At 43.5% G+C, this 72,089-nt stretch overlaps 2 protein-coding genes across 3 annotated transcripts; one reads left to right on the top strand and one right to left on the bottom strand.

The window, feature by feature from the left end:
• Positions 1–33,894: 33,894 nt before the first annotated feature.
• LOC127347001 (uncharacterized) lies at positions 33,895–36,598 on the bottom strand. Its single transcript, XM_051373237.2, has 2 exons — positions 34,526–36,598; positions 33,895–34,143 (listed from the first exon to the last, which is right to left on the bottom strand). Exons 1-2 carry the CDS (start codon positions 36,596–36,598, stop codon positions 33,895–33,897), a joined length of 2,322 nt encoding a protein of 773 aa, XP_051229197.2.
• Positions 36,599–38,112: 1,514 nt separating this feature from the next.
• On the top strand, positions 38,113–46,546 carry LOC127293307 (multicopper oxidase LPR1 homolog 1). 2 transcript variants are annotated; one of them, XM_051322888.2, is made up of 5 exons: positions 38,113–38,158; positions 38,622–38,851; positions 38,934–40,394; positions 40,553–40,754; positions 46,443–46,546. In XM_051322888.2, exons 2-4 carry the CDS (start codon positions 38,627–38,629, stop codon positions 40,604–40,606), a joined length of 1,740 nt encoding a protein of 579 aa, XP_051178848.2. In that variant the 5' UTR covers positions 38,113–38,158; positions 38,622–38,626; the 3' UTR covers positions 40,607–40,754; positions 46,443–46,546. The 2 variants fall into 2 exon arrangements, with proteins under 2 accessions (XP_051178848.2, XP_071674794.1); XM_071818693.1 differs by lacking the exon at positions 38,113–38,158 and having other exon boundaries at positions 38,480–38,851.
• The last annotated feature ends 25,543 nt before the right edge of the window (positions 46,547–72,089 follow it).

Genomic DNA, 72,089 nt, shown 5'->3' with positions numbered 1-72,089 from the left:
TCCATCGACACCGCTGCCATCTCCACCGCCATCTTCATCAACGCTGCTGTCTCCCATGAGGAGGGAGTAGTTCTCCATCGAGGCTAAGGGCTGTACCGGTAGCTATGTGGTTCATCTCTCTTCCTATGTACTTCAATACAATGATCTCATGAGCTGCCTTACATGATTGAGATTCATATGAGTTTTGTATCACTATTCATCTATGTGTTACTCTAGTGATGTTATTAAAGTAGTCTATTCCTCCTGCACGGTGTAATGGTGACAGTGTGTGCATCGTGTAGTACTTGGCATAGGTTATGATTGTAATCTCTTGTAGATTATGAAGTTAATTATTCCTATGATAGTATTGATGTGATCTATGCCTCCTTCATAGTGTGATGGTGACAGTGTGCATGCTATGTTAGTACTTGGTGTAGTTGTGTTGATCTATCATGCACTCTAAGGTTATTTAAATATGAACATCGAATATTGTGGAGCTTGTTAACTCCGGCATTGAGGGTTCGTGTAATCCTACACAGTTAGTGGTGTTCATCATCCAACAAGAGGGTGTAGAGTCTAGCATCTATTTATTTATTCTGTTATGTGATCAATGTTGAGAGTGTCCACTAGTGAAAGTATGATCCCTAGGCCTTGTTTCCAATACTGCTATCGCTGCTTGTTTCTTGTTCTCGCATTCAGATCTTGTCCGCAATATTACCACCATCAACCACACGCCAATCCTGGGCAGCAAAGCACTTTTCTGGCACCGTTACTATTGCTCATACTTATTCATACCACCTGTATTTCACTATCTCTTCGCCGAACTAGTGCACCTATTAGGTGTGTTGGGGACACAAGAGATTTCTTGCTTTGTGGTTGCAGGGTTGCTTGAGAGGGATATCTTTGACCTCTTCCTCCCTGAGTTCGATAAACCTTGGGTGATCCACTTAAGGGAAACTTGCTGCTGTTCTACGACCCTCTGCTCTTGGAGGCCCAACATTGTCTACAAGAATAGAAGCTCCCGTAGACATCAGTATACTACATTTACATGCTATGAGGCCAATATGTTGCTAGACTTGCTTTTGGTCAGATTTGAGTGATGTTTCGTTAGGCCAGATTATCCGGTCCTGACGTGGGTCGGAATATCCGGCCTGTCCGGATTATCCGCCTTTGGAATACACCGGAATATCCATCATGGGAATGTTGTTCCTGCTGCATTCACTTTTGAACTACCATATATAAAACTTTATCGACTCCTAGTATGTATATATAGTATTCTGCTGTATCCTTCATGACTTATGAGCTCACTTTCCTACATGCTATCCCTTTATGTCATATTGATACGTCTCCAATGTATCGATAATTTCTTATGTTCCATGCCACTTTATTGATGATACCTACATGTTTTATGCATAATTTATGTCATATTTATGCATTTTCCGGCACTAACCTATTAACAAGATGCCGAAGAGCCAGTTGCTGTTTTCTGCTGTTTTTGGTTTAAGAAATCCTAGTAAGGAAATATTCTCGGAATTGGACGAAATCAACGCCCAGGATCTTATTTTTCCACGAAGCTTCCAGAAGTCCGGAGAGGAAACGAAGTGGGGCGACACGCCAGGGCGGCGCGGCCCAAGCCCTGGCCGCGCGGCCCTGTTGTGTGGGCCCCTCGCGTCACCCCTAAACCTACCTCCTCCGCCTACTTAAGCCTTCGTCGCTAATAACTCCAGTACCGAGAGCCACGATACGGAAAACCTTCCATAGACGCCGCCGCCGCCAATCCCATCTCGGGGGATTCAGGAGATCGCCTCCGGCACCCTGCCGGAGAGGGGAATCATCTCCCGGAGGACTCTTCACCGCCATGGTCGCCTCCGGAGTGATGAGTGAGTAGTTCACCCCTGGACTATGGGTCCATAGCAGTAGCTAGATGGTTGTCTTCTCCTAATTGTGCTATCATTGTTGGATCTTGTGAGCTGCCTAACATGATCAAGATCATCTATCTGTAATGCTATATGTTGTGTTTGTTGGGATCCGATGAATAGAGAATGCTATGTTATGTTGATTATCAATCTATTATCTATGTGTTGTTTATGATCTTGCATGCTCTCCGTTACTAGTAGAGGCTCTGGCCAAGTTTTTGCTTGTAACTCCAAGAGGGAGTATTGACAAGGGATTAACTTGTCTATGCCTACGGGTTGTAGACTAGGGTTTAGTTGGAAGTAGAGGGCAAGTAGATCTCGAAGGTTTCAGCCGAAAAGTACTCGACGATTATGAAAACTTGGGTTTGAGAAACAATGATCGATGCTTTCTTTGTCCCTCGACTCCCCCTTATATAGGAGGTGGAGCCGAGGGATTCGTGTTGTACAAGTTACATAGTCCGAGACGATTTACAACTCATCCCGCAAGATTACAAACATCATCTCTAATACAATTCTAACTTTCCTTAATATCAAATTGGGCTTCCGAATCTTCTTATTCTTCGAGTCGTGGGCCTTCAATAAACCCCGGGTACTATCTTCGGCAGGCCCATTTGGGATACCTATGTCAGTAGCCCCCGAGATTTTGCTTGAATCGTAGAGTCAGGGAAAATCTCCACCGTTTATTTTTACTCGACAACTTAAAACTTCTCTATATTTCTTCTTATGAATTTCTATATTGTACAGGTATAATGGTAGTTGGGGCTAGTTCATCTGACGGATCAGGTACTAGTTAACTGCTCTAGTGGCAATCCGCAAAAACCTACTTAATTCAAGATCACATCCCTGGACATGATCTCGGGATACTGGTGTAAACTTCGACAGGTGCCGCTTAAGGTCTTACCATTCTGTCGAGTCCCAGTCATATTTATCGGGTACCTAACGCGTCCGTTAGGATTTTTCTTCATATCTGTTGATACGGATAAAAGTAGCAAACCGACGTCAGAGACGGCGCCACGCCACACAGAACGGATCTGGGGTCTTACCTTCGCAAATTTGCGGCATTCAGAAATTGTTCGCAACTTTGGCGTTCTGAAAATATATTGTCGAGTGCTTATTCGGCTGTTGGAATGGCACATTTTATTGAGTCAACGGATGACTTATATTGCTTTCCCGATGGGAGTATATGTAGAGTTATGTATATAACTCGAAATATGCTCACTTTTTCTTTTTCTTTTTCTCCATCTCTCTCTCTCTCTCTTTTTATAATTTCATCGGGCACGCGAACAGCGTTCCCGATGGGAGTAGCCCCCGAGACTACAGCCAAGGACTTGTGCTTGGGTGTAGGCTCCACGCCTTATGTCGCTATATTTTCTCCTGTCACATATTTTGTCAAAATCTCTCGGGTGCGCGAACAGTGCTCCCGATGGGAGTAGCCCTCGAGGCTATGAGCAAATACTTGTATTTGATCATAGGCTCTTGCAATTTCTATTTTGTCTTCCTCAAATTTTCATTTTTCCAAAGTAGCCCCCGAGCATTTGATCAAAAACTTGTATTTGATCAAAGGTTCTCCAACATCTTTTGCCATCGCTATTTTTATGAAGCTGTCGAATTTTTCTCTTGCTAAAGTAACGTTATTGCTGACGATAGCCACGATTGCAATATCCTGAAATCGCGAGAAGTCCTCTCCCACTGCCTTGCGGGCCCAAATTACGCATCATATTGACACGTCGTGCAAGTGGGGGACACACGTCCTCCGTTTTTCCTGGCGCACGCACTGTAACTCCTCCAGGGTTAAATTACTTGTTTACCCCTCTTCCACGTGGTCATCATCTGCCGCACACTTTTTCCATCCAACGGTGCGCCGCTTCGCCGCACCTCTATATAAGATCCCCTTCTTCTTCCTCGAGCACCTCCGCTCGCGCCGTTGTCCTGCTCTCCTCTGCAAAAACTCCTCTTGCGCTCCACAGTTCCCTGAGCTCATCTTCTCCCAAGCTGCATTCCTGCGCCATTGTTAATGCCACCGCGTAGATTGATCAGACACAGCACACCGGAATCGACGATGGCTTCCGTGGATCTGGGAAGCGCCGAGTGGGAGAGATCCAAAATCTCCACCCAAGACATCAACCTCCTGAAGAAACTAGGGATCAGCAAGAAGCCCAAGGCTCTGTGCTTCCCCAGCGAAGAAAGCTACCCAACCCCTCCAATGGAGTATCGGGTTAGTTTTGTCGACCATCTCATCCGCGGCCTTTCTGCCCCCATTCACCCTTTCCTTCGAGGATTGTTTTTTGTTTACGGTCTGCAACTTCATCACCTCACGCCCAATTCTATCCTCCACATTTCCATTTTCATCACCCTCTGCGAAGCCTTCCTTGGCGTCCAGCCTAACTGGGCGCTATGGAAGCGCATTTTCTTTTGTCGCCGCAATGGCTCTCCCAATGTCGCCTATAATATAGGCGGCGTTGTTACCTGCATTCGCCCCGATGTCGAATACTTCGACGTCAAATTCCCTGACTCAGTTCAAGGGTGGCGCAAGAAGTGGTTGTACATCCATGAAGAAAACCATGGATGTGCTGAAGACAATATTCCTCCTTTTGACGGTGCCGAGAAAATCTATCGCCGCCGCTCTTGGGATGCAGAGGCTACCGAGGAAGAAAAAACGGCGACAGAGGCATTGATGACTCGCATCCACGAGTTGCAAAACACTCGCGGCAAAGAGCTATCAGGTATCCAAATCACAGCCTATTTCCTTAGAATCAGAGTGCAGCCTCTTCAGGCTCGCAAATACCCTCTCTGGAAGTATGCTGGCGACAAGGATGCGGATCGGTTGTCGGTGGATTTAGAGGTCAAGGACTTAGAGAAACTTGTCCGGAAAATCTCCTCCCTCAGCAAAAAAGATCCTGTCCCTTCTTCTTGTCGCGTAAAACCATATAGCGCCACCAATGCGCTCCCCGAGGTAACCTTTGTCGACTTTGCTCATTTGTATTTATCATCCTTTGCACAACTCTTTTGCTGACGCTTCCCCTTGTTTTCATATAGAACCATCCAGATCTTGTCTTGCTTCCTCCCCTTCCTGAAGGTGGAGAAGTCGAAGAACGTGCCGTTGTCAATGAAGACAACCAAGATGCTCCTGTCCCTGATAGTGAACCCGCAGGTTCTCGAAAATCCGCGGGATCCTCTGAAAAGGAAGCTGAATCCGAGGGTACCACCTCGGCACAGTCTCCTCCTCCTGCTGTTTCTCCAAAGAACAAAAGGAAGAGGACTGATGTCGAAGATTCCGGCACCTCCAAAGCCGAAGAAGCTGCTCCTTCACGCCAGAAGGCAGCTTTTGATCCATACCTTGAAGCCCTCGTCAGCTCGTAAGTTATCTTTTGTTTCTCCTTGCTTTGCTACTCGAAGATTTTTCTCTATCTTGCTTTTTATACTGCCGTCATTTAATTGTAGTGGTGACGAGGAAGAAATTCCAGCTACTGATGCGACTGATCGAACGAGTACGTCGCATACTCTAGTTGTTTCTGAGGTGCACGTTGAAGGAGAAGAATCTTCGCCTCCTCAACAAAACATCGACGATCCTGCTGCTCCTGCAAGCCCCCTTGTCCCTTCGCCAAAAAGGGTAAGGGTGGAAACAGTCACGGAGCCTATCCTACAATTGGGTAGCTCCTCAACTCCTCTTTTGGATGATGTAAGTCCTTAATTTCTTTCTGACATTGTCTATATTTTCTCTGTTTGCTATGTTGGGCCATCATATTTTTTCCCGTACCGACGCTTTCTTTCTTTATCTTTCTTTGACAGCCTATGATCAAAGAACTTATTCGCATCGGTGCCCAATTCGTTGGGTACCGCGAGTATGCCAGCAAGACCGAAGGTAATGACTCCGCGAGATTGCTTTGCCTTTGTTCATGACTTCTTGCTCCTGTTTTATCGCAATTTTGACTATTTTTTAACTATTTTGGCAGAAAAACTTGCGGAGGCCAACAAACTTGCCGACACGCTTGCTCAAAAATTAGAGCAAAGTGAGGCGGCTCGCAAGAAGGCCGAATCTGATGCTGGCAAAGCTAGGGCAGAGGCTGATAAGGCCAAGGCAGAAGCTGCTGGTGTCGAAGTTCTTGAGAAGAGACTTCATGATGCCGAAACTTCCTTGAGCGAGCACAAAGCCACGCAGGCTGCTCGTGAAAAAGCGATCCTCAAGCGCCTGAACTCGCAGAATCGGCGCTTTGTCAGTAAGTTTTTCGATCTATTTTGTCTTCTTTAGACTTGCTTTTCTTTACTTGCTTGTCGACCGACATATATTTTCCTCGACAGATAAAACAAACCAATAATTTGAGCTTGAAGATCCCGACAACGATCCTCTTCTCGACGCACTCGCTGTCCTTGAGTTTCATGGAACAGAAACTCGTGAAGGCATTGAACAGGCCGAAACAGGATTGTCGCGGCTATTCCCTTACTTCTTCCCGAAGAAAAAGGAACCCGCTAATTTCCTTGCTCTTGCCAAGGAATTCAATCCACCAGAAGATCTTGGACTGAAGATGCGCCAAGAGAATATGAAGATTGCTGTCGAAAGCACTGTCGCCTTAGTTGCAGACAGCCAGCAAACCATCGACTGGACTAAAGTGGGCGACACACAAGAGATGGAGACCACGAAGTGGCGATCACTGATCAAGGCTGCGAAGCCCAACATGAAGAAAATCCTTGCCTATCTTGGAATCAAGCCAACTTCAACTCCTAGCTCGTCGAAGCCGGAGGTCTAGTTGAATGCCCTGTCTTTTCCTTTCTTTATTTTCTGTTTCTTTAGATGTTGTCGCCACAGTAGCTTTGGCGACAATAGTCGTAGTAGTCCTTTTGAAGAACTCCTCCTGTAATATCTATGTAAATTTTCTGAAGATCAATGAAATTCTATTTTGCATTATCATTGATACTGAGACTTTCTTTTCCAGTTGATATTTGATAACTACTCCGCCAATCCTTGTTCTGCCGATACTTCACCTGCTTCTTCTTTCTCGAAGAAAACCCTTGTCGATAATAACCTTATCGAAGGTTCTTCAAGTAAACACTTGTCGCAAGATTTGCAAGAACTTCGCCAACAACTTCAATCCATGAAAAAGCAAATGCTTGTGCTAATGGAACAGTCTTGAAAAGCATCCGAAAGAGAGAAGATTGCTCTTCAACAAGCTAAAGAAGCCATAGCTGCTAAGGACGCTGCTGTTTCGGAAACTGAGAAGGCAACGACTCGAGAAAATAGTATGCTCGAGCTAATGACTGAAGCTAGTGTGGATATGTTAGGTATGTTTTTCCAACTTAGCATTGCTTCTACTTTTTGCTGTACCTCTCCTTAAATTTCTTGTTCTGTCGCTCAATAGGTTCGGTTCTCGATGCTGCTGCTGAAGATGAGAGAGTGAATGTGAGAACGAACCTCCTCGTCAATCTTTCACTTAACCATGGCTGTCTGTTCTGGGCCACTCCCGAGCGAACCCAACAGATTGTCAGGTTTCAAGATCGCGCCTGTCAGGTTCGCGAATTTCTTAACTTCCGCACGAGAACCTTGACCCTTGTTTACAAGACTCTGTTCCCTCGAGACGAGGCTCCCGAAACTCTTCTTGGATTGATGGAAAAATTCAGAGATGCCCCCCGTATTCATAACTTTGTGCGAGCTCAGTTAACTGCTGGAGCAAGATTCGCCATGATTATGATACATATTTGCCATCCCAAATTGGACCTGACGAAGATTGTCGCTGACTGCTTGGCCAAGAAATCACGGCGAAAAAATAACATTGACGCAATCAATGACATGGTGACTCCTGTGGCTGAGACGATGATGGATGAACTTCTTCGGATGGATTCAGAATTCTTCGTCAAGGGGACCTATGCTGAGCACAAGACAGCCAAAGGTTTATCCATAGATAGTATATTAGGCCTTGACTGAGTTGTACTATATTGCGAGAGGTTATGTCTATATTTTTGTCGAACTCTTTTGTATTGATGAAGTTGTTTATATTGTAAAGTGTAGTCTATGTTGTGAAGCCCCCGAGCCTTTGGCTGGAGCTTATACTATTTTGTTATCTCGAAGATTTTTCTTTGTTGCGAGAATACATATATTTTGCTGTCGATGGGTTATGAGCCCTCGAGTGTCTTGGTGGCGACGTTCTATATTTTTGTTGCGAGGTTTTCAGACCAAAGCAATAGAATTTGAACGAGTATACTATATTTATGGGTGTTAACCCCTAATTTTCTATTTGGCGAGGTATTTTGTACCAAGGCGAAATATTTTTGTAAGTCTAGTTCATCTATATTGTGTATATTTTGTAACCTTGAAGGCATTTAGCCCCCGAGCATGTTGAAGAACAAGAAGTATATCTCCACTATCTTTATTATATTGCAGCACCGCGAGCCCGCCTCATTAAAAACCTTTCCAGCCCCACTCGGTGCCCTGAAAAGGAAAAGAGTGCGTCTGAAAACTCGCGGGCGTTTCAGTACATTGTATTTTTACAGAGTAGGACTATATTTCGATTCTAGGCGTAGAACCGCCTGAGCTGCGCCACGTTCCAGGGGTTTTTCTCGGGAACCCCTATCTTCTTGTCCTTGATCCTGTATGCTCCTCCGTCGATTACTTCCGTGACGACGTAAGGGCCCAACCATGGTGACTCGAGCTTTTCAGTACTTTGCTGGTTGAGCCGTAGGACCAAATCGCCGACCTGGAAAGATCTTGGCTGCAATCGTCGACTGTGGTAGTTTTTCAGGTCCTGCTGGTACTTGGTGACTCGTGATAGTACTTCATCTCGAGCTTCATCGAGTGCATCTACATCGTCCTCCCGAGCTTTTCTTGAGGTTTCCTCATCATACTCTGTTACTCTTGGGGAGTCATGCTCTATTTCAATTGGTAGTACCGCCTCGGCTCCGTGGACGAGAAAAAACGGAGTTTCTTGTGTCGCCGTATTTGGTGTTGTTCGGATGCTCCACAAAACACTTGGCAATTCTTCTGGCCAGGTGTGTCGAGCCTTTTCAAGCGGTCCTAGCAGGCACTTTTTAATGCCGTTGCAGATGATACCATTGGCTTTCTCGACTTGGCCGTTGGTTTGTGGGTGCCCCACTGACGCGAAGTGCAATTTGATGCCTACTTCTGCGCAGTATGCCTTGAACTCCTTAGCTGTAAAGTTACTGCCGTTGTCTGTGACGATGCTATGAGGTACTCCGAACCGAAAAACGAGGCCCTTCACAAACTTTATTGCCGACGCAGCGTCTGGTGAGTTTATTGGCTTCGCTTCTACCCACTTGGTGAATTTGTCGACAGCAACCAACATGTACTCGTATCCTCCTGGCGAAGCCTTGTGCAATTTTCCAACCATATCGAGTCCCCACTGGGCAAAGGGCCAAGACAATGGTATTGGCATTAGCTCTGCTGCCGGAGAGTGCGGTTTTGCGGCGAATCTTTGGCACGCGTCGCAGGTTCGTACTATCTATTTTGCATCCTCGATTGCTGTCAACCAGTAAAAACCTGCCCGAAAAACTTTGGCGGCAATAACTCGACTGCTCGCGTGGTGACCACATATTCCTTCGTGCACGTCCTTTAGGATGATTCTTCCTTCTTCGGGTGTAACGCACCTTTGCAGCACGCCCGAAATACTTCGTTTGTATAACTCCCCTTTGACCACTGTGAAGGCTTTGGATCGTCGAATAACTCGCCTTGCTTCAACTGGATCTTCGGGTATTTCTTTCCTTAGGATATACGATATGTACGCTTGCATCCATGGAACTTCTACCATCATCACCAGCTCCTGGTCCTCTTCTTCGTCTAAAGCTTCTTTGAGAGGCACCGAAGTTTTCTCCTTCTTCGTTTTCTTCTGCGCCTTCTTTGGCTTTGTGGATCTCTCAGCTATTTCTTCCCAAAACACTCCTGGCGGTATTGCAAGGCACTGCGACCCGATGTTTGCAAGAACATCGGCTTCGTCGTTGCTCAGCCTGCTGATGTGATTTACTTCGCATCCATCAAACAGCTTCTCGAGTTCATTGTATACCTCCTTGTATGCCACCATACTGTCGTTAACTGCATCACATTGGTTCATAACCTACTGAGCTACCAATTGTGAGTCGCCGAAGATCTTTAGTCGAGTTGCGCCGCAAGCTTTCGCCATCTTCATCCCGTGTATAAGGGCTTCATATTCTGCTTCATTGTTAGATGCGTTCGGGAACGTCATCCGTAGGACGTACTTTAATTTGTCGCCTTCAGGTGATATGAGTATCACCCCTGCACCAGCTCCTTCTACTCTCTTGGAGCCATCGAAGTTCATGGTCCAGGTTCTCGACAAATCTGGGGGTCCTGTGTTTTGTAGTTCCATCCACTCTGCAATGAAATCTGGCAGAATTTGCGACTTGATTGCTTTTCTTTTTTCATACGTGATGTCCCGAGGGGAGAGTTCTATTCCCCAAAGGGAGACACGTCCTGTAGCTTCTGGATTGTTCAGTATATGTGATAGAGGTGCTTCATTGACCACTATGATCGGGTGTGCCGAAAAATAGTGGCGCAATTTTCTTGCTGTCGTGACTACTCCATATGCTAATTTCTGGTACTGCGGGTACCGCTGTTTTGAAGGAGATAAAACTTCACTAATAAAATATACCGGCCTTTGCACTCCATGGAGTTTTCCTTCTTCTTCTTCTCTTTCAACGACTAGCACCGTGCTAACCACCTGGGGTGTGGCTGCGATGTATAGCAGGAGAGGTTCCTTCTCTTTCGGCGCCACCAGGATTGGTGGTGTCGAAATTGTGCGCTTCAAATCCTCGAAAGCTCTATCGGCCTCTTCGTTCCACTGGAATTTCTCCCCTTGCTTGATTAAAGCATAGAACGGTAATGCTTTTTCTCCCAGCCTGGCGACAAATCTGCTTAAAGCTGCGACTCGCCCAGTTAACTGCTGTATTTCCTTTAACTTTGTTGGCTTCCTCATGGTTACGATCGCTTGGATTTTTTCGGGATTTGCCTCAATCCCTCTCGCTGAAACTAGAAAACCAAGAAGTTCTCATGCAGGGACGCCAAAGGAACACTTCGTCGGGTTCAACTTGAGGCAGAATTTGTCAAGGTTGTCGAAAGTTTCCTTCAGATCCTCAATTAGCGTCGTTCCCTTCTTTGATGTTATGACAACATCGTCGATGTACACTTGTACGTTTTTCCCAATTTGTGTCGCCAAGCACTTTTGCATCATCCTTTGGTATGTTGCTCCCGCGTTTTTCAGACCAAAAGGCATTGTTCTGTAGCAAAACACGCCATAAGGTGTGATGAACGCTGTTTTGACCTCATCTTCTTCTTTCAATCTGATCTGGTTATAACCAGAGTATGCATCCAAGAAGGAAAGACGTTCACATCCTGCCGTGGAGTCGATGATTTGGTCGATCCTCGGGAGGGGAAAGTGATCCTTTGGACAATGTTTATTGAGACACGTAAAATCGACGCACATGCGAAGGACTTTAGTGTTTTTCTTCGGCACCAACACTGGGTTTGCTACCCATGTGGCCTCTGTATGCAGCTCTTTTATAAAATCAGCTTCTCTTAGTCGATCTATTTCTGACAGCATAGCTTTGCGGTTTGGTTCCAAAAAACGCCGCAAAGGTTGTTTGATTGGTCTCGCTAGTGGATCCAAGTTTAGGTGGTGCTCGGCAAGTTCCCTGGGTACTCCTGGCATGTCAGTTGGACACCATGCGAAGATTTTCCAGTTCTCATGGAGGAACTCGACGAGCGCGCTTTCCTATGCGAGGTCCATATCTTTTGCGATGGACGTCGTCTTCTTCGGGTCTGTCGGGTGAATCTGCACCTCCTTAGAATTTTTCTCAGTGTTGAAAGTTGATTCTTTGTTTGGCCTTCCTACATCTGGCAGCACATCATAGTCAGTTGTGAGTCTTGACGCCATATATTCTGCTTGCATCCCGAAAGTTTCTGACAGTCGATGAAAATCCTTATCGCACTTATCGGCTAGCGCAAAGCTTCCTTTGACTGTGATTGGTCCCTTAGGCCCAGGCATCCTCCATAACAAGTACGTGTAATGTGGTACCGCCATAAACCTAGCATATGATGGTCGTCCCAACAACGCGTGCTATTGTGATGGGAAATCCACGACTTCGAATTCCAGCTTCTCTATTCTGTAGTTTTCTCGGGTGCCAAACTGAACATCGAGATTAATCTTCCCCAGCGGATAACTTGGCTTCTCTGGTGTAATGCCGCGGAATCGTGTGTCGGTTGGTTTTAGATTTGCTAGGGATATGTTCATCTTCCTTAATGTATCTGCATACATAAGGTTTAAACTGCTGCCGTGTCTCTTGCTCCACTTGTCCCTTCCGGAGTCGCTGCTGCTGCTGCCGCAGGTCGTGGACAATTTTGCCTTGCTGTTCCTTCGGGCGGTGTTGATGCAAACGCCGTTCCCATGGCTCCAACTCCTGCCATTGCCATGTTGTACAGTGCCTCCCTTGGATCTCCTGGAGGTGGCCTGGACGCAAGGATAAAGGCTTGTGTCGCCATATACCCAGCTTCTGGTGTCTTGGGGATAATATTCCCTCTTGTGTCTATCGACATAAAAGACATGTCGAGGTTTTGAACCAAGTGCTCTCTTTCTCCTTCGGGTATATGTTGCAACCTTGACCTTGCTCTGTTTCGAGCTTCCCTGTGGCTATCTCCCGAGGTTCCAGATTGTTGACTCAGCTCTGCCCTTCGCCTGCTTGACGCAGAGGCTGCCTCCTTTCTTCTGTTCAGGGCAGCTGTCTGTTTTTCCAATTCCCTCGCGGCCCGTGCGAGCCTATATTGATATGCTTGCAATTCTTCTGGTGTGGCTGTTGTAGCCATTGGTTCTGAGCCATCCATAGCTCTTGCGGCTCTGTCCCATGCTGCTTGCGGGAGTTGAACTCTATCACGAGGCTCAGACCCGATATATTTGTTGCCTAGACCTCGTCGTAAATCAGAGGGATCGACATATGGATTTCCCAAATCGTCAAAAGCCTCAGATGTTTCCTCCTGATCGCGGCTTGGCTCTCCGATGGCATAAATCTGATGGTATTTTGTATTCAGATCTGTGCTGGGTTTGGTGACACCATCATAAAGATTGGTGAAGACCTTGCCCACTGTAGTGGATTTGTCGATGAAGTTGAAGCTGTCGACGCTGCTCGAGTCATTGCTTATATAGGAGTCCGCAGATGACTCGAAGGACATGTCGCTGAAGATCTTGGCGAGCTTTTCGCTTGCCCTGGTGCTGATGAAGCGTGGCGATGAAGTCTCCTCTTCGCCTGACTCAGTCGACGATGTTGAGTTCGAAAAATCGGAATCGACCGCCGAAAATCCCGACGAGATCGGAATTTCGAGACGATACGTTCCCTCTTTCTCGACGCGAAAGTGGAATCTTCCGAACGTCATCTGCATAGGCTCCTCCAGATATGCATATGCATCCAAACGGGAGGGCGGGTGAGGAACAAAATCAACAGGACCAGTTGCGATCTGTTTACCTCGATCCATTGCGTTGCTTGCAGTTGATGAAGTCGACGATCTTGAACGTGCCATCGAGACCAGATCCTTGACGCCTCTAATTCCCATAGACGGCGCCAATTGACAAGGGATTAACTTGTCAATGCGTACGGGTTGTAGACTAGGGTTTAGTTGGAAGTAGAGGGCAAGTAGATCTCGAAGGTTTCAGCCGAAAAGTACTCGACGATTATGAAAACTAGGGTTTGAGAAACAATGATCGATGCTTTCTTTGTCCCTCGACTCCCCCTTATATAGGAGGTGGAGCCGAGGGATTCGTGTTGTACAAGTTACATAGTCCGAGACGATTTACAACTCATCCCGCAAGATTACTGATGTCTACGCCCCCTCCTTTTCCTGTAGACAGTGTTGGGCCTCCAAGAGCAGAGGTTTGTAGAACAGCAGCAAGTTTCCCTTAAGTGGATCACCCAAGGTTTATCGAACTCAGGGAGGAAGAGGTCAAAGATATCCCTCTCATGCAACCCTGCAACCACAAAGCAAGAAGTCTCTTGTGTCCCCAACACACCTAATAGGTGCACTAGTTCGGCGAAGAGATAGTGAAATACAGGTGGTATGAATATATATATGAGCAGTAGCAACGGCACCGTAAAAGTGCTTTGCCCAGACGGTAAACAAGCGGTAGTAACGCGGTAAAACGATAAACAAGCGATAGCGATATTTAGGAACAAGGCCTAGGGATCATACTTTCACTAGTGGACACTCTCAACTTTGATCACATAACAGAGTAGATAAATGCATACTCTACACTCTCTTGTTGGATGATGAACACCACTAATTGCGTAGGATTACACGAACCCTCAATGCCGGAGTTAACAAGCTCCACAATATTCGATGTTCATATTTAAATAACCTTAGAGTGCATGACAGATCAATACAACTAAACCAAGTACTAACATAGCATGCACACTGTCACCTTCACACTATGTAGGAGGAATAGATCACATCAATACCATCATAGCAATAGTTAACTTCATAATCTACAAGAGATCACAATCATAGCCTACGCCAAGTACTAACACGGATGCACACACTGTCACCATTACACCGTGCAGGAGGAATAAAACTACTTTAATAACATCACTAGAGTAGCACATAGATAAATTGTGATACAAAACACATTGCAATCATAAAGAGATATAAATAAGCACTTCACTATGCCATTCATAACAGTGAATAAGTATTCTGTGAAATATAGCCTAAGAGACCCACACGGTGTACACACTGTCACCTTTACACACGTGGGACAAGGAGTCTCCGGAGATCACATAAGTAAAATTCACTTGACTAGCATAACGACATCTAGATTACAAGCATCATCATATGAATCTCAATCATGTAAGGCAGCTCATGAGATTATTGTATTGAAGTACATAGGAGAGAGATGAACCACATAGCTACCGGTACAGCCCCGAGCCTCGATGGAGAACTACTCCCTCCTCATGGGAGACAGCAGCGTTGATGGAGATGGTGGTGGTGTCGATGGAGAAGCCTTCCGGGGGCACTTCCCCGTCCCGGCGGCGTGCCGGAACAGAGACTCCTGTCCCCCAGATCTTGGCTTCGCGATGGCGGCGGCTCTGGAAGGTTTCTCGTACCGTGGCTTTTCCGTCCAGCGTATCAGGGTTTTCGATCCAGGGGCTTTAAATAGGCGAAGAGGCGGCGCAGGAGGGTCGAAGGGGCGACGACACCATAGGGCGGCGCGGCCAGGGCCTGGGCCGCGCCGGCCTATGGTCTGGGGGCCCAGTGCCCCCTCCGGTCCTTCCCGGTGTTACGGATGCTTCCGGTGAAAATAGGAACTTGGGCGTTGATTTCGTCCGATTCCGAGAATATTTCGTTACTAGGATTTCTGAAACCAAAAACAGCAGAAAACGAGGAACCGCACTTCGGCATCTTGTTAATAGGTTAGTTCCAGAAAATGCACGAATATGACATAAAGTGTGCATATAACATGTAGAAATCATCAATAATGTGGCATGGAACATAAGAAATTATCGATACGTCGGAGACGTATCAGCATCCCCAAGCTTAGTTCTGCTCGTCCCGAGCAGTAAAACGATAAACACGTATAATTTCTGGAGTGACATGCCATCATAATCTTGATCATACTATTTGTAAAGCATATGTAGTGAATGCAGCGATCAAAACAATGGTAATGACATGAGTAAACAAGTGAATCATATAGCAAAGACTTTTCATGAATAGCACTTCAAGACAAGCATCAATAAGTCTTGCATAAGAGTTAACTCATAAAGCAATAATTCAAAGTAAAGGCATTGAAGCAACACAAAGGAAGATTAAGTTTCAGCGGTTGCTTTCAACTTATAACATGTATATCTCATGGATAATTGTCAACATAGAGTAATATAATAAGTGCAATATGCAAATATGTAGGAATCAATGCACAGTTCACACAAGTGTTTGCTTCTTGAGGTGGAGAGAAATAGGTGAACTGACTCAACAATGAAAGTAAAAGAATGGTCCTCCATAGAGGAAAAGCATCGATTGCTATATTTGTGCTAGAGCTTTGATTTTGAAAACATAAAGAGAGCATAAAAATAAAGTTTTGAGAGGTGTATGTTGTTGTCAACGAATGGTAGCGGGTACTCTAACCCCCTTGCCAGACAAACCTTCAAAGAGCGGCTCCCATTTTATTTTATTTTTGGGTGGCACTCCTTCCAACCTTTCTTTCACAAACCATGGCTAACCGAATCCTCGGGTGCCTGCCAACAATCTCATACCATGAAGGAGTGCCTTTTTATTTTAGTTTTATTATGATGACACTCCTCCCAACCTTTGCTTACACAAGCCATGGCTAACCGAATCCTTCGGGTGCCGTCCAACAATCACATACCATGGAGGAGTGTCTATTTTTGTTAATTAATTTGGGACTGGGAATCCCATTGCCAGCTCTTTTTGCAAAATTATTGGATAAGCGGATGAAGCCACTAGTCCATTGGTGAAAGTTGCCCAACAAGATTGAAAGATAAACACCACATACTTCCTCATGAGCTATAAAACATTGACACAAATCAGAGGTGATAAATTTTGAATTGTTTAAAGGTAGCACTCAAGCAATTTACTTTGGAATGGCAGGAAATACCATGTAGTAGGTAGGTATGGTGGACACAAATGGCATAGTGTTGTTTGGCTCAAGGATTTGGATGCATGAGAAGTATTCCCTCTCGATACAAGTTTTAGGCTAGCAAGGTTATTTGAAACAAACACAAGGATGAACCGGTGCAGCAAAGCTCACATAAAATACATATTGAAAACATTATAAGACTCTACACCATCTTCCTTGTTGTTCAAACTCAATACTAGAAATTATCTAGACCTTAGAGAGACCAAATATGCAAACCAAATTTTAGCATGCTCTATGTATTTCTTCATTAATGGGTGCAAAGTATATGATGCAAGAGCTTAAACATGAGCACAACAATTGCCAAGTATCACATTACCCAAGACATTATAGCAATTACTACATGTATCATTTTCCAATTCCAACCATATAACAATTTAACGAAGAGGAAACTTCGCCATGAATATTATGAGCTAAGAACACATGTGTTCATACGAACCAGCGGAGCGTGTCTCTCTCCCACACAAGCATGATGTAATCCAATTTATTCAAACACAAACAAAAACAAAAACAAAAACAAACCGACGCTCCAAGCAAAGCACATAAGATGTGATGGAATAAAAATATAGTTTCAGGGGAGGAACCTGATAATGTTGTCGATGAAGAAGGGGATGCCTTGGGCATCCCCAAGCTTAGACGCTTGAGTCTTCTTGATGTATGCAGGGGTGAACCACCGGGGCATCCCCAAGCTTGGAGCTTTCACTCTCCTTGATCATGTTGCATCATACTCCTCTCTTGATCCTTGAAAACTTCCTCCACACCAAACTCGAAACAACTCATTAGAGGGTTAGTGCACAATAAAAATTAACATATTCAGAGGTGACACAATCATTCTTAACACTTCTGGACATTGCATAATGCTACTGGACATTAATGGATCAAAGAAATTCATCCATCATAGCAAAAGAGGCAATGCGAAATAAAAGACAGAATCTGTCAAAACAGAACAGTTCGTATTGACGAATTTTAAAATGGCACCAGACTTGCTCAAATGAAAATGCCCAAATTGAATGAAAGTTGCGTACATATCTGAGGATCATGCACGTAAATTGGCTTAATTTTCTGAGCTACCTACAGGGAGGTGTACCCAGATTCGTGACAGCAAAGAAATCTGGAACTGTGCAGTAATCCAAATCTAGTACTTACTTTTCTATCAAAGACTTTACTTGGCACAACAAAACACTAAACTAAGATAAGGAGAGGTTGCTACAGTAGTAAACAACTTCCAAGACACAAAATAAAACAAAGTACTGTAGCAAAATAACACATGGGTTATCTCCCAAGAAGTTCTTTTCTTTATAGCCATTAAGATGGGCTCAGCAGTTTTGATGATGCACTCGCAAGAAATAGTAGTTGAAGCAAAAGAGAACATCAAAAGGCAAATTCAAAACACATTTAAGTCTAACATGCTTCCTATGCATAGGAATCTTGTAAATAGACAAGTTCATGAAGAGCAAAGTAACAAGCATAGGAAGATAAAACAAGTGTAGCTTCAAAAATTTCAGCACATAGAGAGGTGTTTTAGTAACATGAAAATTTCTACAACCATATTTTCCTCTCTCATAATAACTTTCAGTAGCATCATGAGCAAACTCAACAATATAACTATCACATAAAGCATTCTTATCATGAGTCTCATGCATAAAATTATTACTCTCCACATAAGCATAATCAATTTTATTAGTTGTAGTGGGAGCAAATTCAACAAAGTAGCTATCATTATTATTCTCATCAAGTGTAAGAGGCATAGTATAATCACAACAAAATTTACTCTCCATAGTAGGTGGCACCAAAAGACCACTATCATTACTAGTATAGATGTACGTGCAACGCACGTCTCAAAATATCACCAATACATTTGAAACTCACGGGAGTCAAATTAAAAATAAACTTTCAATAAAGTAAAATGTTAATGTACCCGTTTTGTTTTAGTGTTGCTCAGGTTATATTTACAAAACTGAGACACAATTGTGATCATGTTACAGCAGGGATACAATAATATTGTTTCATCTGTGTGGCGTTCTGTACTCACTCGATTGTCACCAATGTTATCAAATGTATTGCAAAACCTAGATGCAACTCTACAAATAGATTGTATAATAATCGATTAAATGCATCCTCATACTTGAGAATTCAGATATGACATAAAAGGCGTCAGCTGTGTAATTTCAGTAGGACTCCCAAAGCACTGCCGATTATTGAACAAAATGACAAGAACGGCTAAATCTGTTCAAGAGTAGTTAGATCTACTTCAAGACTTGCAACAGTAGCCAAACTTTCAGTTTAAGTCAGCATGTGGTATTCTCAAAAAGAAACCATCCTTACATGGTATTTAAATTAAATGAGTTAGAGCAGCAGAAGTAATAAAATACCTCATTTGGCGATTCCAGGAAAGGAAAGGAGAGGTAAATTTGCGCCCCTTGTTGAGTCGGCGCTAACCAAGGTAACTCATGAGTGCCAATTTTTTTTCATCCGAGCAAGACTTACAATAGCTCGCAAAACAAGCAGGCCTGAAGAGAGACCAAATAACCTAGGTAAAAATTATTCCCATTCTGTTTGGCATTCCTATTGGTACACCACACTGGTACTACAACTTCCGTTGAGATAATCTAATAATGTACTCCTCGTTCCTATCTTTAGTGTATAATAATATTAAACAACATCAGAATTCAGAAGCATTCTTCCGTTCACATAAATTATCAAGAATGTATAATTAGCAAGATTCCACCAAAGATGAGGATATAAGGCGGAGAACATAATCTGGTACCTCCAAAATGTAACGGCGATCATCAAAAAAATAAGAATAATTTTCACCGTGTGAGCGAACTATCTGACAATCTAACAAAATCATATTAGTTCCATTATGTGTGCAATTGTAGACCCTGCAAAGAAACCAGTAAACTACATGTACAGTGCAACCTCTGCCGTGTCTTTATCCAGAGAGCTGGCTCTAGCTTGGTCGGTGGTATTCTCATACAAAACAACCTGCAGGGCAATCAAATTCATAAGGTAACTGACGAAACCACAAAATGAGAATTTCTTTGAGCTTACACAAATTAAACACACCATGGGCACCGGGGTTAAAATGTCAACTTTTTTCAACACATAGGAAAAGAACAGAGAGCTAATAAGCCATATTCCAAACATCATGTGTAGATTAAGCTTCATGCCTTCCAAGCTTATACGTCCAACCTGGTACAGAGCAATCAATTAAGAACAGAATCCACCAAACACAACTTTTGAATAGGAATCAAAATTGAAAACATGTAGTACAATGATCTGATACTTTTATGGTGCCGAAGACAAATGCTGAACTCTCCTGCCATTCATATATTGAATGCGCAAAGAACAAAATCGCCCAGAAATCCTTTAGGCTTTTAGCTAGTGTGGTGATAGAATTGGTACAGTGTAAGCACAAGGATGAACGGAACTGGGTAAGATGACTTTCACCGGGATGCCCTCTACTTTACCTTTATCTTTGTGACGACCTCAGGCCGCTAATCCCATCGGCAACTGAAGTGAAACTCAAGAGAACGCCCCAGTCGGGATTCGGGAAAGGCAGGCGGAGCGGGGCAGCGCGAAGATTGATACCGGCACCCGCACTCTGCGTGGTGGCGAGGAGGTTGGGCGGCGTGACCGCAAGCAATGTCGATTCTGGACATGGCGGCATGGACAGTCATGGACGGCTCTTGTTCGCTGGAGGAGGTGTGGAAGCGATCTCCCTCAATCGAGGTGACATCGAAGATCTGGACCAAGCCGCAAGCTGTGTCCGGCATGCCAAGGTCGCGGAACAGGAGTTTGCGCCCAGGTGTTGGGGGTAAATTGCGCCCTGATTTCGCAAGATCGGAAGGAAGTTCCCATAATTTCAGGGTGGGGAGAACAAACAATCGTGAGCCGTGTGATCTACGCGGATGTACGGTGTAGATTCAATTTTCCTACAAAGTTTGTGCCTTTATAAGTAGTAGAGATAATCATCATATATGGGAGGCAAAGTATCATCAAAGAAAATTTTCTCCTCAATGCTTGGGGGACTAAAAAGATCATGCTCATCAAAACCAGCTTCCCCAAGCTTAGAACTTTCTATATTATTATCAACAATGGTGTTCAAAGCGTTCATACTAATATTACTACCAGCATGCAAATAAGATTTCATAGGTTTTTTAATTTTCGCATCAAACAATCCATGTTTTAAATCAGGAAACAGAAATAGAAGCTCATTCTTGTCCATTATGCCAAACTAGTGTAAACAAGAAACAAAAAGTTGCAATTGCAGGATCTAAAGGAAATAGCTTCGAGTACTTACAGCGCCGGGAAATAGCTTAGTAGCCGAGATCCGGAGTGTGAGTACCTTTTACCTTTCCTCCCCGGCAACGGCGCCAGAAAATACTTGATGCTGTCCAGGACTGGCGCGTGGTTGACGAGGGAGGAAATCCCTGTTGTGTAGCTTTCTGGTCCCCGACAACGGCGCCAGAAAATAGCTTGATGTCTACGCCCCCTCCTTTTCCTGTAGACAGTGTTGGGCCTCCAAGAGCAGAGGTTTGTAGAACAGCAGCAAGTTTCCCTTAAGTGGATCACCCAAGGTTTATCGAACTCAGGGAGGAAGAGGTCAAAGATATCCCTCTCATGCAACCCTGCAACCACAAAGCAAGAAGTCTCTTGTGTCCCCAACACACCTAATAGGTGCACTAGTTCGGCGAAGAGATAGTGAAATACAGGTGGTATGAATATATATATGAGCAGTAGCAACGGCACCAGAAAAGTGCTTTGCCCAGGACAGTAAACAAGCAGTAGTAACGCAGCAGTAGTAACGCCGAAAAACAGTAAACCAGCGATAGCAGTATTTAGGAACAAGGCCTAGGGATCATACTTTCACTAGTGGACACTCTCAACTTTGATCACATAACAGAGTAGATAAATGCATACTCTACACTCTCTTGTTGGATGATGAACACCACTAATTGCGTAGGATTACACGAACCCTCAATGCCGGAGTTAACAAGCTCCACAATATTCGATGTTCATATTTAAATAACCTTAGAGTGCATGACAGATCAATACAACTAAACCAAGTACTAACATAGCATGCACACTGTCACCTTCACACTATGTAGGAGGAATAGATCACATCAATACCATCATAGCAATAGTTAACTTCATAATCTACAAGAGATCACAATCATAGCCTACGCCAAGTACTAACACGGATGCACACACTGTCACCATTACACCGTGCAGGAGGAATAAAACTACTTTAATAACATCACTAGAGTAGCACATAGATAAATTGTGATACAAAACACATTGCAATCATAAAGAGATATAAATAAGCACTTCACTATGCCATTCATAACAGTGAATAAGTATTCTGTGAAATATAGCCTAAGAGACCCACACGGTGTACACACTGTCACCTTTACACACGTGGGACAAGGAGTCTCCGGAGATCACATAAGTAAAATTCACTTGACTAGCATAACGACATCTAGATTACAAGCATCATCATATGAATCTCAATCATGTAAGGCAGCTCATGAGATTATTGTATTGAAGTACATAGGAGAGAGATGAACCACATAGCTACCGGTACAGCCCCGAGCCTCGATGGAGAACTACTCCCTCCTCATGGGAGACAGCAGCGTTGATGGAGATGGTGGTGGTGTCGATGGAGAAGCCTTCCGGGGGCACTTCCCCGTCCCGGCGGCGTGCCGGAACAGAGACTCCTGTCCCCCAGATCTTGGCTTCGCGATGGCGGCGGCTCTGGAAGGTTTCTCGTACCGTGGCTTTTCCGTCCAGCGTATCAGGGTTTTCGATCCAGGGGCTTTAAATAGGCGAAGAGGCGGCGCAGGAGGGTCGAAGGGGCGACGACACCATAGGGCGGCGCGGCCAGGGCCTGGGCCGCGCCGGCCTATGGTCTGGGGGCCCAGTGCCCCCCCTCTGGTCCTTCCGGGTGTTGGATGCTTCCGGTGAAAATAGGAACTTGGGCGTTGATTTCGTCCGATTCCGAGAATATTTCGTTACTAGGATTTCTGAAACCAAAAACAGCAGAAAACAGGAACTGGCACTTCGGCATCTTGTTAATAGGTTAGTTCCAGAAAATGCACGAATATGACATAAAGTGTGCATATAACATGTAGAAATCATCAATAATGTGGCATGGAACATAAGAAATTATCGATACGTCGGAGACGTATCAATTACAAACATCATCTCTAATACAATTCTAACTTTCCTTAATATCAAATTGGGCTTCCGAATCTTCTTATTCTTCGAGTCGTGGGCCTTCAATAAACCCCGGGTACTATCTTCGGCAGGCCCATTTGGGATACCTATGTCAAGTATTTATGCTCGATAGTGGGTTCATGTCTCCATTAAATCTGGGGGAGTGACAGAAACCTCTAAGGTTGTGGATGTGCTGTTGCCACTAGGGATAAAACATCAATGCTATGTCTAAGGATATATTCGTTGATTACATTACGCACCATACTTAATGCAATTGTCTGTTGTTTGCAACTTAATACTGGAGGGGGTTCGGATGATAACCTGAAGGTGGACTTTTTAGGCATAGATGCATGCTGGATAGCGGTCTATGTACTTTGTTGTAATGCCCAATTAAATCTCACAATACTCATCATAACATGTATGTGCATGGTCATGCCCTCTTTATTTGTCAATTGCCCAACTGTAATTTGTTCACCCAACATGCTTATTCTTATGGGAGAGACGCCTCTAGTGAACTGTGGACCCCGGTCCATTCTTAACATCGAATACAATCAACTGCAATACTCGTTCTACTATTTTCTGCAAACAATCATCATCCACACTATACATCTAATCCTTTGTTACAGCAAGCCGGTGAGATTGACAACCTCACTGTCACGTTGGGGCAAAGTAATTTGGTTGTGTTGTGCAGGTTCCACGTTGGCGCAGAATCCTTGGTGTTGCGCCGCACTACACTCCGCCGCCATCAACCTTCAACGTGCTTCTTGGCTCCTACTGGTTCGATAAACCTTGGTTTCTTACTGAGGGAAAACTTGCTGCTGTACGCATCACACTTTCCTCTTGGGGTTCCCAACGGTCGCGTGCTGTACGCGTATCAAGACTGTTTTCTGGCGCCGTTGCCGGGGAGATCAAGACACGCTGCAAGGGGAGTCTCCACCTCCAATCTCTTTACTTTGTTTTTGTCTTGCTTTACTTTTATTTACTACTTTGTTTGCTGCATTATATCAAAATACAAAAAAATTAGTTGTTAGCTTTACTTTACTTGCTATCTTGTTTGCTATATTAAAAACACAAGAAAAATTAGTTACTTGCATTTGCCTTACTTATTTCATCATGTTTCCTCCTAATTTTACTTTAACAGATATACCGGTAGGACAAGGGTCTATAATTGGAAGAGATAATATAGAAGAATTTTTCACCCATGTTAGTATGCATGAAGATCTTGAAGATATACCCCTGGCAAAAACTGTCCCTACCTATGAAGATGCCTCTGTCTGTTTGGTACGCATGATGGAAACTAGATTTATTAGTCTCAACCCCATGATACAACACATGTTTCTTACACTTTCTGATATGGAGAGGGGAGAAAAGAGAGATTTTGTTTTAAAAGTCCTTGTGCGAGAATTTGAGGATATAGCCAAAGAAGCTAGAGAAGTTTTTATTAAGCATAAGAGGCTTGGTATGTTCACCGATTTTAAAAGAACACTTGAAAAGATGGATATGGATAGAATTAAGTACACTAATAATGTTAATGATGGTGGGGAGATTAAAGCACCAATACCTTGTAAGCTCCTAGGAATGCATGAAGCTCTAGATGATAATTATGCTTGGCTTGTTCCTGAAAATTTGTTTGATGAGAGTAGCAAGCCCAAGACTAATGAAAAGGGAGCCTCTGAAACTTATGTATACAAAATACAATGCATGGTTGAGAAAACTCCAAACCCCGCTGTAGATGCATCATCTCTTGATGTTACTTGATACACACTTTCTGCGCCTAGCTGAAAGGCGTTAAAGAAAAGCGCTTATGGGAGACAACCCATGATTTTACTACTGCACTTTTGTTTTATATTTGAGTCTTGGAAGTTGTTACTACTGTAGCAACCTCTCCTTATCTTAGTTTTGTTGCATTGTTGTGCCAAGTAAAGTCTTTGATAGTAAGGTTCATAATAGATTTGTATTACTGCGCAGAAACAGATTTCTTGCTGTCACGAATATGGGCCTAATTCTCTGTAGGTAACTCAGAAAATTATGCCAATTTACGTGAGTGATCCTCAGATATGTACGCAACTTTCATTCAATTTGAGCATTTTCATTTGAGCAAGTCTGGTGCCTCTTAGAAATTCATCTTTACGGACTGTTCTGTTTTGACAGATTCTGCCTTTTATTTCGCATTGCCTGTTTTGCTATGCTTGATGGATTTTTCTATTCCATTAACTTTCAGTAGCTTTGTGCAATGTCCAGAAGTGTTAAGAATGATTATGTCACCTCTGAACATGTGAATTTTGATTGTGCACTAACCCTCTAATGAATTGTTTTGAGTTTGGTGTGGAGGAAGTTTTCAAGGATCAAGAGAGGGAGATGATACAATATGATCAAGGAGAGTGAAAGCTCTAAGCTTGGGGATGCCCCGGTGGTTCACCCCTGCATATTTCAAGAAGACTCAAGCGTCTAAGCTTGGGGATGCCCAAGGCATCCCCTTCTTCATCGACAACATTACCAGGTTCCTCTAGTGAAACTATATTTTTATTCCATCACATCTTATGTACTTTGCTTGGAGCGTCTGTTTGTTTTTGTTTTTGTTTTGTTTGAATAAAGTTGGATCCTAGCATTCATTGTGTGGGAGAGAGACAAGCTCCGCTGTTGCATATGGACAAATATGTCCTTAGGCTTTACTCATAATGTTCATGGCGAAGGTTGAAACTGCTTCGTTAAATTATTATATGGTTGGAAACGGGAAATGCTACATGTAGTAATTGGTAGAATGTCTTGAATAATTTGATACTTGGCAATTGTTGTGCTCATATTTAATCTCTTGCATCATATACTTTGCACCTATTAATGAAGAAATACATAGAGCTTGCTAAAATTTGGTTTGCATAATTGGTCTCTCTAAGGTCTAGATAATTTCTAGTAAGGGTCGAACAACAAGGAAGACGGTATAGAGTCTTATAATGCTTACAATATGTCTTTTATGTGAGTTTTGCTGTACCGGTTCATACTTGTGTTTGTTTCAAATAACCTTGCTAGCCTAAACCTTGTATCGAGAGGGAATACTTCTCATGCATCCAAAATCCTTGAGCCAAACACTATACCACTTGTGTCCACCATACCTACCTACTACATGGTATTTCTCCGCCATTCCAAAGTAAATTGCTTGAGTGCTACCTTTAAACTTCTATCCTTTATCTTTGCAATATATAGCTCATGGGACAAATAGCCTAAAAACTATTGTGGTATTGAATATGTACTTATGTATTTTATTTCTTATAAGTTGCTTGTTGTGCGATAACCATGTTCCTGGGGACGCCATCAACTACTCTTTGTTGAATATCATGTGAGTTGCTATGCATGTCTATCTTGTCTGAAGTAAGGGCGATTTACCATGAGTTGAATGGTTTGAGCATGCATACTGTTAGAGAAGAACATTGGGCCGCTAACTAAAGCCATGATCCATGGTGGAAGTTTCAGTTTTGGACAAATATCCTCAATCTCATATGAGAAAATTAATTGTTGTTGAATGCTTAAGCATTAAAGAGGAGTCCATTATCTGTTGTCTATTTGTCCCGGTATGGATGTCTAAGTTGAGAATAATCAAAAGCGAGAAATCCAATGCGAGCTTTCTCCTTAGACCTTTGTACAGGCGGCATAGAGGTACCCCTTTGTGACACTTGGTTAAAACATATGTATTGCGGTGATAATCCAGGTAATCCGAGCTAATTAGGACAATGTGCGGGCACTATTAGTATACTATGCATGAGGCTTGCAACTTGTAGGATATAATTTACATGATGCATATGCTTTATTACTACCGTTGACAAAATTGTTTCTTGTTTTCAAAACCAAAGCTCTAGCACAAATATAGCAATCGATGCTTCCCACTGCGAAGGGCCTTTCTTTTACTTTTATGTTGAGTCAGTTCACCTATTTCTCTCCATCTCAAGAAGCAAACACTTGTGTGAACTGTGCATTGATTCCTACATACTTGCATATTGCATATATTATATTACTTTATGTTGACAATAACCATGAGGTATACATGTTACAAGTTGAAAGCAACCGCTGAAACTTAATCTTCCTTTGTGTTGCTTCAATACCTTTACTTTGAAATTATTGCTTTATGAGTTAACTCTTATGCAAAACTTATTGATGCTTGTCTTGAAAGTACTATTCATGAAAAGTCTTTGCTATATGATTTAGTTGTTTACTCATTACATTTACCATTGCTTCGAATCGCTGCATTCATTACATGTGCTTACAATAGTATGATCAAGATTATGATGGCATGTCACTTCAGAAATTATCTTTGTTATCGTTTACCTACTCGGGACGAGCATGAACTAAGCTTGGGGATGCTGATACGTCTCCAACGTATCGATAATTTCTTATGTTCCATGCCACTTTATTGATGATACCTACATGTTTTATGCATACTTTATGTCATATTTATGCATTTTCCGGCACTAACCTATTAACAAGATGCCGAAGAGCCAGTTGTTGTTTTCTGCTATTTTTGGTTTCAGAAATCCTAGTAAGGAAATATTCTCGGAATTGGACGAAATCAACGCCCAGGATCTTATTTTTCCACGAAGCTTCCAGAAGTCCGGAGAGGAAACGAAGTGGGGCGACGAGGCGGCGACACGCCAGGGCGGCGCGGCCCAAGCCCTGGCCGCGCGGCCCTGTTGTGTGGGCCCCTCGCGTCGCCCCTAAACCTACCTCCTCCGCCTACTTAAGCCTTCATCGATAATAACTCCAGTACCGAGAGCCACGATACGGAAAAACTTCTAGAGACGCCGCCGCCGCCAATCCCATCTCGGGGGATTCAGGAGATCGCCTCCGGCACCCTGCCGGAGAGGGGAATCATCTCCCGGAGGACTCTTCACCCCCATGGTCGCCTCCGGAGTGATGAGTGAGTAGTTCACCCCTGGACTATGGGTCCATAGCAGTAGCTAGATGGTCGTCTTCTCCTAATTGTGCTATCATTGTTGGATCTTGTGAGCTGCCTAACATGATCAAGATCATCTATCTGTAATGCTATATGTTGTGTTTGTTGGGATCCGATGAATAGAGAATGCTATGTTATGTTGATTATCAATCTATTATCTATGTGTTGTTTATGATCTTGCATGCTCTCCGTTACTAGTAGAGGCTCTGGCCAAGTTTTTGCTTGTAACTCCAAGAGGGAGTATTTATGCTCGATAGTGGGTTCATGTCTCCATTAAATCTGGGAGAGTGACAGAAACCTCTAAGGTTGTGGATGTGCTGTTGCCACTAGGGATAAAACATCAATGCTATGTCTAAGGATATATTCGTTGATTACATTACGCACCATACTTAATGCAATTGTCTGTTGTTTGCAACTTAATACTGGAGGGGGTTCGGATGATAACCTGAAGGTGGACTTTTTAGGCATAGATGCATCCTGGATAGCGGTCTATGTACTTTGTCGTAATGCCTAATTAAATCTCACAATACTCATCATAACATGTATGTGCATGGTCATGCCCTCTTTATTTGTCAATTGCCCAACTGTAATTTGTTCACCCAACATGCTTATTCTTATGGGAGAGACGCCTCTAGTGAACTGTGGACCCCGGTCCATTCTTAACATCGAATACAATCAACTGCAATACTCGTTCTACTGTTATCTGCAAACAATCATCATCCACACTATACATCTAATCCTTTGTTACAGCAAGCCGGTGAGATTGACAACCTCACTGTCACGTTGGGGCAAAGTAATTTGGTTGTGTTGTGCAGGTTCCACGTTGGCGCCGGAATCCCTGGTGTTGCGCCGTACTACACTCCGCCGCCATCAACCTTCAACGTGCTTCTTGGCTCCTACTGGTTCGATAAACCTTGGTTTCTTACTGAGGGAAAACTTGCTGCTGTACGCATCACACCTTCCTCTTGGGGTTCCCAACGGTCGCGTGCTGTACGCGTATCACATATCACAGGTGGTTCGCATTTTGAACGTCCGAGGTGTCACCCTCGCTCTGCTTGTTCCAGTGATGATATTGGTCAGTCAGCTCCAAGGAAGTCTGCCACCATGCGGCATAAAGGCAAGGACACTAAGGCCCAATCACAAGTATATGGACTCTGTTGCCTATGCTGCTATAAGGCAAAAGAACTGATATGAGGAAGTAGAGCGGGAGTTTGACATTGAGGACCCCCGTTTTTGGTGCATGGAGCAGCTATTCATTTTTAAGGACATCTATGAACCGAAGCCAAAAGTGAGGCCAATGCAATCTATTGATCTAGATCAGCTCTCAGACAACAACCACTTTGCAGATGCAGTTTGGGTGATAGAGAGGATGGGGTTGCACAAGCTTATGAAGATCAAGTGCAACTACAATATTCTCCTCATACAACAATTATATGCCACTCTTGCTATCAAGAAGGATGATGACCGCACAATGCAATGGATGTCTGTCTCTTCTCCATGTCAGGCCACTTTCCACAAGTTTGCTCAGTTTCTTAGTTATCCTTTCAATGGTGCTCTGCTCACCGTCTCCATCATCCTAACCGCACAGATAAGGATGTGGTTTATGATCTCTACACAAAGTCTGGAGCTGTTGGCACTATTACTGGTCTACTTCATACACACGATCATCTCCTTCGCTTTTTTCATCCACCATTGCAAAGTGGTGATGCTATTCGTGGTGCACTAGTTGACCTTCTTCGTCTAGCTTGTGAGTGTGCACATGATGGTGATGAGACTAGAGATTTCACTATTAATGTGATGGACTATATCTTTCATGCGATGTTTGATGCCATGGTATCCCGTACTTCTCTTCCATACGCACCATACATACAACTTCTTATTAATGACACTATTCTGGCTGAGGATTTGAGTATGTATCCTTATATGGACCATAAGGTCAAGAAGGCACTGTGAAGAGGAAGCCAGCGGCCCCTACTGCCCCTACTACTAGTTCGTTTATGGGAGATGCCCGTTCTAGTGGCACCGCCCACGGTCGTTCGATTGCTTCTCCTTTCATTCATAGGGAGGTGAAGAAGCTGAACTGGTTCCAGAGGAATATTCTTTGCATGAACATTGAGATCCACAAGGAGAACTTTCATGCCAGTCGTGAGCACACAACCATCCAACACACTCAGGCGGTAGTTCTTCATAAGCTTAGTCGTGAGAAAGGTTCTCCTCCTCAGCCTCCTGTCCACCCTACCTAAAGCAGTTGGCACTCCTCTCAGGTTCATTGGTCCAAGATTGAGCAGAGTCTTATGAGGAGCAGCATCTCTCGCACCTCTCCACCAGCCGCAGAGGACAATGAGTCTGAGACGGGCTCGGAGTGATTCCCTTGGGGCGTGTTGCATCACTCTTTTCCCTTTTTGGCGTTTTGATGCCAAAGGGGGAGAATTCGTTCTATTTAGGGATTCTCCAGAATTTGCATGGGTGAGCACAAGCATATGAGTTTACCACACTTTGAGAGCTTGTGATCCTTTCATTTGTTGAACATTTGTGTTTCATTATATTGGTTATGTTGAACTATTTTATGGGCTTGTAGTATGGTTTTTGAGACATGGATTTTGGTATTCTATATTCTATATGTTGAGACTATGGATTTCGGTATTCTATATTCTATATGTTGATACTATGAATTATTATATGGTACGTGACTTATGGAATTCGGCATTCTATATCACCATATTGGTATGATCTCTATCTCAATGTCTCAACTATATGTGACTATGTCTCATATTGTTGTTCATGTTGCCTAGCTTATGTTTCGAGGCATCTCATACCTATGTGTGGTGCATTTGTATTCAAATGCAAATTACTTATATGCACATATGTAGGGGGAGTGCCTCTATCTGTTGTCAACATGTTGGTTCATACTAGTGATTTTATTGCAAATTCGTATGTTGTCATCAAACACCAAAAATGGGGAGATGGAAAGAACATCTCTCCAACTTTATGGTTTTGTGTGTTTGATGACAACATGTGTGATACATTGATGTGCGTTGAAATGGTGAGTTAATCTTTGATCGAATTCTGGGTTGAAATGGTGCAGAGTTAATCTTTGATCGAATTCATGTTGAAAAGCAAGAAAGAGAAAGGAGCAAATTTGCCCCAGGCCGGATAATCCGGGGCTGGATATTTGCAAATATCCGACCCCTAAGAATCAACTAAGGACTTAAGGTCCGGGGCTACTTGATGTGGGCCGGATATTGGTCATTTGCATCTGATTGAAACTAAGATGCTAATCTTATAGTGTTGTCTTGGCACACCCCTTCTTGTGAGTTGATGTTGTTGCCTTGATGTCCATTAGTGCCTTGATTTTCAATAAGATGGTTCTCTATGTTCCCTCTAATTAATTTAGTGAATTCAGGTGTTCTTTCTAGAATCCCTTTTGTTGAGCTCAAACAACAAATTGCCCCACCATTATGGTGAAGGTGAATATTTTAACCTCACAACACTCTCTCTTTGTATTGGTTTGTTTTGTAGGTATGATGCATAAAAGAAGATATGCATATTAGTTTAGGTTTTAGTTTGTAGGTTCCATTTTCTTGTAATTTTATTTTACTATTCCAAGATTTGTAATAAACCTTGCAATATCTATTCTTGGAATAAATGTGATTCTTTCATACTTGTATTATTTTCCTTGTTTATATTGAGTTTGAGTTCAGTTTGAATCTAAGATCCAACTCCATTTTCAGTTCAAATTTTATAAGTGTGTTAACATCTTTTCCATGTATTCCCTCATTTAAAAACCTTCATAAAGTTCATTTCAAGATTAACAACACTCCCTTAATGATTAGATGCCCAAATCATCAGGAATGGAATGTGATCTAAATCACTTTGTGGTTTAAATAAAAGTAAAAAAATCCCCATAATTTTAATTGCATGAAATGGAAATGCATATATTCTAAAAATCTGGCCCTTTCGTGTCCTATAATCCCAAGATGTTACAATATACGTGAAAACTAGCTAATCAGAGGAGCCATTCGCAAAAAGGGATGATCCATGTCCACATAACCCCACTCCCACTTACATGCGGATCCAGAAATCACCACATCAGCCCGTACCACGGCCGACTGTTCTACATGACAGTCGATGAGACAACTCATCGTAATTCAAAGATCAGTGACCGTATCAAAAAAGTGTGGAGTTTGAGTACAATGGGTGGATTTTACTTGAAGTGGAATACAGATTTGTTGATACCGTCTCATTTTCAGTGTTGGTCAAAGTTTTGAATTTAAGGTGCTTGAGATCTTGAACTAGCACAAGTGTTTGTGGAGGAAGAAACCTCTGGAGAGATCTTATCTGTTTGACTCTTGACTAAGTATCTTGTAATATTGCCACTGAAAATAGTATCTGGTCCGGTAGCAACTTGTTCAGTGTACTATACTGCTGCATTACATAGTGAAATACATTAACCATTAATTGTTGCTATTATATATGGAGTAAACTATGTTACAACTCCAGCCCATCTGGAGGTGTTCCAGCATGAAACTGCTTTTCAAATCACTGGGATGACCTACCCAATCATTGTTTTCTTTACACAGCCCAAAATTATTTTCTCTCCAGCTAAGCGTCAACACGTGAGCAGATATATGCTGCTGCACACAATCTCCACAGACCAGTCAAACAGTAATTAGAGTTAAGTCCATTTTAAACCTTGAACTTATGGAAGAAAGCTAACTCAGACCCCAAACTTTTAATCCCGGTAATCAGCACACTGATCTTTGCAATCCCAGTCTAAATCGAACCTGACTATTATTAGAGAGGGGATTAGCTGACGTGGCATGTTAACTACTCCGGATGGGTGGTTGACTCAGACTTGCGTGGGGGTTGGTTCGCACAGTCGATTGGGGAAATAAAAGATTCATGGTCGCGGTCCTCACGGAGAAGAGCTGGCGGCGAAGGTGAATTAGGAGCAGCCGGCGACCGAATCGACGATGCTGTGGTCGTCGGAAGCTTCTTCCTTTCCCGCCGGCGGACATGAAGGCCGGAGAGCTCTGCAATCGACGGCGCGAGCGCAGTATCGAGAGGATCCGCCGCTGAAATGTGCCGCTGCAGTCCGGCGAGGAAGGCGCCGCGCTGGATCTCCAGTAGTCTTTGCAATCCTGGGAGAAGATACGCGTGCGTGGATGGCATGGTTAGTATGATTTGACCCACCTCTCAATTATCTCAGTGCTTTTGTTCTAGTCTATTTCTTCTGACTTTTTTTGCGAAATTTTGAACAGCACGATGGATGTGGTTATGTTGTTCTCTGCTCACGACTTTTCTGCGGGATTTCGTGGGTGATTTACAAGACGTGTACATGTTGTCCTGAAGGAAGATCACATTCCAGTGAAGAACAGAGAGCAAGATTTGAGAGCAGAGAGCAAGATTCCAGTGAAGAGCATTGAAGAGAAGAATGCAGAAATTCCAGGAAATCCCGCATTCCAGTGAAGAAATGAAGAACAGAGAGCATTGAAGGAAGATCACATTCCAGTGAAGAGCATTGAAGGAAGATCACATTCCAGGAAGATCACATTCCAGTGAAGAACAGAGAGCAAGATTTGAAGAACAGAGAGCAAGATTCCAGTGAAGAGCATTGAAGAGAAGAATGCAGAAATTCCAGCTACGTACTGAGGCTAGATTTGAGAGCAGAGAATGAACTGATGTCAGATTTAGTAGCTACAAAGGGTAGATTTGAGAGCAGGGAATGAAATTGCAGCTACTGAGGCTAGATTTGAGAGCAAGCTATTATTATCTTTGTGTCAGGTTTACTAGCATCAAAGTGGATAAAAAATTGATGTATGCGAGATGAATTGCTGGCAATTTGTATCAAGTATGTACTATGGAGGATGATGGTACAAATATATGCAATATATACTGTCATTTGGTTGCATTTGATGTCAAATATTATGGTTGCATTTTACTGATGTATGCCAGATGAATTGCTGACTATTTGTTGAAATGAAGGTGCAGAGGTGCAAATAAATGGTTGCATTTGCTGTCAAATATCAGTGCCAAATAAATGGTCACCAGGCCGAAATTTTCATAGATTTAAATATGAAAACATAAATATCCTTGCAATTTCATAACAATGAAATCCTAACTGTTTGCAACCTTGATCATGGCAAGCATATACTTCATTACATGATCACCAAAAGAACAAAAATGACAGAGAAACTTAGTAGTTGCCACTGCATGTAAAATAGGAGTAGGTAGGGATCGAAGATGCAACTCTCTTCCTCGCTCTTTTTGCTCCAGTACTTGCAGATCCTTCAACTTGTGCAGTTTTCCTGGGAGGTTTAAATTTAGTCGCAGGTGCAGTTCTTGAAAGTACTGCAACAGGTGATGTTCTTGGACCAGGTGGAGCAGGTGTTGTTCTTGGAGCTACTGCAGCAGGTGCAGCTGGTACCGTAGGACTTTGAACTTGCTTCAAATATGCAGAGAAATGAATCACTAAAATGAGCATTATGCAGGGAAATAAAACAACTACAATGAGCATTATCAGATCACTATAATTGACAGATTCCAACTATGACCACTATAATTGACAGAAAATAACTATGATCGCTATAAGTGACATATATCAACTAGGAAATATATAATTGACAGAAAACAACTGTGATCACTATAATTGACAGAAAATAAATATGATCACTATAATTGACATATATCAACTATGAAATATATAATTGACAAAAAACAGGTTTGACCACTATAATTGACATAAAATAATTATGATCTCTATAATCAACTTCTATCAACTATGAAATATATTATTGAAAAAAATTAGCTATGATCACTATAATCACCTCAGATGTGTTCCCTTTCTTGGCAAGGTGTGCATACTTCTTCTTGCCTCTATTTGGATTGTTCTTGCACGATGACATATTGTGTCCAGAAATGCCACATAATGAACAGACAATAGTAGTTCCATGTTTGCTCATTTTCTTTGTTTTAGGCTTCTCTTGCTCTTCTCTCTTCCTATCATTTTTCTTAGGCCTCCCTGGCATTCTCACATAACCTGGAGCTTGAGGCCTAGGATTTTCACTGATTGGCCACATTTCCTCACCTTCCACGGGTTGTAGACAGTGGTCATATATTTTTTTGAAGACTTCCACTTCATAACAAGGAGCAATAAAATCTTCCACGACTTTGCCACATTTGTATATAGCAGTAATGGCATGGGCACAAGGAATCCCTGATAATTGAAAGTATCCACACGAGCAGGTTCTTTTGTCAAGGCTCACTGTGTACTGCCTTCTCCTCCCTGTGAGCAGCTTCACTTCAAAGCCATCTTTGCCATTCCATAACACCTCCATAAATTGTGTCCTTGCTATACTTGACTTCAACTTCTTAAATATGGCTGGGCATATTTTTGAATTGAACTTATCGCCTTTGGCCCTTTGTTCTTGAATTCTAGCAAAGACCTTCTTCCTTATCTTCTCTTGCATGGAAATTATTGGATAGAATCTTGCTTCAACAATTGCATGATTAAATGATTCACACATGTTGTTGTCAACTGACTCACAAAATGACCCCACTGGAAAAAATGACCTTGCCCAATGCACAGGCTCTGTTCTCATAATATCTGTGGCACCCTCAGGTGTTTCTTGTGCTAGTTTGGCCTTGTAATAATTAAAATCTTGCCTGTTTGCAGCTTTGGCAACTGCCCAAAACTTTTTTTGCCATTCATGTGCTCTGTGCTTTTTCCTCCAGTTTGCATAAATGTGCCTAGCACACATCCTGTGTTCTGCAGCTGGAAGGTAATCTTTCATGGCTTTGATTAGGCCCTTCTGTTGATCAGATATGAACACCCAACCCTGTCCATTTTTGTTAATGTCCAAATCTTTGATGAGAAGGCCAACAAACCAGGCCCAAGTTTCATTGGTTTCCTGCTCAACAACTGCCCATGCCACAGGGTACATCTGGTTGTTTGCATCCCTGCCAATGGCACACAATAATTCACCCTTTACTGCACCTTTGAAAAAACATCCATCTAGTCCAATCACTTTCCTGCAACCAGCCTTGAAACCTTGTTTTAATGCATTGAAGCAAACGTAGAAGCTCTGGAAAATATTTTGATGTATATTTGTTGGGTCCAAGCACACTGCCACTGTGCTACCAGGGTTGCTCCTAAGTAATTCCAACTGGTAGTCAAATACTCTAGTGTATTCATTTTTCATTCCACTCATTAGTCTATCCATCACTAGTTTCTTGGCGTGTTTGCACTTTGAAGTTGACACATCCGCAAACATATCATGTAGAACAGTTGATTTCATACTCTCTATTTTCCACATGGGATTTGCCAAAATGAAGTGTTCATATCTTTGGGCAATGACTTTGGCAGTGACAAGCCTGTTGTCTCTATTCTGTGCACATCTATGTTCATCTTCATATGTAATAACCTGGAACCTGCTGCATCTTGATGTTTTTGCTGCATAAAAGAGCCAAGGACAACCTGGCCAACCACACTTGGCCCTAACCCTGTCCACTTCTGATTTAAGGAACACAATGCTCCTCTTTGTAGCTATCCCATACCTCCTCAAAGCTTTGCACACCTGATTCTTGCTTTTGAAAACCATCTCTAATGTGAAGTGAGGTATTTCAGATTCAGTGTTAAACCTTGCATATTTGCTTTTCTTCCTAACTATATGTCCATCTGATTCCTCATCATAACTGTAATCTTCATCAGATGATTCAAAGTGCCAGTCCTTCTCCTCATCTCCAATTTGTTCTTCCATATTAGCAATCAGATCTACTGGAACTGGAGCATTTGAGTTGATCCAACTCTTTGAATCCCTCATCCTCTTATTGAATTTCCTTGCATGTTTTCTGAGCTCAACCACTTCTGAATCTTCTCCACTATCTTCACTATGTGGCATGTACTCTGTGTCATCCTCTGAATCTGAACTGTATGCCCTTTCATCATTATCAGTAATAGTAACCACTGGCATATCAGTGTTAGTACCTAGTATTTGCTCTTTACTTCCGCTCGCAGATGGATGCTTCAGAGGGCTGCTAATCACCTGTGTAATCACACCATTGTCATTTGGAACAAACATCTCAATCATTTCATCAGATTTAGTAGGTTCAGCGGTAATTATTTCGTCGGGTTCATCATCACTCATATTGAGACACGAATCTTCAAAATCACTGCCACTACTGCTTTCAGCATTGTCCTCTTCTCCGTGATACTCAACAAACACATTTGCCACTCCTCCAACACATATATAATCTGCCATTTTCATACAAACTGTGTCGTCATGCAGAAAAACCAAACCATCCGCAAGTTCAGTCCCTGGAATTTGGAAATACAGTTTCATCGATTCCTTCAGTTCTACATGATCTTTAAGAAATCCTCTGATCTCCTGCAGCGAGAGCTTGTCCCTCTCAATCTCTGAAATAGCCTCATCCCCACCCACATAGTCGAGTTGAGGACCAATGCGGATGAACTCGCCACCAAAAAGGAATCTCACATTCAGTATCTTTGAAGGGTCCATGATTGGACAGAAAGATCCTACACTGGAAAGAGGTAACACGTAAATATGCTAGTCCAAGCCGTATAGATGAAGAAATCTCATAGAAATCCCCTAAAAATCTCACTTTCCCTATGCAAAAAACCACAATTCTGCCGCTAATAACCCTAACCCTAATGGTGTTAAAATCAAAAAAACTTGCAGACGGGAGATGATTAGCACGTCGGAGACATTACCTGGTCTGTTGTTATTTGTCGCGTCGTCACGATCATCAGCGGTGGCAGCGATCAATCGATCGTCGCCATTGCCGTCGCGGGAGCGCAGATCACCAGGAGCTCCTCTCCTCAGAAACTACAGAATGGCTGGGCTGAAAAGAATGGGCCGGCCCAAAGTAAACAGCTCGCCTCGATCTGGCCTTCCAGCCATGCCTCGTCCATGTCTGGAATCCCTGTTTGGCAAGGAACCAAAGGTTCAGCTTAGACTGGGATTGGAAAGATTAGTGTGCTGATTACCGGGATTAATAGTTTGGGGTCTGATTTAGCTTTCTTCCATAAGTTCAAGGTTTAAAATGGACTTAACTCCAGTAATTAAACCCAGTCAGCATGTGCCTTCTTCCTCACATATATACTCTACTGATTTGTTTTATAGTACTTGCTTAGCTTAGTCGTTTTGATTTAATCGCACGGCAAGCATTTAGCTCGTTCACACTTGTAAAACAAGTAAATAAGCAGCACTCGCCTGGATATAGCCAAGCGACGCCGGCTGGCCCTCTCTTGCTTAATTAACTTGTCACGCCATCGATCGATCTAAGTGTATCTTGTCTGATTTCGCATGATCTGCTAGCCAACCTGGCTGCAAAATTTGGTTGCGCTTATTGCTTATATATAGAGAGAGGGGCCATGTAAGTGATGCATGCCAAACCAGCAAAGGAGTACTTTAATTCAATTTCCAACAATCGTCTCACGGGTTTGTACTATCGTTTCATTTATTTCCTCATACATGCATATATTCTCTTGAAGTCCCGCCTCAAGCAGTGGAGTACACACGATATCAACACCATAGCTTTTAGCAAAGATGTCCATTCTCCATTGTCGTCGTTCCATGATCAAAACTAGCAGCCAAAAGAAAAGAGATTTGTTATATGCACATGAATGCATGATACAATTCTAGTGGAAGCTCCACATCAGCATATATACATGCATATAGACAGTACTGCATATAGATGCTCGATCTTCAACACCAGCTATAGCTAGTGCTCATCACATTATCTGTTTCTTGCATCTTGACACGGACAGCACTTCCACGATTGAATGTATTGCACATTTGCACGCTTAAGTTGTTTTTGACGAATGTGTTGCAACAATTGGGAATATATTGCACGCAATCTACCAGCACTCATCGATGCTTCTGCCTCGTCGGCTTGTTGCAGAGAAAATGCCCGGCAAAGCGGAGCTCGCCGTCCTGCTTCTGTTCGCCGCCCTCGCGTCCGGGACTAGGCCGCCGCCGCCGGTGTCGGAGGACACGCTCGAGAAGGTGGCCGGCTCGCTGGAGATGTACGTCGACAGGCTCCCGCAGATGCCGAAGATACACGGCTACTCCATGGAACACGGCCGCCCCACGCCGGTGCACCTCGCCATCGGGATGTACCAGAAAAAATGGGTTCGTTTCACTACATTATTGTTATCTTTTGTGCCTGTATGATGTGATTGCTAAATTGCAAGTTCTCTCTCCTTGCGTGCAGAAATTCCATCGTGACCTGCCGGCGACCACCGTGTTCGCGTTCGGCACGTCGGCGGAGAGCGCCACTTTCCCGGGGCCAACCATCGAGGCTCTTCAGGGGGTCCCGCTGTGGGTGACGTGGGAGAACCACCTGCCCGAGCACCACATCCTCCCGTGGGACCCCACCGTGCCTGTCGCCATCCCCAGGCACGGCGGCGTCCCGACCGTCGTGCACCTCCACGGCGGCATCCACCCGCCGCAGTCCGATGGGAGCGCCTTCGCCTGGTTCACATCCGGCTTCCGCGAGAGGGGCCCCAAGTGGACGACGCCGACGTACGCGTACCCGAACGTCCAGTCCCCCGGCGTTCTGTGGTACCACGACCACGCGCTTGGCCTCACCCGCGCCAACCTCCTCGCCGGCCTCCTCGGCGCCTACGTCATCCGCAACCCGGCGGTGGAGGCGCCGCTCGGTCTCCCTTGCGGCGACGAGTTCGACCGGGTGCTCGTGCTCGCCGATCGCAGCTTCTACGCGGACGGCTCGCTCTACATGAACTTCACCGGCAATAACCCGGACATCCACCCGCAGTGGCAGCCTGAGTACTTCGGCGATGCCATCACCGTCAACGGCAAGGCGTGGCCGTTCCTCTGCGTCGCGCGCCGCCGCTACCGCTTCCGGGTCATCAACACCAGCAACGCGCGCTACTTCAACCTCTCTCTGACCAACGGCATCCCCTTCCACGTCGTCGGCTCCGACACCAGCTACCTGCCCCGGCCGGTCACCGCCACCCACATCCTCATCGGTGTGTCCGAGACGTTTGACTTCGTCATCGACTTCTCCGACCAGTCCATGCCTCCCGAGGTGGAGTTGGTCAACACGGCGCCGTACCCGTACCCCGACGGCGACGCTCCGGGCCGCCTCTCCGGCAAGGTGATGAAGTTCGTCGTGGATCCGGCGAAGACGAGGGACTACTCCAGGGTGCCGGCGAGGCTGCTGGAGTACGTGAAGGTCGCCGAGGAAGAGGCGGCGCGGAAGAGGTACATCGTGCTGTACGAGTACGACGACGACGCGACGGGCAACCCGACGCACCTGTACATCAACGGGAAGCGGCTGGAGGACCCGGCGACGGAGACGCCGCGCGCGGGCACGACGGAGGTGTGGGAGGTGATCAACCTCACGCCGGACAATCACCCGCTCCACCTCCACCTGGCCACGTTCCAGGCGGTGCGCGTCCGGGCGCTCGTTGGGCTGGACGAGTTCCAGGGCTGCATGGTCAGGCTCAACGACGCGGTCAGGTGCAACGTCAGTGGGCACGCCGTGGGCGACGCGGTGGCCGTGCTGGAGCACGAGAGGACGTGGAAGAACGTGGTGAAGATGGCGCCGGGCTACGTGACGACGATCGTCGTCAAGTTCTTGATGGTGGACACCGGCGAGGCTTACCCATTCGACGCCACGGCCGAGCCCGGCTACGTCTACCACTGCCACGTACGTATATACTTGTGCTTTCGCATCACTTCGGCCGATCGATGAGCTTGTTGAGCACCGATCATTTACATTTTTTTTTTACTTATGACAAAAACAAAACTGACTTTTTTTTACCTTCCCAGTACTAATTTCTGACATTGCTGTTTGATTACTCGCAGATTCTGGATCATGAGGACAACGCCATGATTCGCCCACTAAAGCTCATCAGATGATAAGTATGGAGTATATATACTTTCACAAGTGCATGTGAACACTTCGACAGCTTCACATAAAACAGTTTAATTCCAGTTTAGGTTTCTTTAAAGGTTGAAGCATTCTTTCATATTGTGTATCAAATATGTATTTGTTTTACTAATTAAGGTTTGCGTGAAATAGTAAAAGGCTGGAAGGTGCTTTACCAACCAACCAACCAGCAAGGTTCTAAGTTTTTCCCCTAGCGAAATAACTAGGGTTTCTCTTTCCTCTGGCGGCGCCCCGGTGATCCCAGAGTTTCGTGGTTATCGACCGTGGTTCCGCTGATCGGATCGTCGTTCTCGCTGCTGTGCTACGGCCGTAGGGTATGGCTTCGTCGGAGAAACCTGCGGAGAGGAAGGAAGACGAAGGGCCTGGGAAATCGGGGAAGCCTGAAGATGAAGGGGAATCCAGTGGATCGTCGGGCAGAAAGAAGGAAGAGGTCGAGGATCTGCTCGGAAGGCTGCATCTCCAGGAAGATGAGATCGAAGATTTTGTGTGGGAAGAAGAAGCAGACGAACCAGATTTCAAAGCAAAGTGGCTGGCGATAGCTCGAGTTCATACATCAAAAATAGGGTTTAGCCAGAGTGCACTATTTGCTGACATGAGATCGTCATGGAATCCGGCGAAGGAGGTATCCTGGAGGAGAGTAGATGCAAATCTGTTCACTATACAATTCCATTGTCTAGCAGATTGGAACAAAGCCATGCATCAAGGTCCATGGCTCTTTAGGGACCAGGCACTAATCATTGAGGAATATGATGGATTTACCAATCCGAGAGCAGTAAAACTTGATAGAATAGGGGTGTGGGCGCAAGTCCATTCACTGCCTGACAATTATCTGAAGGCTCCGATTATAAAAGGGATGTGCCGCAATGTGGGAGAAGTGACAGAGGTTCAAATCAAATTGCCATCGGGTTTTGTCGGCAGTTTTGTCCGTATAAAGGTGAAGCTAGATGTGAACAAAAAGATAAGTAGGTTTGCCTCAGTAACAAGGGATGGTAAGAAAGAATTCTTTCAGTTGAAGTATGAAAAGATGCCTGTTTTCTGTGGTTGTTGTGGCATGATCGGTCACTGGTATGAGGAGTGTGGCACGGGGGAACATGAAATATCAAAACTCGAATGGGGTGATTTCATTCTTGCGGATGGTGGTAGAGGTAGGGGTCGTGGCAGAAACTCTGGTCGTGGCCGAGGTGGAGGAGGTAGAGATGGTGGACCCTGGGGTCGTGGTATGGGAAGAGGCTCGAACCCGTTTGCAAAGGATGGGAATTTGGGAGATGAAAATGTTCCATCAGACATGGAGTATGAAGGGCATGTGTTGCACAACCCGTTCATTAGAAAAAGAATAGCTGAAAACTCTGCAAGAGAGGTAGGAGCAGCGGCAATTACAGTGGGTGATCCTACAGCTGGAGTTGGAGTGTTGGCTATGGTAGGACAGTTTGAGGGAGGAGGGATAAGTGATGTTGGCAACATTACTCCCCAGAAGAATATGAACAAAAAGAAGGTTCGACCGAATGAAGATGATGAAACACCTGCAGCAAATGAGAATTTATTGGCGGCGCCCCTCGAGGGTGACCGCCAGGAGCAATGAAAATACTAGGTCTTAACTGCCATGGCCTAGGAGGGGCTGCGGCAGTTATTGCGCTTGCGAATCTTCAAAAGCGCAGAGGTGCGGATGTTCTTTTTCTTTCTGAAACTCACTTAGATACTTGGCCAGCAGAGTGTTTACGTAGGAAGTTAAATATGGATCATAAAATCGTTGTTACAAGTGACGGTAGGAGTGGTGGTCTCCTGTTACTTTGGAAGAAGGAGATTACGGTTGGTCTTCGGTACAAAATGGAAAATTATATTGATGTTACTATAGGCAGTGGTCCGGATAATATTTGGCGTTTTACAGGTTTATATGGAGAGCCAAAATGGCAGGATAAATACAAGACATGGCAGCATTTACGTGATTTGCATGCTCAGAGCACCATGCCTTGGGTTGTGATGGGGGACTTGAATGAAATTCTTTATCCCTTTGAGAAAGAGGGAGGCAACCCTAGACCAATCAAGTTTATGCAAGCTTTTAGAGATGCACTTACAGACTGCAATCTCCATGATCTCGGTTATATTGGAGACAAATTCACTTGGCATAGGGGTAAAATCCGAGAGAGGCTTGATCGGGTTCTGGTTAATGAGGCTTGGAAAAATAAGTTTACAGGAGCTAGTGTAGAGAATTTGCCGTATAGCCGATCAGATCATCGGCCTTTACTCTTGGCTTTGGAGGAGCAGATTACTCAGGATACATATGGGCCGAGGATTCTGAGATTTGAAGCTAGATGGCTGAAGGAAGACCGATTTAAGGAAGTAGTAGAAGGGGCATGGGAATCAACCCAACATTTGAATGGCATGGATCTAGCGGGAAGACTGGCTCGTGTCCATGATCAGTTGCATAGGTGGGATCGTACTGTTCTTAAAAGTACCAGCAAACGTATAAAATCAGCACAACGCGAGCTTGAAACTGTGGCGAGGGGCGCCCTTACTGATGAAAACGTTTCCCGCCAGAAGGAGTTAGCGATTGAAATTGAAAAACTGTTGATTCAGGAAGAGATTCACTGGGCCCAGCGAAGCCGAGTTAACTGGCTCCAATTCGGGGACAAAAATACATCATACTTCCACAATTTTGCAAAGGAACGCAGGCAGAGAAATAAAGTAAAGAGGTTGAAGGATGAGAATGGAATTTGGAGGGAAGGGACGGCATATCTTAATCCTATGATATCTGATTATTTTTCAGGGTTATTCTCTACTGAAGTATATGATACTGACCCATCACTTTTACAGAAAGTTGTTCCCCGGGTGACAGCTGCTATGAATGACACTCTCCTCCGACCATACACAGCTGAGGATGTACGGAAGGCTTTATTCTCTATTGGGGATATGAAAGCTCCTGGCACAGATGGTTTACATGCAATATTTTTCAAAAAATGTTGGCATATATTGGGTGAAGCTTTGACACAGGAGGTGCTACAGGCTATAAATGATAAGGTAGTACCTGAAGGTTGGAATGATACGGTTATTGTGCTGATTCCAAAAGTTGAAAATCCAGAATCAATTTCCCAATACAGACCAATCAGCCTATGCAATGTTCTCTATAAGGTAATTTCCAAGATGATTGCTTTTCGTGTTAAGCATATTTTAGATGAGGTTATTTCACCAGTTCAAAGTGCCTTTGTTCCTGGAAGAATGATCACAGATAATATTCTTGTGGCCTATGAAAGTTTACATACTATGAAGAATAAGAAAAAAGGAAAGGTTGGATACTGTGCTGTGAAATTGGATATGCATAAGGCCTATGATCGAGTAGAGTGGATTTTCCTCGAAAGAATGTTACTTCAATTGGGTTTTCATTCAGAGGTGGTCGAGCTGCTAATGTCATGTGTGAAATCTGTGAAGTACAAAGTAAGATATAATGATCAAGAAACAGAAGGTTTTATTCCAACCAGGGGCTTAAGGCAGGGGGATCCTCTTTCTCCCTACCTCTTTCTGATTTGTGCGGAGGGTTTATCAAGTTTACTGGCTCATCAAGAGGAGGTTCGTGGTATTGAAGGGGTTAAGGTGTGCAGAAATGCACCATCAGTGTCACATCTTTTATTTGCTGATGATTCCTTGATCCTTATGAAGGCAAACATAGTTAATGCAACCTCGTTGAGACAAGTTCTTGATCAATATTGTGCAAACTCAGGGCAATTGGTGAGTGATGGAAAATGTAGCATTTATTTTAGCCCCAATGTTGATGTTCAACTTAAGGCTGATATATGTACCGAGCTGAATATTTTGACAGAGGCGTTATCTGATAGATATTTGGGACTGCCTGCTATGGTGGGGGTGGACAAGAGTGATAACTTCATGTATCTGCTGGAAAGAGTGATTTCCCGGTTAAATGGGTGGAAGGAGAAAACAATGTCGATGGGTGCAAAAGAAATTTTACTGAAAGCTGTAATTCAATCTATTTCAGTTTTTGCGATGGGGGTTTTCAAGATACCCAAAAATATTTGCAAGTCTATTACAGATGCTATGGCAGCCTTCTGGTGGGGTGATACGGATGATCATAAGAAAATGCATTGGAGAGCATGGTGGAGAATGTGTATCCCAAAAATTGATGGAGGGATGGGTTTCCGAGATCTTCATTCTTTCAATTTGGCAATGTTGGCAAAACAAGTATGGAGACTCCTGAACAATCCAACCAGTCTTTGTGCGTCGATACTACAAGCTAAATATTATCCAGATGGTAATCTGTTGGCTGCGGGTCCTAAGAAAGGATCTTCTTTTACCTGGCAGAGCATTGTTTGTGGGATACAGACTTTCAAAAGAGGGCATATCTGGCGAGTGGGGAATGGCAGAAGAATAAATATATGGAGAGATCATTGGGTCCCTGGGAGTGTGACACGCAAGATTGAAACTGCCCGTGGAAATTGTCTTCTACGAACAGTTGATGATCTAATTGATCCAGTTTCAGGTCTTTGGGATGAACAATTACTAAGTGAAATTTTCAACCCGCTGGATGTCAGAAGAATTTTACAGATTCCTATCAGCCAAGAGCTAAGAGAGGATTTTGTGGCATGGCATAAGACTAGCAATTTTTGTTTCTCGGTACGTTCGGCATATTACTCGGAATGGGAACATCAATTCGGCATTAAAATCAGAAGCAATACGGGTCAAAGTTCATCGTCAAGTAATCCAGTATGGGGAATTGTTTGGAAACTACAGGTTCCATCCAAAGTCAGAATCTTCATATGGCGAGCTTTGCATGGTTTGATCCCTGGTATGTCTATTTTAGCTAATCGTCATATAAAAGTGCCAGCCCAATGTCCGATATGTAAGTCGGGAGCTGAGGATATCCTGCACCTTATATTCACATGTAAACGAGCAATCGAAGTCTGGGCAGCATTAGGCTTGAAGGAGTTTATCATGCAATGGTCAAAAATTAATAAATCTGGGAGTGTAGTTCTGGAAGAGATTCTACGATCAGACTTAGTACATACTCCTGTTCTTGGTGCTCTGAGCTTGAAGGAGACAGTGGCGGTGGCAGCCTGGTATATTTGGTGGCAGCGCCGAGAAGGGGTGAAGGGGGAAAGAATAGCTTCAGCTATTAGCTCTGCGTTTTCTATAAAAGCTCTAACAATGAACTTCTCTTTAGCAGATCAGAGAGCAACTCCGAAGGTTATAACGTGGAGTAAACCTCTGGCTCACCAGTATAAACTTAACATAGACGCCTGCTTCTTTCCTAATGGATCGGGTGCAACGGCAGCTGTGATCAGGAACTCTCACGGTGAGGCCATAGGGGGCGGGACCTGGCCATTGGCGAATATTATGAGCCCAGCCTCGGCTGAGGCAATGGCTATGAAGAATGGCATGATGTTACTGGAGAATATTGGATGTTCCCCTGTAGTTGTAGAATCAGATAGTTTGGACTTAATTACAGCATGCAACGGAGAAATTGAGTTATGGAGCCCTTATTCAGCTATTCTGGCAGATTGTTTTCAAATTGCGCGAAGAATTGGAAGAATCTCATTTCAGCATTGTCCCAGAGAAGCAAACAAGACGGCGCATAATCAAGCTAGATTGAGTTTTGAGTCTAATAGTTTTTCTATTTGGGATAGTGATCCACCCTCATCTGTTTTGACAGATGTGCTAAATGATGTAACTGTACTGAATTTGTGAAGCAGCAAGTACCAGACGCACTCTTTTCCTTACCAGGGTACCGAAGGGGACTGGAAGGTTTTTAATGAGGCGGCTTGCTTGCTTAATATATTGGTTATTTCAAAAAAAAAAAAGGTTTGCGTGAAATATATTAATAGTGTAACTAGCATGATGGCCCTTGCAAATGCAAGGTTATCACTTATGTACTTACGAAGACTTAAGTATTTCCATTTATATTATTTAATATGTTTTTCTCCTATTCATCTCTTTTTTTTGCAAAAGAAATGATGCTTTAGACATCCATACACTTCGCAAATGTATTATTTTTGCCTCTCTTTTGGGATGTATTAATATATCATTATGTTTCTAAGAAAAATGTGAAACATGAAACAATGCAAAAAAAAGGTAACTCGCATTGAGATTCTAACTTACATATATAATTCGATCCATTTTTCATAGACAAATAATAATTTTAGAAACCAATGATCAGCACGGTCTCAAGTTTTTGGTTTTAGAAATTTTATATGTTGTCTATAGTAGTATTAATTGTCTATAAAGCTTAGAATTGTAGAGTAATTTTCTATTTGCTTTTCCTAATAGTTCCCAAAGATATATTATAGCATAGGCGTGTATGCGGTGAAAACTAACATTTTGAAGTCATGCTACCGTGAGCTTATCATTTATAGTCCAACTAATTATTAACATCCACACATAGAAGTATTTCTTGTGTGAGGTGAAAGGACACATATGTAGGCTACATTTTATGATACGGGCTTAACAAATACGAAATAAAACTAGCCTTTAGTTTATCAACCACAAAACCTATATACACCAACGACTTATGCTAAGCAATACAAACAACTATGTGATAGCAATATATATAAAATTAAACATAAATGCTATCACAAAGTAAAGTGCATAAGTAAAGAGTTCGGTTAAAAGAATAACCGAGTGGAGGCGGAGACAATGATGTATCCCGAAGGTCACTTAAGCTAGTCTCCATTGGAGCAGTGTGGAAGCACAAAGCTCTTCCAAGGCGCTCTTGCACAATGCAAGATGCCACACTCCACTAGGGGACCCTTGAGGGTGGTCACCAAACATGTACAATTGATACGTCTCAAACGTATCTATATTTTTTGATGCTCCATGCTTGTTTTACACCAATTCATATATGTTTTGCTCATACTTCGTTGCATTTTTATACATTTTCTGGCACTAACCTATTAACAAGATGCCATAGTGTCAGTTTCCTGTTTTCTGTTGTTTTTGTATTTCAAAAAAGTTGTACAGGAAATATTCTCGGAATTAGACGAAACAAAAGACAAAGTCAATATTTTATCATAACGAAGACATAGTCCAGAGGGGAGTCGGAGAGGGGCAGCAGGGCGGCCACACCTACCCTAGGCGCGGCCTGGCCCTGGCCCGCGCCTAGGGGTGGTGTGGGCCCCCAGGCGGTCACCGACCTCGCCTCCTCCGCCTATTTATTCACGATCTCGGGAAAACCCTGGATACCCGAGCCTCCACCATGAAAAGTTCCATCGCGACCGCCATTGCAGAACCCATCTCGGGGGATTCTGAAGCTCTTTCCGGCACCCTGTCGAAGGAGGAAATCATCGCCGGAGGCATCTACATCACCATGCCCGCCTTCAAAGTGATGCATGAGTAGTTCATCCCTGGACTATATGGGTCCATAGCAGTAGCTAGATGGTTGTCTTCTCCAATTTGTGCTTCATGTATAGATCTTGTGAGCTGCCCTACATGATCAAGATCATCCTTATGTAATCCTACATGTTGTGTTTGCTGGGATCCGATGAATATTGTATACTATGTTGAGGTTGATTATATATTCATATCATATGTTATTTGTGATCTTGCACGCTCTTCGTTGCTAGTAGATACTCTTGCCAAGTAGATGTTTGTGACTCCAAGAGGGGGTATTTATGCTCGATAGTAGGTTCATGCCTCTAGCAATCTGGGAGAGTGACAGTAACTTCTAAGATTGTAGATGTGTTGTTGCTAGTAGGGAGAAAACAACAATGTTTTATCCAAGGGTAATTCTATTGTTTACTTTACATACATTGCTTAATGCGATAATCCGTTGCTTGCAACTTAATATTGAAAGGGGTTCGGACAATAACCGAAAGGTGGATTATTAGTCAAAGACGCAGTTGGATTACAGTCTATGTATTATGTTGTAATGCCCAAACGAATCTCATAGTAATCATCTTGTCATGTATGATCGATATTCTGTCAATTGCCCAGCTGTAATTTGTTCACCCAACATGCTATTTATCTTTATGGAGAGACACCTCTAGTGAACTGTGGACCCCGGTCCTTTTCTTTACACTGATAAATTCATCTAGTGCAGTATTGTTCTGTTTACTTACTGTAATTCATGTTCTATTTAATTACTGCAAATATCTCTTTCCACTCGATACGTCTAATCCTTTGTGTTCAGCAAACCAGTGAGATTGACAACCTCACTGCAAGTTGGGGCAAAGTACTTTGGTTGTGTTGTGTGCAGGTTCCACGTTGTTGCTGACGCCGGTAGTGCGTCCTGCCACTAGTTAGCTAGCAACACCTTCAGAAGTCACACATTTCTCATGCTGGTCGATTAAACCTTGGTTTCGTACTGAGTGAAAACTTGTTGATGTGCTCATCACACCTTCCTCTTGGGGTTTCCCAACCACTTCCACAACAACCGCCACAAAGATTGTATGGCGTCATCACCTGAGCACCATCAACAATCTCCATAACTTCTTGAAGCCAACATATGGTTCAAGTATTGTCTATGGATAAATTCTATAAGTAAGCCAATGAAAAGATTAGTCCCGAGAGATTGTCATTAATTATCAAAACCACATATGGGGTCTCCATGTACTTTTATAAGGTCAATGTGATGATCTGTTAATTACGATTTATATAGATACTAGTTGAATGCCCGTGCGATACTACGGGCTCTTATGTTTTTTGTAGCACAATTAAACATGTACACAATGCACACACGCAAAAAAATGTTAAACACAATGCATGGAATATTCCAACATTTGAAATGTAACACCATCCAACGGACAAAATATGTTGATCTTGACTATTCCTTCTATCATTCCCTCTCCTTCCCCACCAGTCTCTCCCCCTTCCTCCCTCTTTATCTTCTCTAGGCTTGACCTCTTTCGCCATTGTCAAACTCCAACAATGCCGCCATTGTATTCAATCATCACCCCACTAAACAAAGTGGCACTCACCATTGCGTTGTTGTTTTCCCAACCTCCCCACTTTTTGCCAACAGATTCGTTCCCATATCCCACAACTTAGGAGAGATTGAACAATCATTCGGCCTTGAAGTTCTAAAATACGAAGCAAGATTCCAAAATAATAATATTAGAAGGTTCAGAAGTCCCAAAGGAGGATATATTCCCTGTCCTTTTTATTTTCTTAATCATAAATTTCAGATCATAAGAAGCCACCTATCTCCGGATTAAACTATAACTGTCAAAAACTAATGTAGCACAAGAAACAAAGAGAATAAGAATTATCCCATAACTTAGGAGAGATTGCAACAATCATCATCCTAGTTTCGACAAGATTAATCCCGCCTCGAAGTTCTAATATATCAATCATGAGCCCAGAGTTGTTCAGCTAATATGACACCTCTTATCTTGGGAGTAAACTAACCCACAAAAATAATGCATCACACACAATAAGGAGAATAATAATGTGATCTTTTCTGAAGAATTTTCAAGAAAGGACTTTTTAGGGCCCTTGATATATATATATATATATATATATATATATATATATATATATATATAGAAAGCGAACAAGTACAGATGGGAAACCCATTTTCAATTAACTGAAATTTGAAATACATTAGATTAGAGATATGAAAGCACGAGAAGTAACAAAACAGAAGACATCCTAAAAATAGCAGTGTCTCATGTACCCTCAAGATAGCTAATAAAGTCATGGTTCAGTTTTTGTTCTTTCAAATAGGAATTTCAAGAATCAATTTATTCCACTGAAATTCAATCAAGATTATGTTAAAGTTTGAAGAACACACTGAATAGTAAAGAAGTTCTTACTTGACAGTTTGCTCACTTAACATATGATATCCTGAACACCTATTGTTTTTTTGAGTAGAATAAGGTTTACATCCTCCTAGGAGGTGAATTACATGATTTGGAAAAAACATCAGTGCACATCCCAGGTGGATGGCAGTACTATTCGTAGCCCTTTCGCACCAGCCTGTGCCCATGAGTTGACCTCTTCTTTGATCTCGGGGAGCAGGAATGAGATAGACGGCTGGGCACCCTAAAAAATGCAGCATGTGCTTCCATGTCATCCAAGGGATAAGAAGAGTAGCAGAGGCAAGGCCCTTGCGAAGCGGCTTGGGAGTGTCCAGTTTTTCTCGACGCCACCAATCCATGATGGAGGGCTGCTGAAGTCATTCTCAACCATGCAAGGACCTCATGCCGAACCTGCCGAGTAAAGGGACACTCCTGTTGGAGATATGCCCAAGAGGCAATAATAAAATGGTTATTATAATATCTTTGAGTTTATGATAATGTTTACATACCATGCTATAATTGTATTAACCGAAACATTGATACATGTGTGTTATGTGAACAACAAGGAGTCCCTAGTAAGCCTCTTGTATAACTAGCTTGTTGATTAATAGATGATCATCGTTTCATGATCATGAACATTGGATGTTATTAATAACAAGGTTATGTCATTATATGAATGATATAATGGACACAACCAATTAAGCGTAGCATAAGATCACGTCATTAAGTTATTTGCTATAAGCTTTCGATACATAGTTACCTAGTCCTTATGACCATGAGATCATGTAAATCACTTATACCGGAAAGGTACTTTGATTACATCAAACGCCACTGCGTAAATGGGTGGTTATAAAGGTGGGATTAAGTATCCGGAAAGTATGAGTTGAGGCATATGGATCAACAGTGGGATTTGTCCATCCCGATGACAGATAGATATACTCTGGGCCCTCTCGGTGGAATGTCGTCTAATAGCTTGCAAGCATATAAATGGTTCATAAGAGACCACATACCACGGTACGAGTAAAGAGTACTTGTCATGAGACGAGGTTGAACGAGGTATAGAGATACCGATGATCAAACCTCGGACAAGTAAAATATCGCGTGACAAAGGGAATTGGTATCGTATGTGAATGGTTCATTCGATCACTAAAGTCATCGTTGAATATGTGGGAGCCATTATGGATCTCCAGATCCCGCTATTGGTTATTGGTCGGAGAGAAGTCTCAACCATGTCTACATAGTTCGTGAACCGTAGGGTGACACACTTAAGGTTTGATGTCGTTTAAGTAGATATGGAATATGGAATGGAGTTCGAAGTTTTGTTCGGAGTCTCGGATGGGATCCAGGACATCACGAGGAGTTCCGGAATGGTCCAGAGAATAAGATTCATATATAGGAAGTCACTTTCCAAGTTTGGAAATGATCCGGTGAATTTATGGAAGGTGGTTTCTAGAATTATCCGGAAATAAATCACTATGGAAGGAGGAGTCCCGGAGGGACTCCACAAACCCTAACCAGCCAACCAAGTGGGAGGGTGGAGTCCATGGTGGACTCCACCTCCTTGGCCGGCCAAGAAAAGGGGGAAGGGGAGAGTCCCTGTCCCTCTAGGTTTCGTCCATAAGGCAGTTTTTCTGTTGGGGTCTTATTCGAAGACTTTGGGCAAACCCTTGGGGTTCCACCTATATAATGAGGAGGAGAGGGAGGGGGCAGCCCATGGCTTGGCCGCACCACCCCTGCCCCCTTGAGGCCGGCGCCCATAGCCCCCTCTCCCCAAACCCTAGCCTCCCTCCTCCACATACAAACTCCCGCAACGCATAGGCGAAGCCCTGCCGGAGTTCTCCACCACCACCGCCACCACGCCGTCGTGCTGCCGGGATTCCGAGGAGGATCTACTACTTCCGCTGCCCGCTGGAATGGGGAGAAGGACGTCGTCATCAACACCGAACGTGTGACCGAGTACGGAGGTGCTGCCCGATTGTGGCACCGTGATCAAGATCTTCTACGCGCTTTTGCAAGCGGCAAGTGATCGTCTACCGCAGCAATAAGAGCCTACTCTTATAGGCTTTGGAAATCTTCAAGGGTTAGTCTCGTTCATCCCTCGTTGCTCCCATCTTCTAGATTGCATCTTGGCTTGGATTGCGTTCTCGCGGTAGGAAATTTTTTGTTTTCTATGCAACGAATCCCTACAGTGGTATCAGAGCCGTGTCTATACATAGATGGTTGCACGAGTAGAACACAATGGTTTTGTGGGCGTTGATGCTCTTGTTGTCTTTAGTTTGAGTACTTTGCATCTTTGTGGCATAGTGGGATGAAGCGGCTCGGACTAACTTTACATGACCGCTTTCATGAGACTTGTTCCTCGTTCGACATGCAACTTGTATTGCATAAGAGGCTTTGCGGGTGTCTGTCTCTCCTACTATAGTGAAGATTCAATTTACTCTTCTATTGACAACACTAGTATCACCGTTGTGGTTCATGTTCGTAGGTAGATTAGATCTTACTCGAAAACCCTAAACCACGTAAAATATGCAAACCAAATTAGAGACGTCTAACTTGTTTTTGCAGGGTTTGGTGATGTGATATGGCCATAATGTGATGATGAATATGTATGAGATGATCATTATTGTATTGTGGCAACCGGCAGGAGCCTTATGGTTGTCTTTAAATTTCATGTTGAGTAGTATTTCAAAGTAGTTGTAATAGTTGCTACATGAGGTGAACAACCATGAAGACGGCGCCATGGACCTTGACGCTACGCCGACGATGATGGAGATCATGCCCGTTGATGATGGAGATCATGTCCGTGCTTTGGAGATGAAGATCGAAGGCACAAAGACAAAAGGGCCATATCATATCACATATGAATTGCATGTGATGTTAATCCTTTATGCATCTTATTTTGCTTAGAACGCGACGGTAGCATTATAAGATGATCCCTCACATTAATATCAAGATAATAAAGTGTTCTCCCCTCGTATGCACCGTTGTACAGTTAAATCGTTTGAAGCATCTCGTGATGATCGGATGTGATAGACTCAACGTTCACATACAACGGGTGTAAGCCATGTTGCACACGCGGAATACTTGGGTTTGCTTGACGAGCCTAGCATGTACAGACATGGCCTCGGGACAACGGAAACCGAAAGGTTGAACACGAGTCATATGGATGATATGATCAACATGTTGATGTTCACCATTGAAGCTACATCATCTCACGTGATGATCGGTTTTGGTGTAGTGGATTTGGATCGTGTACCACTTAACAACTATGAGGGATGTTGTATTAAGTGGGAGTTCATTAGTAATTAGATTAAAACATGAACTAATTATCATTAACATAGTCTGAGTAGTATTTTGAATTAATTTTGTAGTATTGGCATCCGTTTTCTACCATGCGCTAGTCTTATAATTGAGATAGAAATACTGTTAATATCTGATAAGAAACTTTACGGACTTGTACCGTATTGTTAAAGAATCAAGAAATGATTAAGTCCTATTGCAAACTTTTAGTAAACCTCACATTGTTGATTCATAGAACTATGGTTTCAATTAGTACCTAAAGTTATCTTGTCTCCGTGAAACTTGAAGTTCAAATCTGTTTGAAAAGTAAGGAGCTGAAAATTTAGTTTTCAAAAATAATCAAGGTATGAGATATATGTGATATCTAAGACCTTATTGCAAGATGATAGAATATAATTTGGTGAGACTACATAAACTCATAAGTTTTATGGGAATGTACGAAGGTTGAAGACGCAAGGCGTCCCAATCCTCCAACTATTGGGGCACTAACAATATTCGCATATCCATGAAGTTATCATCCTTAGTATGCACCGTTGCTAAGACTCGTTGTATCGAAGCATCACGTGATGATCGGGTGTTATAGATTCTACGTGTGCATACAACGGGTGCAAGCCAGATTTGCATATGCGAATACTAAGGTTAAAACTTTACGAGCCTAGCATGTACAGACATGGTCTCAGAAAGTCATCATGATACAATGGATAAAATTATGAGTGAAATTGTTCATCATATTACAAGGTTACTAATAGTGAAATCCGGAACACTTGACATATGATGATCAACTTCAAAGTAAGAACCTCAAGGTTATTGGTATTTGACCAACAAACCGAGAAGTTATTGAAGTTGATGTGTTTTTCTGAATAATGAGGAAAGCTAAAAGAGAAACTACAAAAGATTATTGGCAGAAAGAAAGAAAAGACTAGAATGTCTAGCTCAGGTGTATATAAATGATATACATGTTATGGTTGTATTCCTAGTTAGGTCACACAATAAAATTCTTGGGTATTAGTACTATATTGGTTGGTATGAAGTGTCATACAAAACAACGCAATACAAGAATACAATGGCCTAAGTGACTGACAAGGAATATGATAGGAATGCACGTCTGGAACAAAATAAAGTGTTATTATGTTCGTCGTTAGCATTCTATCTAGACCTTAGAATTTATAATAAAGAACTTAATAATTGTTATTTTGCTCTGGTCAAATGAAAACAAAGAGTTGTTCAAATTATGACATTACTCCATGTACGATGGATAAGTTATTATAAATCTTAATGGTGAAACACACATACATAACACTGACGCTAAAATGCCATAAGGCAAATGATTTGAATTCCACGTATTTGTGGAACCGCCATTTAGGTCATGTTAGAAAGAAATGCATGAAGGAACTCCATGCAAATGGATTTTTGGAGTCATTTGATTTGTTGAATCGTTTGGCGCTTGCAAAATCTTTTCTAAAAAGTAATGACTGAAATATCGTTCATAGGTCGAGAGTTGAACGGGCAACTAACTTAGTGAAAACATACATAATGATATATGTGGTTCACTGGGCGTAGTTGTGTGCGGGAGATTCTTCTACTTCATGAAAACTTTCAACAATGAATTGAGTATATATGTGGATATATTCAATAAGGAAGAAGTTTGAAACATTTGAATGGATTCAAATAAATTTCAGCATGAAGTGGAAATCATCGTAATAGAAAAGTCAAATATCTATGATTGAATCATGGTGGAAATATTTGAATTACGAGTTTTTAGCGAACATCTAAGAGAGTTATGAAATTGTTCTACAACTCACGTTTCTTGGAGTATCATAGTGATGATGAAGTATCCAAGAGATGTATCCAAACCTTGTTGGATCAATGATGAGATAAAATATTAATGCCATTATATTTTTGTGGATTATGCTTTACTGACTACCATTTTTTACACTAAATAGAGCATCATCATGATCCGTTGAAATGACACCATACGAGTTATGGCATGGGTATGAAACCTGATAGTCTTTTCTTAAACTTTGGTATGCAAGTTTACAACCAAAATCGAATAAATGTCTTTATTGGTTATCCCAGAGATTTGATTGGGAATTCTTCCCACGAGACAAAAACAAAAGTGTTTGTCAATGTTTTTTATTTCCGAGGAATTGTTTCTAGCGAAATATTTGAGTGGGAGGACAATAGAACTTGATAAGGTTTATGAACCTGAGCATAATGATCAGAGTAGCGCAACATCGGAATTGGTTCCGGAAGCGGCCACGACAATCATGGCTCCCATGACTACAAAGTGTTTTAGCCATGGAGATTGAAGTACATATTGAACCTTGTAGGTATGGTTTACTTTGTGATCAAATAAATGATTTGTGGACAAAGGATTGATTTTGAACAATGATAAACCAGCTACAAACAAAGAAGTTATGATGGGCCCTGACTCCGTTAAAAATGGCCATGCGCCATGAAATCCATGATAGATGAATACTTTTTTGAAAGTAAATGGATCTATGAAATAGATGGACTTGGATGAAGTATCCTTGAAGAAGCTCAACTTGTCGAAAAGTTGTTTACGACAAAAGTTCAAAGAGTTGACTACGATAAGATTAGATCTTCCGTAGCAATGCTTATAGTCTATGTGGATTATTCTAGTAATCACTACATATTTCTTTTATGAGATATGCTAGTAGGATGGCAAAATACACTACTTAACAGAAGTATGTATTAAAGGTGTATACAAAATACAATCAAGAGTTTTGCTAGTTCATGGAATACTAGATAGGTATACGAACTTCAATTAGATGAAGTAAGTATCGCGGAGTTGGAATCTTCACCAGATGAAATAATCGAAGAAGTTTTTGATTTCATCAGAAACGATGAAGAGGCTTGCATTTGCAAGAAATTAAGTGGGAGCGCTGAGACATATTTATAATACTTTATGTAGATGACATATAGTTGGTTATAAATGATGTAATTATATACTTGATTAAAAGGTTTCATTGAGAATTAACTTTAATGAAAGGATATGGACTGAAACATATTTAGTGTCAAGATCTATGAAGATAGATTGAAACACATGATAAGTTTAAGTCAAAGTACATAGAATGGATATTGAAGTAGTTCAATATAGAAATATTAAGAATGTGTTCTTTTCATGTGAAGGTTTAAACAAGACTTGAGTGTAATTGACACTCAATGAGTAAAAACACATGAGTGATTATAGATCACGAATAATATGTACACAATCAGATGTCCTGTGCTCTAAAGTGTTATGAGCATGTACCAGAATGATTCATATGATGATCATTGGACGACAGTAAGAATATCCTTGAGTACTTTAGAAGAACTAAGGATATATATATAGTTTTGTATGGGGTAATGACAAACAAATCGCTGTAAAGTGTTGCACCGATATTAGTTTGATCACATATATAAATAAATTTCAATCTCAAATTAGGCTAAGTGTTGTTTAAAAGGTAGCACAATGAGCTAGAAGTTGTCTATGCTAGATTTAGAAGAGTTCTAAATATTGTGACGGATTCTACAAACGAAGGCAGAGTATGTCATTGTTTTGACAATGACTGAGGATGTTAAGTCAAGAGGTTCTTTGAGAACTTGGTGTAGTTCCAATAGTGTCAGAACTTTGAAGCTATATTGTGTGTGACAATATTAGTGACCTATTTCAGACCAAGGAATTAAGGTTCCACCAGAAGACCAAACATATTTAATGCCGACTCATTTGGAAATGAGTGATGCGTTGAGACGCAAATGAATTGCAAAATACATACATTTCTGAGCGTGTCAGATCCGTTGACTAAAACCTCTCCCGTGAGCAAAACATGATAAAGCACCAGAAGGCCAAGGTGTTATATCTTTACAAATGTAAACTAGATTATTGACTCTAGTGCAAGTGGGAGACTGTTGGAGATATGCCCAAGAGGCAATAATAAAATAGTTATTATAATATCTTTGAGTTTATGATAATGTTTACATACCATGCTATAATTGTATTAACCGAAACATTGATACATGTGTGTTATGTGAACAACAAGGAGTCCCTAGTAAGCCTCTTGTATAACTAGCTTGTTGATTAATAGATGATCATCGTTTCATGATCATGAACATTGGATGTTATTAATAACAAGGTTATGTCAATATGTGAATGATATAATGGACACACCCAATTAAGCGTAGCATAAGATCACGTCATTAAGTTATTTGCTATAAGCTTTCGATACATAGTTACCTAGTCCTTATGACCATGAGATCATGTAAATCACTTATACCGGAAAGGTACTTTGATTACATCAAACGCCACTGCGTAAATGGGTGGTTATAAAGGTGGGATTAATTATCCGGAAAGTATGAGTTGAGGCATATGGATCAACAGTGGGATTTGTCCATCCCGATGACGGATAGATATACTCTGGGCCCTCTCGGTGGAATGTCGTCTAATAGCTTGCAAGCATATGAATGGTTCATAAGAGACCACATACCACGGTACGAGTAAAGAGTACTTGTCATGAGACGAGGTTGAACGAGGTATAGAGATACCGATGATCAAACCTCGGACAAGTAAAATATCGCGTGACAAAGGGAATTGGTATCGTATGTGAATGGTTCATTCGATCACTAAAGTCATCGTTGAATATGTGGGAGCCATTATGGATCTCCAGATCCCGCTATTGGTTATTGGTCGGAGAGAAGTCTCAACCATGTCTACATAGTTCGCGAACCGTAGGGTGACACACTTAAGGTTTGATGTCGTTTAAGTAGATATGGAATATGGAATGGAGTTTGAAGTTTTGTTCGGAGTCTCGGATGGGATCCAGGACATCACGAGGAGTTCCGGAATGGTCCGGAGAATAAGATTCATATATAGGAAGTCACTTTCCAAGTTTGGAAATGATCCGGTGAATTTATGGAAGGTGGTTTCTAGAATTATCCGGAAATAAATCACTATGGAAGGAGGAGTCCCGGAGGGACTCCACAAACCCTAACCAGCCAACCAAGTGGGAGGGTGGAGTCCATGGTGGACTCCACCTCCTTGGCCGGCCAAGAAAAGGGGGAAGGGGAGAGTCCCTGTCCCTCTAGGTTTCGTCCATAAGGCAGTTTTTCTGTTGGGGTCTTATTCGAAAACTTTGGGCAAACCCTTGGGGTTCCACCTATATAATGAGGAGGAGAGGGAGGGGGCAGCCCATGGCTTGGCCGCACCACCCCTGGCCCCTTGAGGCCGGCGCCCATAGCCCCCTCTCCCCAAACCCTAGCCTCCCCTCCTCCACATACAAACTCCCGCAGCGCATAGGCGAAGCCCTGCCGGAGTTCTCGACCACCACCGCCACCACGCCGTCGTGCTGCCGGGATTCCGAGGAGGATCTACTACTTCCGCTGCCCGCTGGAACGGGGAGAAGGACGTCGTCATCAACACCGAACGTGTGACCGAGTACGGAGGTGCTGCCCGATCGTGGCACCGTGATCAAGATCTTCTACGCGCTTTTGCAAGCGGCAAGTGATCGTCTACCGCAGCAATAAGAGCCTACTCTTATAGGCTTTGGAAATCTTCAAGGGTTACTCTCGTTCATCCCCTCGTTGCTCCCATCTTCTAGATTGCATCTTGGCTTGGATTGCGTTCTCGCGGTAGGAATTTTTTTGTTTTCTATGCAACGAATCCCTACAACTCCAGCATCAGGTGTCGCATTGACTCAGGTGCTTGGTCACACAGCAGATGGTGGGGAAGTCCATGTCTAGCCAGGCGTTCGGCGGTCCAGCACCTGTATTGGTTAGCCAACCAATGAAAGACCTTCACTTTCGGCGGCGCCCATGTTCTCTAGATGAGCTTCCAGAGTAACAAGTTGTTGATCCATGGAAGGTGGCTAGGTAGTGATACGTCTCCGACGTATCAATAATTTCTTGTGTTCCATGCCACATTATTGATGTTATCTACATGTTTTATGCACATTTTATGTCATATTCGTGCATTTTCTGGAACTAACCTATTAACAAGATGCCGAAGTGCCAGTTCCTGTTTTCTGCTGTTTTTGGTTTCAGAAATCCTAGTAACGAAATATTCTCGGAATCGGACGAAATCAACGCCCAGGTTCCTATTTTGCCCGGAAGCATCCAGAACACCCGAGAACCGCCAGAGAGGGGGCACAGGCCCACCAAACCCTAGGCCGGCGCGGCCAGGGGGGGGGGGCCGCGCCCCCCTATAGTGTGGCCACCCCTTCGACCCTCTGACGCCGCCTCTTCGCCTATTTAAGCCTCCTCGACCTAAAACCTCGAGACGAAAAAGCCACGGTACGAGAAACCTTCCAGAGCCGCCGCCATCGCGAAGCCAAGATCTGGGGGACAGGAGTCTCTGTTCCGGCACGCCGCCGGAATGGGGAAGTGCCCCCGGAAGGCTCCTCCATCGACACCACCGCCATCTTCATCACCGCTGCTGTCTCCCATGAAGAGGGAGTAGTTCTCCATCGAGGCTAAGGGCTGTACCGGTAGCTATGTGGTTCATCTCTCTCCTATGTACTTCAATACAATAATCTCATGAGCTGCCTTACATGATTGAGATTCATATGATGATGCTTGTAATCTAGATGTCGTTATGCTAGTCAAGTGAATTTTACTTATGTGATCTCCGGAGACTCCTTGTCCCACGTGTGTAAAGGTGACAGTGTGTGCACCGTGTGGGTCTCTTAGGCTATATTTCACAGAATACTTATTCACTGTTATGAATGGCATAGTGAAGTGCTTATTTATATCTCTTTATGATTGCAATGTGTTTGTATCACAATTTATCTATGTGCTACTCTAGCAATGTTATTAAAGTAGTTTTATTCCTCCTGCACGGTGTAATGGTGACAGTGTGTGCATCCGTGTTAGTACTTGGCGTATGCTATGATTATGATCTCTTGTAGATTATGAAGTTAACTATTGCTATGATAGTATTGATATGATCTATGCCTCCTTTCTTAGCATGAAGGTGACAGTGTGCATGCTATGTTAGTACTTGGTTTAGTCGTATTGATCTTTCTTACACTCTAAGGTTATTTAAATATGAACATTGAATTGTGGAGCTTGTTAACTCCGGCATTGAGGGTTCGTGTAATCCTACGCAATGTGTTCATCATCCAACAAGAGTGTAGAGTATGCATTTATCTATTCTGTTATGTGATCAATGTTGAGAGTGTCCACTAGTGAAAGTATAATCCCTAGGCCTTGTTCCTAAATACTGCTATTGCTGCTTGTTTACTGTTTTACTGCGATACTACTGCTGCGTTACTACTGCTTGTTTACTGTCCTGGGCAAAGCACTTTTCTGGTGCTGTTGCCACTGCTCATATATATTCATACCACCTGTATTTCACTATCTCTTCGCCGAACTAGTGCACCTATTAGGTGTGTTGGGGACACAAGAGACTTCTTGCTTTGTGGTTGCAGGGTTGCATGAGAGGGATATCTTTGACCTCTTCCTCCCTGAGTTCGATAAACCTTGGGTGATCCACTTAAGGGAAAACTTGCTGCTGTTCTACAAACCTCTGCTCTTGGAGGCCCAACACTGTCTACAGGAAAAGGAGGGGGCGTAGACATCAAGCTATTTTTTGGCGCCGTTGCCGGGGAGGAAAGGTAAAAGGTACTCACACTCCGGATCTCGGCTACTAAGCTATTTTCCGGCGCCGTAAGTACTCGAAGCTATTTCCTTTAGATCCTGCAATTGCATCTTTTTGTTTCTTGTTTACACTAGTTTGGCATAATGGACAAGAATGAGCTTCTTATGCTATTTCCTGATTTAACACGTGGATTGTTTGATGCGAAAATTAAAAAACCTATGGAATCTTATTTGCATGCTGGTAGTAATATTAGTATGAACGCTTTGAACACCATTGTTGATAATAATATAGAAAGTTCTAAGCTTGGGGAAGCTGGTTTTCATGATCTTTTTAGTCCCCCAAGCATTGAGGAGAAAATTTTCTTTGATGATACTTTGCCTCCTATTTATGATGATTATAATGATAGTGGTCTTTTGGTACCGCCTGTTATGGAGAGTGAATTTGATTATGATTACAATATGCCTCTTACACTTGATGAGAAGAATAATGATAGCTACTTTGTTGAATTTGCTCCCACTACAACTAATAAAATTGATTATGCTTATGTGGAGAGTAATAAGTTTATGCATGAGACTCATGATAAGAATGTTTCACTTGATAGTTATATTGTTGAGTTTGCTCATGATACTACTGAAAGTTATTATGAGAGAGGAAAATATGGTTGTAGAAATTTTCATGTTACTAAAATACCTCTCTATGTGCTGAAATTTTTGAAGCTACACTTGTTTTATCTTCCTATGCTTGTTACTTTGCTCTTCATGAACTTGTTTATTTACAAGATTCCTATGCATAGGAAGCATGTTAGACTTAAATGTGTTTTGAATTTGCCTCTTGATGCTCTCTTTTGCTTCAAATACTATTTCTTGCGAGTGCATCATTAAAACAGCTGAGCCCATCTTAATGGCTATAAAGAAAGAACTTCTTCGGAGATAACCCATGTGTTATTTTGCTACAGTACTTTGTTTTATATTTGTGTCTTGGAAGTTGTTTACTACTGTAGCAACCTCTCCTTATCTTAGTTTTGTGTTTTGTTGTGCCAAGTGAAGCCTCTAATCGAAGGTTGATACTAGATTTGGATTTCTGCGCAGAAACAGATTTCTATCTGTCACGAATCTGGGCTGTTTTCTCTGTAGGAAAATCAGAAAAATATGCCAATTTACGTGCGTGTTCCTCAGATATGTACGCAACTTTCATTAGTTTTGAGTTTTCTGATCTGAGCAACGAAAGTATTTATTAAAAATTCGTCTTTACGGACTGTTCTGTTTTGACAGATTCTGCCTTTTATTTCGCATTGCTTCTTTCGCTGTGTTGGGTGGATTTCTTTGTTCCATTACCTTCCAGTAGCTTTGAGCAATGTCCAGAAGTGTTAAGAATGATTGTGTCGCCTCTGAACATGTGAGTTTTTGATTATGTACTAACCCCTCTAATGAAGTTTATGAGAAGTTTGGTGTGAAGGAAGTTTTCAAGGGTCAAGAGAGGAGGATGATATACTATGATCAAGAAGAGTGAAAGCTCTAAGCTTGGGGATGCCCCGGTGGTTCACCCCTGCATATATCAAGAAGACTCAAGCGTCTAAGCTTGGGGATGCCCAAGGCATCCCCTTCTTCATCGACAACATTATCAGGTTCCTCCCCTGAAACTATATTTTTATTCCATCACATCTTATGTGCTTTTCTTGGAGCGTCGGTTTGTTTTTGTTTTTTGTTTTGTTTGAATAAAATGGATCCTAGCATTCACCTTGTGGGAGAGAGACACGCTCCGCTGTAGCATATGGACAAGTATGTCCTTAGGCTCTACTCATATTATTCATGGCGAAGTTTCTTCTTCGTTAAATTGTTATATGGTTGGAATTGGAAAATGATACATGTAGTAAATTGCTAAAATGTCTTGGGTAATGTGATACTTGGCAATTGTTGTGCTCATGTTTAAGCTCTTGCATCATATACTTTGCACCCATTAATGAAGAAATACATAGAGCATGTTAAAATTTGGTTTGCATATTTGGTCTCTCTAAGGTCTAGATAATTTCTAGTATTGAGTTTGAACAACAAGGAAGACGGTGTAGAGTCTTATAATGTTTTCAATATGTCTTTTATGTGAGTTTTGCTGCACCGGTTCATCCTTGTGTTTGTTTCAAATAACCTTGCTAGCCTAAACCTTGTATCGAGAGGGATTACTTCTCATGCATCCAAAATCCTTGAGCCAACCACTATGCCATTTGTGTCCACCATACCTACCTACTACATGGTATTTCTCCGCCATTCCAAAGTAAATTGCTTGAGTGCTACCTTTAAAATTCCATCATTCACCTTTGCAATATATAGCTCATGGGACAAATAGCTTAAAAACTATTGTAGTATTGAATATGTACTTATGCACTTTATCTCTTATTAAGTTGCTTGTTGTGCGATAACCATGTTCACTGGGGACGCCATCAACTACTCTTTGTCGAATTTCATGTGAGTTGCTATGCATGTTCGTCTTGTCTGAAGTAAGAGAGATCTACCACCTTATGGTTAAGCATGCATATTGTTAGAGAAGAACATTGGGCCGCTAACTAAAGCCATGATCCATGGTGGAAGTTTCAGTTTTGGACAATATCCTCAATCTCATATGAGAAAATTATTAATTGTTGTTACATGCTTATGCATAAAAGAGGAGTCCATTATCTGTTGTCTATGTTGTCCCGGTATGGATGTCTAAGTTGAGAATAATCAATAGCGAGAAATCCAATGCGAGCTTTCTCCTTAGACCTTTGTACAGGCGGCATAGAGGTACCCCTTTGTGACACTTGGTTAAAACATGTGCATTGCGATGATCCGGTAGTCCAAGCTAATTAAGACAAGGTGCGGGCACTATTAGTATACTATGCATGAGGCTTGCAACTTGTAAGATATAATTTACATGATACATATGCTTTATTACTACCGTTGACAAAATTGTTTCATGTTTTCAAAATCAAAGCTCTAGCACAAATATAGCAATCGATGCTTTTCCTCTATGGAGGACCATTCTTTTACTTTTTGAGTCAGTTCACCTATTTCTCTCCATCTCAAGAAGCAAACACTTGTGTGAACTGTGCATTGATTCCTACATATTTGCATATTGCATTTGTTATATTGCTTTGCATTGACAATTATCCATGAGATATACATGTTACAAGTTGAAAGCAACCGCTGAAACTTAATCTTCCATTGTGTTGCTTCAATGCCTTTACTTTGAATTATTGCTTTATGAGTTAACTCTTATGCAAGACTTATTGATGCTTGTCTTTAAGTACTATTCATGAAAAGTCTTTGCTATATGATTCACTTGTTTACTCATGTCATATACATTGTTTTGATCCCTGCATTCACTACATATGCTTTACAAATAGTATGATCAAGGTTATGATGGCATGTCACTCCAGAAATTATCTTTGTTATCGTTTTACCTGCTCGGGACGAGCAGAACTAAGCTTGGGGATGCTGATACGTCTCCGACGTATCGATAATTTCTTGTGTTCCATCCCACATTATTGATGTTATCTACATGTTTTATGCACATTTTATGTCATATTCGTGCATTTTCTGGAACTAACCTATTAACAAGATGCCGAAGTGCCAGTTCCTGTTTTCTGCTGTTTTTGGTTTCAGAAATCCTAGTAACGAAATATTCTCGAAATCGGACGAAATCAACGCCCAGGTTCCTATTTTGCCCGGAAGCATCCAGAACACCCGAGAACCGCCAGAGAGGGGGCACAGGCCCACCAAACCCTAGGCCGGCGCGGCCAGGGGGGGGGGCCCGCGCCCCCCTATAGTGTGGCCACCCCTTCGACCCTCTGACGCCGCCTCTTCGCCTATTTAAGCCTCCTCGACCTAAAACCTCGAGACGAAAAAGCCACGGTACGAGAAACCTTCCAGAGCCGCCGCCATCGCGAAGCCAAGATCTGGGGGACAGGAGCCTCTGTTCCGGCACGCCGCCGGAACGGGGAAGTGCCCCCGGAAGGCTCCTCCATCGACACCACCGCCATCTTCATCACCGCTGCTGTCTCCCATGAAGAGGGAGTAGTTCTCCATCGAGGCTAAGGGCTGTACCGGTAGCTATGTGGTTCATCTCTCTCCTATGTACTTCAATACAATAATCTCATGAGCTGCCTTACATGATTGAGATTCATATGATGATGCTTGTAATCTAGATGTCGTTATGCTAGTCAAGTGAATTTTACTTATGTGATCTCCGGAGACTCCTTGTCCCACGTGTGTAAAGGTGACAGTGTGTGCACCGTGTGGGTCTCTTAGGCTATATTTCACAGAATACTTATTCACTGTTATGAATGGCATAGTGAAGTGCTTATTTATATCTCTTTATGATTGCAATGTGTTTGTATCACAATTTATCTATGTGCTACTCTAGCAATGTTATTAAAGTAGTTTTATTCCTCCTGCACGGTGTAATGGTGACAGTGTGTGCATCCGTGTTAGTACTTGGCGTATGCTATGATTATGATCTCTTGTAGATTATGAAGTTAACTATTGCTATGATTGTATTGATATGATCTATGCCTCCTTTCTTAGCATGAAGGTGACAGTGTGCATGCTATGTTAGTAATTGGTTTAGTCGTATTGATCTTTCTTACACTCTAAGGTTATTTAAATATGAACATTGAATTGTGGAGCTTGTTAACTCCGGCATTGAGGGTTCGTGTAATCCTATGCAATGTGTTCATCATCCAACAAGAGTGTAGAGTATGCATTTATCTATTCTGTTATGTGATCAATGTTGAGAGTGTCCACTAGTGAAAGTATAATCCCTAGGCCTTGTTCCTAAATACTGCTATTGCTGCTTGTTTACTGTTTTACTGCGATACTACTGCTGCGTTACTACTGCTTGTTTACTGTCCTGGGCAAAGCACTTTTCTGGTGCTGTTGCCACTGCTCATATATATTCATACCACCTGTATTTCACTATCTCTTCGCCGAACTAGTGCACCTATTAGGTGTGTTGGGGACACAAGAGACTTCTTGCTTTGTGGTTGCAGGGTTGCATGAGAGGGATATCTTTGACCTCTTCCTCCCTGAGTTCGATAAACCTTGGGTGATCCACTTAAGGGAAAACTTGCTGCTGTTCTACAAACCTCTGCTCTTGGAGGCCCAACACTGTCTACAGGAAAAGGAGGGGGCGTAGACATCAGGTAGCATGAGCTAGCAGTGTAAGTGCCAGAAGTTGTCCACTTCCATAGCAGCTTGTCAGGTGTGTTGTTGAGTGGGGTAGCATGGATCAAGTGCCATAGCTGTACGCATTGCCCAATTTCATGAATTCCTGATGAGGACATCCCTACTACACTACTACCTCCATCATTGCAAGACGAAGACGATGCTGCTGTGAAGCTCAAGTCCAATGAAGTCAGGATTGGACCAATAACACGAGCTCGTGCGAAGCTACTTAAGCAACATGCGAACTTGTTCCTATGTGATACTTTGATCGATGAGAATTTTATACTGCATAAGTCGTATTACTTATGTATGATCAGGTATGAAGAGGAAACAAGCATCGCACGAGGAGGAGAGGAGCCGTTGGACAAGATGTTGGGGGGATGACCCCCGGTATGCCAAAGGCATGCCAAACCGGATGGTTTGAGCCATCAAGATACCGGTTTAATGAACATTTCGGAGCTCGGAGTTAAGCGTTGGGCTGAGAAAGTCTATACAGGTATCCTCAAGAGGGGTATACCGGTATAAGCTAAGAAGACACCGGATGACCGGTAAGAAGTGCACTGTAGCACGTCGGCGAGACTGGTCAAAGATTCTCTCCAGAGCTAGAGGACAAAGATGAGCTAAGCAAAGTAGCTTTAAACGAAGCCCTGGCGCCAAAGAGGATGGTGACGCCAAAAGCAACCGGAGGACGTCAGCCTCCCTGATTAAAGAGGATACCGGCGTCACCTATGATTAAAGTAACTTTGTAAAGTAGTTTGTCTGTTCAAAGATGCCATTAGGGTTTCCTAGGGTTTCTTCTCCTGTAAGCCACCCTCTCCCCTATATAAGGAAAGGGGGCACACCCCATCGCGGGCACGATATAGACGACGAGATAGATAGAGGCATATATGTATGAGAAACCTGTAACCTCATAAGATCAATAAAGAGAAATATCTAGAGCAGAGTTCTTCCTTGTGTCTTTCTTCTTCTACCTCTGGCTTAGGCTTGGTTCTTGAGGAAAGCATCCGGAAGTTCATCCAATCTAATCAAAAACCCTCCCCCGAATCCACTAGCGCCCATTCGGCCCCAACTTAAGTCATCCCATGGCATCTGCTCGTTCGCCACGACGACAGTTGGCGCCCACCGTGGGGCAAGAAGCGGCGCTTGATGGAGTTCACATTCGGGCGGGCCTCCTTGACGTCGCCGGTGAGCGTACGGTGTCTGCGCTTGTGCAGCGCATCTACTCCATGGACTTCATCAACAACAATGCGGGCTGCTTCGCCAACGGTGGCATCTTCCCCAAGAACGGCCGCATCATCGAGTTCGGCAGCCACCGCGTCTACTTCGGCACTGTCCCTGTGCGCCAGCGCCTCCCGCCGGTGCTGGTGGCGCCGGATCCGCCAAGGTGGCTATGTGCTGGCCGCGCCGCCGGCAGCGTGGAGGTAATGATGGCTGGCGCGGTTGGTGCTGGCAAGGAAGCTGTGGATGAAGGTGCTGGGCGTACGACGTCGACTCGTGCGGCCAAGCCACCGCTGGAGCGCGAGGCAGGTGATGCGGGAACATCTTCCGCACCACCGGAGACACCACTTCAAGCAGCGATGAGCGTCCTCGCCACGCCCATCGCGCAGAACATCGACCCGGCAGCGGCTCAGGCGGAGCTGGAGGCGCAGCGCCAGACGCTGCTCGCGAACGGAGCCAACATCGTCCGGGCGCAGCGCGAGCTGAACCTAACCCTACGTGAGTATAACGCTGCCCATGGCTTTGCTTCTGTTAGCGCTCAGGCCGCCAGGATATCGGAAAACCGTCTTAGAGCTCGCAACTTAGATCAGGATTTGCGTAAGGAGATTCTTGCCGGAAAAAGCACTTCTGCATCATTGAGCATGGTAGAGAAACCTAAGTATAAAAGTCCGGATAAAACCATAAAAGCTGCTAAGGCTGCAGTAGAGCTGTGTGAATCGCTTTCCGGAGACGCTCTGGCAAAACAGCAAGAGCGTGTCAGAGAGTTGCTTGATACCATCGAGCAGCAAAATGCTGAGAAGCTAGCCAAGTTGAACAAGGCTACGACTTCGAAATCCGTGCATTCAACAAAGAATGCCGGTAGCAAGTCCCATGGGCAGGCATCGTCCCCCCATCCGGACAGAAGAAAAGAAAGAGAAACGAATGGGCAGCAGATGACTGTGTATGATCCGGTGCTCGTCGGCAAACAACAAGCCGGGCAACACGATGCCGGTAGAAAAAGCCAAGGGGCAGATCGAGGCTACGCCAGAAGAGGTTATGCCGGAAACAATCATGCCGGTAGACACGAAACCGGGCAAAATTATCAAGCTGCAAGGGCAGCGTATGAAGAGGAGGAAATGCTTCCCCCAAGGTACCGGCAGGCAAGGGCCGCGGTACCGGAAAATTACGATGAAGCTGATTTGACAGCTGAAAGACTCACGGCATACCGGAACCCGTTGGGGGAACGCGTGGGAGAAAGACACCTACCAGAACGGGATGCGAGGCACCGTCTGGATAGAGTGTATCTGTATGAAATGATCGAGGCAGAAGGTCCTCCGGGCCCAAAATGTTTTGGCCCAAGGATCATGAAAGAGGAACCACCAGTTCGCAACTTCCAGTTGCCTCGTGACACAAAAACGTATGATGGCACCACTAAGCCGGAAGACTGGTGACATAGGCATCCCCAATGGGCCTACCGAAGATAGTACCCTGGGTTTACTGAAGGCCCACGACCCGAAGAATATGAAGATTCGGAAGCCCAAGTTGATATTAAGGGAAGTTAGAATTCTAATAGAGATGATGTTTGTAATCTTGCGGGATGAGTTGTAAACCTTCCTGGACTCTGTAACTTGTACAATACGAATCCCTCGACTCCACCTCCTATATAAGGGGGAGTCGAGGGATAAAGAAAGCATCGAATCATTGTCTCTCAAACCCTAGTTTTCATAATCGTCAAGTACTTTTCGGCTGAAACCTTCGAGATCTACTTGCCCTCTACTTCCAACTAAACCCTAGTCTACAACCCGTAGGCATTGACAAGTTAATACCTTGTCAATTGGCGCCGTCTGTGGGAATTAGAGGCGTCAAGGATCTGATCTCGATGGCACGTTCAAGATCGTCGACTTCATCAACAGCAAGCAACACGATGGATCGAGGTAAACAGATCGCAACTGTTCTTGTCGATTTTGTTCCTCACCCGCCCTCCCGTTTGGATGCATATGCATATCTGGAGGAGCCTATGGAGATGACGTTCGGAAGATTCCACTTTCGCGTCGAGAAAGAGGGAACGTATCGTCTCGAAGTTCCGAACTCGTCGGGATTTTCGGCGGTCGATTCCGATTTTTCGAACTCAACATCGTCGACTGAGTCAGGCGAAGAGGAGACTTCATCGCCACGCTTCATCAGCACCAGGGCAAGCGAAAAGCTCGCCAAGATCTTCAGCGACATGTCCTTCGAGTCATCTGCGGACTCCTATATAAGCGATGGCTCGAGCAGTGTCGATAGCTTCAACTTCATCGACAAATCCACTACAGTGGGCAAGGTCTTCACAAATCTTTATGATGGTGTCACCAAACCCAGCACAGATCTGAATACAAAATACCATCAGATTTATGCCATCGGAGAGCCAAGCCGCGATCAGGAGGAAACATCTGAAGCTTTCGATGATTTGGGAAATCCATATGTCGATCCCTCTGATTTACGACGAGGTCTAGGCAACAAATATATCGGGTCTGAGCCTCGTGATAGAGTTCAACTCCCGCAAGCAGCATGGGACAGAGCCGCAAGAGCTATGGATGGCTCAGAACCAATGGCTACAACAGCCACGCCAGAAGAATTGCAAGCATATCAATATAGGCTCGCACAGGCCGCGAGGGAATTGGAAAAACAGACAGCTGCCCTGAACAGAAGAAAGGAGGCAGCCTCTGCGTCAAGCAGGCGAAGGGCAGAGCTGAGTCGACAATCTGGAACCTCGGGAGATAGCCACAGGGAAGCTCGAAACAGAGCAAGGTCAAGGTTGCAACATATACCCGAAGGAGAAAGAGAGCACTTGGTTGCAGATTACGTAACCGCGGTATACGTCGCTGGTGGAGGAAACCGGCGTTAGGCCGTGAGAATTGTACCATCATTCCTGGTGGGACCGGCACGAATCTGGCTGAATAACTTGCCGGCAGGAAGCATAAACGGTTGGTTGGACTTTGAGGAAGCTTTTGTGAGTAACTTCAGTAGCACATACCGGAGGCCCAACAGGTCGCAGCAGCTCGCCTTGTGCGTGCAACGCCCGAATGAAACAGACCGGGATTACCTGACCCGTTGGAACTCCATGAGAAACTCATGTGAAGGGGTGATAGAGGCGCAAGCCATTGCCTGGTTTTGCAATGGGTGCAGAAGAGGTTCGCCGTTGTGGCAAAAGCTGCAGCGGAACATGCCGGTAACTCTGGCGGAAATGATACGTGTGGCAGATAGCTATGCGTTGGGAGACCCAATGCAACTGGCAGTGCAAGCGGATCCGGCGCAAACGAGCCTACCGCGCCAAGATCAATACCGGGACAACCGGCACAACAAGAGAAGGTAAGATTTTCCGGATCGAAGGTATGGTCCACAACAAGTAGCTGCGGTACAGGATAACTCCGGCCCCAGCGGGAGCCAAAGGCAAAAAACCGGATCGCAGCCGTGGGCGGGTCCTACAAAACAATGGGTTGAAAAGAAGAAGTGGGGAGAGAAAAAAGATTGGCAAGAACATATGAGATACACTATGGAAGCAGCGATGGAGCAACCATGCCGGTTTCACACTCCGAATCCGACGAAGCCGGCGAACCATTTGACAAAAGATTGTTCTTGGATCAAGCACTTGATGCTGAGAGGTGCGGCAAAAGATGCACAAGCACAAGGATGTTCTACAATACTGCCGCCCTCGCATGACATGTTACATCAACACCCGTTACCACCGCCACCACCGCTTACCGGAGCAAACACTCTACCGGTACAGCCTCAGCCAAACCGGCAGCAGCATCAGCAAGTTCATCAGGTGGGAGAAGGCAATGGCCAACCACCTCCACCGGCACCTTTGGGCCGGAACGTTTACCATGATCCAAACATGTGCTGTGTTGTGTTCGTCACTGAGCCAACCGACAGACAAAGCCTACGTCGCCGTTCCATGCAAGTGAACGCTGTGGTGCCGGCAGTACCGAAATATATGCTGTGGTCGGATCAAGAAATCTCCTGGTCATTCAAGGATCACCCCAAGATAATGCCTAATCCGGGTGGTTATGCTCTTGTGGTAGACCCAATTATGCATGGGCCATCGAGTCGAGTCAAGTTCAGCAAAGTGCTGATAGACAATGGAAGTAGCATAAACATCATGTACCGGCACACCATGCATACGCTGGGCATAACAGAAAACATGCTGCAACCAACTCGCACAACCTTTCACGGAATCGTTCCGGGCTTGTCCTGCGCGCCAGTGGGAAAGGTCCATGTGGATGTGTCGTTTGGAGGGCGTCATAATTGCCGGGTTGAAAACGTTGAGTTCGAGGTGGTGGACCTAGATAGCCCCTACCATGCATTGCTGGGGAGACCGGCATTGGCAGCTTTCATGGCCTCAACTCACACGGCCTATCTCAAGATGAAGATGCCGGCACCTCGAGGACCC

The sequence above is a fragment of the Lolium perenne genome, chromosome 4 (assembly GCF_019359855.2).
Source record: "Lolium perenne isolate Kyuss_39 chromosome 4, Kyuss_2.0, whole genome shotgun sequence".
Taxonomy (NCBI): Eukaryota; Viridiplantae; Streptophyta; class Magnoliopsida; order Poales; family Poaceae; genus Lolium; species Lolium perenne.
This window is presented reverse-complemented; position numbering and strand designations above follow the sequence as displayed.

Coding starts and splice junctions, on each gene's coding strand:
- LOC127347001 (XM_051373237.2), bottom strand. CDS start 36,598: ATGCCACATAGTGAAGATAGTGGAGAAGATTCAGAAGTGGTTGAGCTC. Junction 34,144..34,525: donor AGAAAGGGAACACATCTGAG/GTGATTATAGTG, acceptor GCATATTTGAAG/CAAGTTCAAAGTCCTACGGT.
- LOC127293307 (XM_071818693.1), top strand. CDS start 38,594: ATGCTTCTGCCTCGTCGGCTTGTTGCAGAGAAAATGCCCGGCAAAGCG. Junction 38,852..38,933: donor GGATGTACCAGAAAAAATGG/GTTCGTTTCACT, acceptor CCTTGCGTGCAG/AAATTCCATCGTGACCTGCC. Junction 40,395..40,552: donor GCTACGTCTACCACTGCCAC/GTACGTATATAC, acceptor GATTACTCGCAG/ATTCTGGATCATGAGGACAA.